This window comes from Cyrtonyx montezumae, unplaced genomic scaffold (genome assembly GCF_038088225.1).
Source record: "Cyrtonyx montezumae isolate F1298 unplaced genomic scaffold, pur_monq_1.0 scaffold_1, whole genome shotgun sequence".
In the NCBI taxonomy this organism is placed as follows: Eukaryota; Metazoa; Chordata; class Aves; order Galliformes; family Odontophoridae; genus Cyrtonyx; species Cyrtonyx montezumae.
In genome coordinates this window covers 16156158-16228246 of record NW_027071825.1, presented here as the reverse complement: position 1 = coordinate 16228246, position 72089 = coordinate 16156158, and the positions used below count along the sequence as shown (strand labels likewise).

Sequence of the window (72089 nt, the reverse complement as noted above, 5' to 3'; positions counted from 1 at the left end):
AACTATAAAAATAAAAACAGAATCCACAGCAGAAACGTGGAGAACTGACATGAGCTCCCTAGTGATTAACCTGCAGTTTAAAGCCATATGTCCAGCTGACATGACTATCATACCATACGATCCTTCACAGGCTGGCAACCTGTTTACTTGAGAAGGGCAATCCTATTGGTATCTAGCATCATGCTCTGAAAAAGAAGCTGTCATTTCATGTCTCTGAAACAACCCCGACTTAATGTACAAGGCTCCAAGAAACAAAGTACAGGAGAAAAAAAAGAAAAAGAAACTGAAAGAAACTGCAGATCTGCAACATTTCCAGACCCAAATTTGATGTTCAGACAACACAAAACCTATCAGGCTCTATCTGCATTAAAATTGGATTTGTGCTTATGAACAAGGCTTACAGAAAAAAATACACGCTAGAAACACAAACCAGGGTAACTGGACCACCCTCTTTCCTTCCTTATAAGAGGGAGGAACTGCTTCATTTCTGAAGTTCTTGCTGCTTATATGGAAGTTGGTTGCTTGGACTTCACTCAGATCACAAAACCACAGCATGCAATTTCTATCTGCTTCCTGTAATAGTTGGACAATCCTTTCATTAAAGTGTAAATTAGAGTAATCCTTTATTATTGCTATTGTTGAAGGCTGCTTTAATTAGACTCTGTTAAGGGTTTGCTAAGGCGTTTTAACAACAGAGTGCACGGTTATTACACAGTTACCAACATGTTTCCAGCCCTGTTGCTAACACAGCTCCTTAAGCCTACTCAGAAGTGAAACAAAATCCAGGCAAATAAACTGCTTTTCCCCCCCCCAAAAAACGTGGAGAGTGCTCTTTCCACTGCAACGTCTGTAAAAGTTTGTGGAAAAAATATCTTAGGAGCAACAGAAACAGAAGACACCTTCAAGGACACCAAATCCTTAAGTGAAACATTTTATCAAAACACTGTAACTACCAGGACTTCACGTTGGTGAAATAGGAAATGGCATTTTGGCTCGGCACCAGATTTCCTTGGTAGAACTCCCCTGAGCTGCGCACAGCCTTGCCTTTTCTGTATCTCCACCTTTCTGGTGTTAACTCATTAACCATCAGCAGTGGGAGATCGGTAGGGCGAAAACAGACATGGCATCACTCAGTGCCATGTTATCTCACAAATGTCAGCAGTGAATCAAAGCCTGCCGTCTCAGTCATGCATCAACATTTTGAGCAGACACATAGCTAGAGGTATTTTAGGGCACTTTACAAGAATTTCATTGTTAAAGCAATAACTTTTCAAGACGATGTTTCACAGGAAATAAGCAGAAAGAAACCAACAGTCTTAGAAGACGAGAAGGGAAATAACCGGACATCGCAACACTTTCCTGAGAATACACTCAAGATGAAAACCTCCCCAGTGCTGCCTTAAGAAAGGGAGACACCTTACTTATCCCCTGTGAACACGCTAACCGCAGATGATCGCTAAGCTAAGGCTGAGTGATCCTCGAGCCTTTCCAACGCACAATCGAGTTTGAACTGAACGTTTTAACCATCGTATTAACGTCTTTGAGAAAAATACTACGCTGGGGGCGGGGGGGAGATTAAAACCCGCACGGCGCGAGATGGCGGGGATCGGGGCCCTCGGAGGCGGCCCGGCCCGGGGCTGCGCGGCGGGGAGCGGCGGCCGAGACCCGGCACGGTCCTCGAGCATCCCCTAGCGGAGCACGGGAAGGTTTTGCACGAGCCCGGCTGCTCGGCGGGCTCCTCGTGCTATCCGGCCTGAGTGGAGACGCGTCCGGAGAGCCCGGCAGGGACGGGCTACCCCTTGCACCTCTACTCATTTTTTCCACTTGAGGCATTCACGAAAGAAATAGCAAGTCGCTCATGTTTAAAAATGTCAAATTCCCTACAGCCTAAGCCCTGGCCAGAGCCTGGTTGCACAGGAATGAGGGATGTGATGTACTTTCTGGTTACAAAAATCAGTTTGACATTATATGAGAGAGTATGAAATAGAAGGAGGATGAAAAGCTCCTCGGGAAGTTTCTTCTAAATGTTGCTTTATTTGAACAGGAAAGGGAGGAATAAACATACAGAAAGCAAACAGTGCCAACAAAGTCAGCCCTAACTCATGACTAGTAATTAGAAAAAATCACATCAAAGGCCCCACAAGGCACAGGGACAGAGCCCTCACAGGCATGAAGGCTGCTGGCATGCTTCTGAAACCAGAAAGGTTTCCCATGGCCTCTCCTACACTCACATAATCCCCAAAATACAGAGGACTGGCCCTGCCTTGCTCAGAAACTCGCTTAGGGTGGGCTTGCTGGCTTGGAGCAGCCTCTTGGTGGGAGGAACCAACACACCACTTGCTATCTGCTCCACCAAGCTACCTCCTCTCTACGGACAGGGCCAGACACAGCTGCTAATAAGGCACATTCCTGGGCCAAGACAGCTCAAGTAGCATGCCTCTACTGCCAGGCCACCATAGCCAGCTGCAAGCTGCTTTACCAGCTGGAAATGTAAGGCAAAGCACACCAGCTCCTGCACAATGCCCACATCTTGGAAAAGACTTGCTTTTGGTCATTGCAGGGGCTCAAAGGACACCTGCAGCTCAACTCTACAGCCATTTTCCTGATTTTCCTAGTTTCTTTCCACACACACAAAAATGCAGCTGGGCATTTTACAGAGTATTGCTGTAAATCCAACATTTCATTACAGCTGCATTACATTTAAGATGCACTCCACCTTAGAAAAATAATTTTTCAAAAAAAAAACCAAAAAAACAACATGGTGAGGGGATGGAACTAGGTAACCTTTAAGGTTCCTTCCAACCCAAGGCATTATATGATTCTTTTTCAAAGCCTTTTCTCCTGCACCAATGTAACACAGAAAAGGATGACAGAGTAAGAACCTGTTCAGTACACAGAATAATCAGCCCAGTCACTAATCCTAGGGGACACACTGTCGTCCCAGGAAAAAGAATCAAGAAAATCACACAAACATCCTATGTTTGATAGTGGAGACAAGCCTGTTTATGCTGTTTGCAGCACTGCCTCATACCATAAATGTCTCAGCAATTTAAGGCATTAGTACACAAACTAAGCAATGTTTAAATATGTTACAGATCTCAGTAGCAAGTGAAAGCCATACCAGGTCACCATCATCTGCTTTAGCACAGACAGGGATAGATGATCTCCCACATGCAAACACAGATTCTTCTCTCTCAGCATTAATTTCTTCCTTTCTTGGGGAGCAGCACTGCTGTCTTTTCAGAGCAGTCTCAAGAAAATTCCTTGACAGCCTCTGATGCAGAAACCACAGCAAAGAGTTGAGAGTGCTGCTGGGCTGTGGGCTGTACCTACTCTCCCCAGCACAGGAACAGCCCTCCCCCACATTGCCCATTTACTTTTCCAGCATTTCTATCCCCATCTCCCCATATTTTCCATTCCCACTCTCCTCTCCATTTCCAGTTCTAAAAGACACCAGCAGCCAAATCCGGATCAGAACAGGTTTTTTCCATGGTCAGAAAAAACCAGGTGAGTCAGGCCTGGCTCTCGTCAGTTTCCTGCTGTGGCTCTGCTGCAGGTTGCCTCCAGCACTTCATGAGGAACATTTTCCATTACATTTTTCATTTCCAACTCTCAACCTTTCTATCATATGATTTCAGGTTAAAACAGCAGGAATTTTGTACAGCTTATCTACTTCAATATGAACTTTCTGTCAGCTGCTAGAAAAAGATTAGTAGACATTAAAGCCAAAAGCCAAAATCCAGCTGTGATTCATCTCCAGCTTCACCCTAGAAACTTAACCTCATTCAAAATACCTGAGTTTTTCTATCTGGAACCAAGGATTTGTACACATGAACCATCACTCATAACCTTAACGCTTACCACAACACACTTTCAATGGACGTAACCAGATTTCCTTGGATGTGCATGCTTTTTCACGATTAACATAGTCCAACAGCTTAAATAGAAAACAGCGTGTAGTTTCAGCTACTGAACATGTCTTTAGTGGCTGCTCACCATGCTGCAGGACCACCAGCACTGCTTTTCCCCCAGGCAGATAAAAGAAGGGAGGCAAAAGGGTCACACAGTCTTAGGCCACCAGCATTTCCAAACAAGGGCTCAAACCATGGCCAAAAGGGACAAGAAGGAAAGAATAAATTCACATACCAAACTGTGTTTGGTGCTCCTGCTAGCACAGCTCTTTCACAGAATCCAGGGCAAACTTCTGCAATAAGCCTAAAAGTAGTATCTCTAATACGATACATGGTTTATGTGCATTATACTGGATTACCAATGAGACAAATGTTATTTCCACCATTTAAAATCTATTTCCAAATTTCAGAGTGCTTATATATCATTTCACAGAATTATATGTACTCATTCATGAGTTATCACTTCTGCATGCTGTATTAATTTCTTTTGCTTTTTCAACACCCTTGTGTTAGAACAGTGGTTCCCAATCTGTATCCCACAGAATCAAAGCAACTGATCTGCAGGAAGGGTCCACAGCTCTGCATTGCCTTCACAACATTCAACAAAGTTTCAAAAAAGGAGGACAATATTCCACCCCTTCAAACTATGCCTTGCCAAATCCTGGGACTCCAAAGTTGCCTAAAGAAAAGCAAAGAAGCTGAGGAGTCACTGCCCTTTTTCTATACTAAAGAATAATGGCCTTATAATGGAATTTTCCAGTAAGTAAATCTGGTCACACAACCAATTAGGATAATTAAGAAATTCACAAAAGTATGTATCTGTCGCAAAGTGTACAGATACCAGAATTTTGCAAACCCCAGACAGTCTTGATCCTCTAATTTACACTGACATCACATTACAATGACCTGCCTACATCTGACATTAAGCGTAATTTAATGCTTGTTAATCAACAATGAGACAAAGTGTAAGCCCTGCTTTCCTTATCTAATACTTTTTTTCTCCTCTGCTGAGAGAGTTAGAGGATTTGTCTGGTTCTGTCTATCATCTTCTTTGGTAAACACCAATCACTGGAGTAAATCTGATAACGAGGCTGACTTCTGACCTCTTCATTCATATTTGTGTCATATATAAATATGTTGCTGGCAATATTTTCTGGTGGTAAACTACTTGGTTTTTTATCCCGTTAAACAGAAACGTATTATGGAACAGAACATAAGGGAATTTCAAAGCATTATAAATATAGGATTAGGAAACTTGCCAGCAATATCTATTGCTGACAGCTGACTTTATTAAAGTTCATCAGCATTAATTGCCTCATTGTTGAATGACTTTTGCATGTAATTATCACCAGTCTAAACACAGATTGCCTCAGGTACAGTATCTAATGCGATCATGTGTTCTGAATCCTATTAAAGTAGCTGAGATGAAGCAGAGATTATTCTCTCCCTATCAGTAGGGAAGTGAAAGAACCAAGAGAAACAGGGATAAATTATTTGGCTTAGTATAAACAGTGTCAAGTTTCTCTGTACCATTCCAAGATTTGCAGCAATGCTTTGGTGCCACAGACAGTGAAGCAAGACTTAGAGATGCCAAATCCATACCAGTGTCATTTATCTCAAGGACAAGTGAAAATTCCTGCACCCCACTAGAAAAGAAAATGCCTGAGGCATGATTGCTAAAATGGGCTTTAAACGTCATGCTGTATTTTAATAGACAGAAAGATGGATACATCAATGTCTAAAATAATAATTGTTAGATTATATTTATCAGAACAAGGCAAGGCTGGAATTATAATTTGGAGTTTCCTAAGCTCCAATATTGTGAGCTAATACCCACAGAGAGGACAAAAAAAACCTTCTTTGAACTTCTATGCTGTTTTAAGATGTTTTCAAGATCTAAAGGCTCAGCATCAAAGACAACATTTCATACATTTTACACCAGCCTAAAACCTTCATGCCATATTGCTATCCCATTCCCAAACTCTACTGTCTCAATAAAAAATAAATAAATCAATTACAGTTACCTTTCCCATTTTGAGACCCACTTTGCAAAATACATGCTTTTTTGAAACCTTATATGCAATAGACACATTATGGTTTTAAAACGTGTATATGTATATATATATAAATTTCTTCACACATATATATCTTCAAAAGGATAATCTCAGAAGCTTCAGTACTGTCTTAGGAACTCTTTGCTTGCTAGTGTCAAATACCCACCGTTCTCATGCATATACATACCTCTACATAACTACCTAGCATCTATCGGGATTCTGCTGTGATTTTTCAGCAGAATTTATATTCACAGCAGTGTTTCAGCTATAGATTTAACAGCAAATGACTTCAAAACTGTTACACAGTATTTAAAAATACAGCATGAAAAACTATTGAACTACTTTAAGTAGTCAATAAAGATTTGACTGTGGAACACAAACAGCTTCAGGAATCCTGTAATATTTTCAAACAGTACTAAGCAGTTCTTGATTTGATTTCACGTGTTTCAAAAGGCTTTGGTTGTCCTCCCGTAAGAAATGTAGCTGCATACAAATGCTTGCAAAAGACAAGACTTGTCGTATATTGCCTTTCTTACCCCTCCTCATGCTGCTTTTTCTCTCAAGTTTATTAGCATTAATAACTAGAAGCACTGATGTAGCCTTTTAGGGTATTAGACCGAACCTGTAAATTAATGCATTGGTTCATCACAATTCATTAATCAAGCCTGTGTTGGATTTAACAGACAGCTGATTATTAAAGACACCAAATTACACAGACGAAAAAACCCAGCTCCCAGAGGGTCAGATGTAATGTGAATGGTTTTGCATAAAACCATAAACCTGCTATTAAATTAAAAACAGGCAAAAATTATGTCCACTGCTTATCTAAAGTAATTTTTTTTAAGGGATGTTACGCTAATTTACTTCTTAACTGGTCCTGGTTACACAGCAAAGGACTAAAGGTTAACTGCAATGGCTCTTCTGATGCTTGGTTAAGCAACTTACACTAACATATCCTGACTGAGGTGAAGAAATTAATGAAATTACTACTGTAATTCATTACTAATGGAAAATTGTCAATGCTTTCAGCCAGCAGTTCACACAAATTTTCTGCAGACATGAAGACCTAGTACAGTGACTCATGCTCTTAGACTTGCTACTCTTATTTCAAGTCCCAGCACCATTCATCAGCTGAACTCTATGCCATGCTATCTAGCAAAGTTTAGCAACCTTTGATCTCAATATCTGAGGTCTTTCTACGCCTGTGACACAGGTTTATGAACAAAGAAAAAATAACATGTAATTTTCAGCATCAATTTAAGGAAGGCTAAAATAAACAGTTCTCAGAGACAGAATCACTGCAACCAGCAATCACGGTATAACAAATATAGGAAAGATTGTAATTTGATAACTAATGATGCCAAATTCAAAGAGTATAAACAAGTATACATTTCATAAATCAATTACCATTTTAAAGGACATTTATAATAAAGTACTGAGGTAGTAAGAGCCCATTGTGCTATCTAGTCTTAGTCTCCCTGATTTCCCTAAAGTACCACCAGAAAATCAAAGATAGCATAGCAAAGTCATTCATTCCCAAAAAGAGATTCATCTATGACTACTGTAATCATCACCTACATACAAGATTGTTATATTCAATCACTTTGACATAAATAAAGTATTAAATATTACTTGGCTACATATAACATGAAACTCCTAATAGAAGCATTCTTTTATGTTAATTTGTAGGACAACGTTGTTTTATGGTTGTGGGTTATTCTGGGAGGAAGCTAATAAAGATAATGTTTATGATCTTCCCATTGATTCGCTTTTTGTTTGTGAGCAAGAAAGATACTGTTTGTGATGCTCATAAATATCCAAGAGAAAAGAATTGTGCAGCATCGCTCCTAGTACAGCAGCAGGGTTTAATTACACAAGCAAAAATGAAATTTTAAATATCTGCACAGATTATCCCAAGGAGAAGAGCAGAATTAAAAGAAATAGAGAAATCCCTGCCCATACAGGAGCTCAGCAAAGCACACCCACAGCTGCCTTGGGTCTCTTCTGTGCATCCCCCAACGTGAAATGGAAGGAAGATCTAGCATAGCAAGAGCAACACCAGAACAGCAAGCACTTTCAATGGAGGAAGGCTGCAGATTTGCTATGACACCCTTCCCTTGCAGTGGGATACTGCTAATGATATTAAGCAAACCAGACTAGAGAGTCCCTATCCATCACCCAAGTGGCAAATGGCATCCTTGGGTGAAACCAGCAAAAGCAAATGGCACAAGGAGGCGAAACAGAGAAGAGCCTCCCTGCAGATGATGCCCATTGCTTATACTCAGTCCAGAAACAACTCACTGACAGCTCTTAGGGGTCAAGACTAAGTTCATAAGTTCATAAGTTCATAAGGTTGGAAAGGACCTATAAGATCATCTAGTCCAACCATCCTCCAAGGCAGGTTGAAAGGCAGGATCCCAGTGGTCTCTGGATGGCACTTCTCAGGGTAAGCTTTTGCCAGGTTCAGAAACAAGAATTTCTCTTAACTCAGTGAAGGGTATTATAAGAACTCTTACTAAACTCCAATTAGACCCAATGTCACAAGAGCCGCAGCACACAGTGAGAGCACAGCAATGAGCAATGTGTCTGTCATCTTCACAGTTGTCTCTTCTGGGGACTCAAGAATTATGTAATGCAACCAAGAAACCAAAGATAAGGCCTTTAGGGACAAAGCATGCTTGAAATGTATTTAATTTAAATGCCTCTGGTTACGTTATTTAACACATGAAAATGACTCACACTTCTAAGTTAATTCTAAAACTATGTGGGTACCACACTTGTGCACACATCTGTATCACCAGGCTGTAACACACTTTTGCTCTGCCCAGCAACCAGTATCCCAGGCCCACTCTCTACTTCAAACACAGGACTTGTAAGAGGGAACGATGCAATTTATTAACTTTTCCTTCAAGCTTTTAGGACACTGTGGCCTGACTCTAGAACTCAGTCTGCTCAGTCCTGCTTCTCTACACACCTGAGGAACTAGCACAGTAACTCACCCTGTAGTCTGTTACCCAAATGTTCTGAATCACCTGGGGGGCAAGGGAAGAAACATAATACACAGATGTAGGACTGTTATAATAGCTGAGCTTTTCTGCATTACAAGCAATTTTTATTTTACAAGATACTGTAAGCTATTTATCATACACACCATACAGACATGCTTATCATAGGATATTACAAGGACTAACTGAACAACAAATTATACCTTCCTAGCACCACAAAACTTTTTAAAAACACAGTTGAATCTGTTCCTTAATTATATCAACTATGCAAAGAATAACATTATTTAAATACATTATGCAAATGCTTTTAATTTATGACAGATTGCTACTTCAAATACAAGTATTAAATCTCTATCAGATTCGTTGAGGTAATGCACTAATATGTATCACTAAGGTCTTAAATTCCTAAGTAGCAGTACTGTTTGTTAGATGCAAATAAGGATTACTTTAATTAAAATGCTATCCTCAGTATCTCAGAAGATATAATCCAAATCAATATATAGGGCACATTCATTATCTATCTTCAGTTAATAAAAATACGACCTACTTTGGTTACATTTTAGACTTTAACGTTGATTACCATTTTGTTAATAGAAATAAGATTCTAAAGACTTTAAAGACAAGCCAAAAGCAATTTTGCCAGCCTAATTAAAATACTACTTAATGGTCTCAGAAGGATCTTTACATTTATTCATAACTGTAGAAGTAGAATTTTAAGAAATGTTTTTAAGATATTGAATTAGACATCAAACTCCTAAAAGCATACCTAAAGATAACAACTGAGATTTATAACCAACGAGCTTAAAACACAGCCTGAAGAGCGCTGGTGAAGAACTCATAAACCCCACAGGGACGCTTTCGAACAAAGAGAGCTGTCCTGAAAAACTCAACAAGACTACTCACTTCTGTAGGAGGCAGCCCATACCATGTGTCTTGGCAGAAGCAAGGCTTAAATTAATCATAACACTCCAAACGGAGCGTCAAGTTTCTGCTAAGTAGTAGTTTCCAAGGAGACATGATGCTTATCAAAATACTCTGATGCACTGCAGCCTGCCAGATCTAAGACACTATCTGAATGGGATAGTCACTTCTTACCAAAATGCATCTTATTCTGGATTAAATCAAGGTCACTGTAAATTCAGTGAGAAGGCAGTGTTTGACTATAGCAGTGGGAGCACACCTCTCACCACAAAGCTTCTCTTGTGACTACTGCTGCAGGATTGCAGGGGGAGTAAAGTACAGCCTGCCTCTACCTATCCTCTACTCCATGCAAAACGTGGGAGAGAAATGTATATCCTATACAGACAGCATGTCAGGATTTGTTTTTCAAGCTCTCACATTTCCATATTCTAAAATGCAGTATTTCCTTTTGAACCTAAGAATGTAAGGTGGTTGCTGAATGAGAAGCCTTGCTCATTCATCACCCAGCAAAAACACGAGTGTAAAGAGTTTCTCTTTTAAGATTGCAAATTGGCCACCTCTAGTTATTTCGTTTATTATACGGTTTCAGGAGACAAAAAATCTTGCTGCTTTCAGGATACACAATGTTTATGGCCTTCTACTAGGATCATCAAATCCTACATTGTGAACCTGAAAGAGTTGTGGCTGGGTCCTATAACACTGAAAGGTACCCATCCCTTTCCATCTCCCAGATGTATTTGCAGAAAAACGGGCACACATTTCTCTCAATTTCTTTTGCCACTCTCAGTCCAAGAGCAGCAGTCACAGACAGTAGCAATATCCCACTCCACACACACCTGATGGCCCATCCTCCTCGATCCTGGGCAGCTGAACACTGTATGCAAGGAGTTAATTTTATTAGACAAGGGATTTTTTAAGCCTAAAAAAACTGATGACATTAGAAAGCTCATTGTAAATTTTACATAAAGAGGTCTTGTCTCTTTATCGTGTACATAAATGTCACCCACTGAAAGACTGTTGTCACAAATGTCTCCCGTGAGTGCTGGATCTGTCGGTAGCACAGCACAGAATATGCTTGTTCTTCTCGTAACCTGCACTTTTCAGCCATTATTCATTCCTTAAACATTTAAAATAGATCTTTCCACTGCTGCTTTCACCTCTCCGGGTCACTGCAGGAATGTGAGCCCGCATGGCTCAGAGTCCCCTTTCAGCGCTCATTTTCAAAGGCACACAAAGCACAGACAAACCAAGAGTGAAAAGCAGGCTCCTGAGGCTAAGATCTGTTTTTCCCCAAAACTCTTCCATATGTTAATATAACTCCCTTTTACTGGGTTTTATGCATGAGACAAGGGACTCTAAAATACCCCTTATCTCACAGAAAGCACAATAGTCAGAATTTTTCCCCTTTCAACTCCCAGCTACTCTTCTCTACATAAGCATAGGCTGGAAAGATGATAAGGGCAGTATTCCAATAGATCCATCCCTCTCTCTTCCTGTATTATTAAGACAGTGAAAAAAAGGTTAAAAAAAATTAAAAAACATTACCTCAGAAATGGAGGCAGGCTTTGGTGAGATAAGCCACTCCTCCACGTCATATATTCCACCAAAAGGATTCATACTGGGTTCAATATCTTCTAATGGTTTCATCAGTTAACATTAAATTGCTTTCAGATAGGAATAGGAGAATTTTCCTTGCTCCACACTAAATAATTTGCCTTTATACAGACCGCATAAACTGCATTTCTGAAGAGAAGCAAACAATTATTTTTCCATTTATATAAGTGACAGCGTATGGCTTCTCACAGATTGGCAGTGTGTGTCCCACTATTCGTGTTTGGCTGTGCAGTCTTCTCTGAGTCTGATTGTTTTCCTACACTTGGCAGAAGGAAAGCTATTTCAGAGTAAGAATTCAGGATTGTGCTGCATAGCACAGATCTTTGGAGTGAGAGCTTCCTGCCCTCAGATGGCCTTTAGCGTCAGTGCTGGAAATGCTCTGATATGGAAACAATTCCTGTAACAACCAGGACATTTGATGGGTTAACATCCATGTAGCGTATGTAACATTTCTGAGGTTTACCAGACTGTGCAGCAATTCTACGTCTCCTGTTTCTGAGGAGCCAGAGGTTTCTGTTTGGCATTGAAAACTTCATCCTTTCCACTTTGTACCCAAAAGTAAATTTCCACATTTTTCAACAACTCGCATCATGTTAGACCTGGAGCAAAAACCTGAGCTTTAGTGCAGATCATTTGTTCACATAGTAGTTGTTGTTCAAAGGTTTAGCATGTTCCAGCATCCCCTCCAGCCTTAGTAGGCAAAAAATAATAATAAAATACCCTTGCCCTTACAGTAGCCTTTCAAATACAGCCTTGCACGACCTAAGAGTTGTCACTTCGATTGCCACAAGCTATGTTTTGCCATGAAAGTAATCTTTTCCCAGGCCTCTGGTTCATCTTCTGCTCACCACCAGCCATCAAAGAGCTAAGTCTGTTTCACAACAAAATCTCCCATTCAGGATAAAGAAACAGAACCCTTCAGAAAGACTTTTTTTATGCTTAAAAAAAAAAAAAAAATTATGAGTGAGATCTACAAATCTGTTAAAAATTGTGTTACGCCTTCAAGATGTGCTTCCAAAAGTACATCCCAAACTTTTTTTCCTTTGCACTACTGGAAAATGATGAGGTGGCAACTAAATGGCATAAATATAATCTCTTGCTGCTGGCTCAGGAATAAAAATCCTCATTTCTATCCAGAAAAAAAAAAAAAATAGACCTCCTTGTTACGATTTCTAAAAAGGCCTTGAAATTTTGTAACATTCACTTCAGCACTTTTAATGATGTGCTGTTAGCAAGAAATATTCTGAGAGCTGTAGCACATTCTTACTTCAGATTCACAAGAAATGTAACAGTTCGTTTCCTCTTAGGACTTCCAATCTCACTTTCCGCCTAAAGGCAGAAAAACTTTTTTGCTACTAAACAATTATCCACAAGTCATTTGCTTCAGCTCAGCAAAGACTTTACAGGAAAAAATATACAAACCACATAAGAGATTAACTTCACCTTTTTACAAAACCATTACCTTCTCTCTCACCTTGCTCTTATTTGATATGCCATGCCTAACTCGTACAGAGCAGGTGGCTCTTACCCCATAACAGGTTTGAAGCAGTTAAACCCTGTAACACACTGTTACCATTTGGGACTGACTTTGCAATCTATGTGGAACTGAAGCACAAAAGCCTTCCAAAACACTGCTCATTTGAGAGAGGACAACACAACACCTCCATTATAGGTTTCTACGATATCTGTGCAGAAAACGTCTTATAAGAATTAAACACTTACCTATGTTCTGATCCCACACGCAAGCAGACATTTGTTTTGCCAACCCTCCTGGTCCTTGCTTCTCAGAACACCTGTGCTCTGCAGGCAACCAGCTCCTGAAAGCTGCTGCTCACCTCTCCAACCTTTCCAGCCACCTGGAACGCCGCTTTCCCCAGCTTGTAAGGCTTTTTCAGGTTATTGCCTTGACAAAGCCTCTATCATCCCTTGGTCATTTGAGGAAATTTTCTAAGAATTGCTCCAATTCCTTTGCACAACCTACAGCTCTTGAGCTAGGTTCGTCATATCTATACCCACGAAAACTTTCATTATTTTTCTCAGCTGTGTAGGTTGTTTCTGCTAAAAAAGAGAAAATGGCCCTGAAGCTATGCATTTATTTCAAGCACTTCCATTTGAAGCTTAGATACAGTAGCAACATCTTTGCTTATATCCCCAAATTCTTTCCAGAGAGTAATCCATCAAAAAAAAAACCGTTTATTTTGGCTTCTTTGAGAGCCACATCACTAGGTTTTGTTGCTGTCTGTTCCTTTCTAACACCTCCGCTTCTACCAAATAAAAAACATCCTCTGGCACAGCTCTATCCATACAGCTCCACTTCTCTTCAGCTTCTTACAAGAGCAGCACGATTAACTCCATTTGCTTTAAAAAAAAACCTGTTCTCTATATTTTCTTTGCTGAAAGGTATTCATATGCTTCCATTAAAATGTTCCGCACTTCTGTAAAATGCTCCAAATTTAGTGCTCAACCAGAGACCAACAAAAATATTTTGCATTTTCTTTTTTCTAAGCACATCCCATGAACATCGAATGTACACTGATTTCAGCACTTTCAGTCTTAAAATCACAGTCTTGATTTAGCACTGCAATGTTCTTCATGAGTAGCAGGAGTGTCGCCTGTACCAGGAATGGCCCCATCCAGGCCTGGAGAGCATCCCACCTCCAGCCAGCACGTACACACACTACAACACCACAGGGAATCGCCTGCTAAGGTCTGCTCAAAAAAGCAATTATCATTGCACTATTTCCCATATAAACTGGTCATTTCTTAGACATTGCTCTTATGCAGAGATCTTTTCTATCAAGTTTCATCCTAAAATGGCTCTCTGCATCCCAGCTATAATAGATGTGTATATACAAGTAACGAATATAGATATATAATGGGAAATACTGATAATACTGATAAATACCGATAAATACTGATAAAATGTTTACCACAGTTCTACAATCAGCCATTTTCTAATGGAGGATACAAAACAATCACATGCATTATTTTGTTTAAGGAATACAAATAAAATCAAAAGTGCAATGATGGTAATTTTATTAGCAGAGAATTAAAGCACCTGAATACCTAATTGAAAATATCCGGCATTCATTTTTAGAGTACTAAGAATTCCTTAAATTAATGTGAAAACGTTTCTTTTAGGCAATTTCTTCTGTCACACTGAAGAGTTCCCTTTGCTGCAGGTTAATACTGTGGGGTTAGAAAACATTAACTAATACTGATGTAAAAGCTTACACATGAAAATAGCTCAGAACAATAACTGTAAAATGCTATTAGTGCATTTATATTTCAAGCTCCATTTTTGTTGATAATTAAGCATATAAACAATCATGATTCTTATATAACCAAAAAAAATAAGTTTAGCTACAAAATATAAAAACCAGAACAGAGTACAGCCAACACTGCACGTGTCACTGACAAGAAACTAGAATAATAATGGTTAATAATACTGTAAGATATATGAAAGCTGATTCCAAAAACTGCATTATTTCATAATATAAGACATTTCAGTTTTAAACTCTGACAGAAATACACTATGTGCAACGTTTCATCATCTTACTTCCAATGAACTATAGCACCATTATGTTTCTATTTTCACAGATAAGCTATACAAATCAAGAGGCACTGGGTTTTAAATCATCCATATATGCATTTTATTAAACTGTTTCTAAAATAAACCATGTAAACAAAACATCTTTCCACTGCAATGTGTTTTGGTTTTGTTTTGTTTTTAATTTGGTGCTTATTACAGCTCTTCTGTGCATAATTTATTCTAATATTGGTGTTTCTGTGGGTCATTCACACAGAAATAAGAGAGAGTCTTGTTATGGGAAAATGAGATAAAACAACAGAAATACAAAAATTAGCTTTATTCACAAAACTACCAAATTTGCTTTCAATTAGTTTTCTAATCAAGGATTTTCATCTTAGAGTTCTAGCAGTGTCTCATCTCTCCTGGAATAACAGCAACAAATGGGGAGCAGGGAAGGATGGAACTATAATCTTAAATTAGACTGAACAGGTGGAGGGGGGAAAAAGGCTGACAAATCCCCAATACTGATGATGTCCCTCAGGAAAAGTACTTCCCTCATTGTGGAACTCTGCATTACTTGAACTGAAGTCATGAAACTCTCCTGAATGGTTGTCTGCTCACACAGATTTCTTTTCAAGATCAATCAATTACAACCCTTAACTACAGTCTATGTATACTACAGGTAATGTTTTCAAAGATGATACAGAAAGTAGGCAGTTTTATTCCAGCTCCTCCCTCTGAACATGCCTTATAGTAACAAACCTGCCTGAGACAGCTAGACAGATACATCTCCTGGAGATAGCAGGCACCCACCCGAGGCTGGGGGTAACACATCCATCTGTGGAGCACAGCACATCTCATCAAGGTTAGAACAGATGCTCTGGATGTAATGTATTCATATAAGAACAACTGTGCAAGTAGGGCTGATGATGGGTTTGAGATTTTACTCCAATGTCAATGTATCTTTCATAAACCATCTTTTGTTTTCTTCACACTTAATAAAACAAGGGATTCATAGAGCTCAATTAATCTAGTTATATCCTAAAAAACTTGATCATTTAAGTCATCAGTCCTACTGCCACAGCTTTCACTGCAGCCTGACTTCCACAATAAGGTATGGTTACATGGCCGTGCTGCCCATAAAGAAGCGTGCATATTTATGCTACATTTTTCTTTAAGTTTTAAACTCAACTTACTCCAAGTTATGAGTTAACAATATGAAGGAAGTTCTAACAGATTTGATGAAAACAGGTAGCAGACAGAGAAGAAAAATACTACCGATCCTTTAATGATTTATTCAGATCATAACCAGTATCAGGCACTGGGAAATCCACCTGGGCAAGTCTTGCCTACATGAAAGGTTGTATGTGTACAATTTAGACAGAAGCACGACCATAAGAAACAAATTCATTAAACAAACTGTTCAAAAAATTCTTTATAATGCAATATCCACAAGAAAATTAACTTCTTGTTTGTTAAAACATTTTTCTTTGAAGTTTTCCTTTTTTTTTTTTCTCAAGTAAAATGTCTTACTCCAACAGCTATATATATTTCACTTACTTTTTAGACACTGAGCCATGCCCTGTTAACAATTCTCGGGAGCTTTGGCTTCGTTTCCTTGCGTTTTGTACTTCTGTGTCTGCTTCACTTCCATTGGAGGGAGGAACATGCACCACAGTATGCATTTCGATGACTTCTGTGCCCCAGGGGCTCACAGGCTTACCCATCTCTTTTACCAGTAAATGCAAACACACCATCTGTTAACAGACAGCTGCAACGTTCTTCCAAAAGAACAACCTTTAAAAATATTGTTTACTTGTCTGAACACAGGCTATCTCTCCTATCCTTCAAAATAAGAGACTGATTGATGGGTAGGCAAAAACATTTGCTTTGACAGAATCAGAGTGACATCAGTCTTCGTGTTCTTCTTTGCTGTCTGAACAGTATCAAGCCGATCAAATTTGTAATTCTTCTGAAGCACATCAAACCAAGCATAAATACTACAGTCCTTTCTGCTCTGGACATGTTAATTTGTCCAATATAAGTTAGTGAGTAACAAACTTAACTGTGATAATGGCACTGTGATTCTGTTTTACATGTTCCCTTTCACAGCTCCTGGAATACAAAAATCTTCCAGCTTCCTTGAAAAGCTCTGACCAAACAGTTAACCAAGAAAGTGTCAGGTAACAGTATCATTCCAGAATATACACAAGTTTATAAGCAAGTGCGACTGGCAGCCACTTACCTCACAAATGGCTTTCCTAATGCAGCTAAATATCATAGCTTTTGGGGAGTGAGGAAGAAGTTGGAGAGTCTGCACCTACACTTGCAAGAAAGATGGGCACAATTGTATGCCTCAATTACTTTTGCAGTCATGCACAACTTGAGGTCACATGAATAGGAAAACTATTCCATCTAATTCCCAAAATTAGCAGAAAGAATATTCAGCTGATTTATATGCAAGCTGGATAAGCCCCCAGCTAGACTTAAATGGCCAAGATGTTGATATGGGCTGGGCCAAAGTACCTTTACTGTTCTACTGCCACAACACCAGAGGATTTTAAAGATCTGGCTGAGGACATAAATCCATCAAAGAAAACACGACAATTGACTTTACCTTAGCTGATATACAGCTTTTTAATCAATTTAAATTCTTCACTTCAGTGGTTTTATACATTTTAGAATAAAAACTAACATTCAGAAAGACATTTCTAGTATTTGTATATCCAAAGTCACATGAGCTCCTTCTTTAAAATCAACATTCATTTATAGATTCAAGTAAATAGAGAAAGAAATGTTTGCAGACAAACACCTAAAGGTTATTAAGTATAGGCTGCTCTCTCATACTAAGATCTGTTTGCTATGTTTTTTAGAAAAATACCTCTATATAAGCTTTCAAGGTAAAATTAGTCACAACATCTAGCAGGACACCATGGAAGACCACTATCACAGGAGAGAAAAAACAAAACACTGAAAGTAGGGACTGTAAAACAGTTTAACTGAAAAAATATTATTTTAATATGATTTTCTCCCAATCTTTCATATTCACCATGCAAATATAATTAGCTTCACATTCCACTGTAAGAGTTACATCATGCATCCAAGTCAAAAAATCAGTTCTTAACATATATTGCTTTCTCCTTATTGCAACTCCTGGTTGGTTTTGTTGTTGTTTTTTTGCAGAAAAGCTTGTTTGTCAAGTTATTCTTTATCTCCCAAAAGCATCTGCAGTCAAATATTACTTTGGCCATAGAGTCCAGTGTTTTATATTTATTTTAAGAGAGGAGGCACAAACTCGGAGAACAGATTTGCAAGTCCTGCAGTTTCAAATTCCTTTTGTAGCTGATCCAGCGTTGAATATTCTTTGACTTCAAACATCTGAAACCTGCATTGTACAAGAGAAGCTCATGAATATGCCTCGGTTTGTCAGAATGTAATTATCGATTCAGTTACTTTTCTATCCACAACAGTATTAAATTATACCTTTTATGCTGTGACTGTACTTTTGTCTCACACAGTACACTAATCATTTTCTCTTTGCATTTCTTTCCGCTTGAGTCCACATCTACCTTAGAAGTTTTCTGAAGAAGCAAGTACTCCTAAGTGACAAAAAGAACAAACTATTAAATGTCAGCCAGCATCTTTGAAGTTTAGTGAAACTCACAAATCTACATGAAACAAAGATCTTTTTTCAGAACACAGTAATCAAATTTTGAAAGTTCATCCCAAAAAGTTCATGCCTGTTTCTATGCATCATCTTGAAGCTGAGAACAATCTTAAGGAATCTAGAAAACACTGAGTTTGAAAAATCAGAACATTCTCCTCCAGTATCACCATAAAGGCCTGCCTAATGCAGCAGGACTGCTTAACCACTAGTTCAAGAGTGCAGTAGGAGCACCACATGGTGACAAGGAAGAAGACAGCTAAGAATGAGCCACTAGTATCTGTTATTACTTCCTGATGACAAATTTCCAGGTTATTTTCCGGGGTGTTTCAGAAACAGACTGAATCTATTAAGAAACATAGCAAATGCAAGAGCAGAATTGCAGTAGGAATCCAACGGAATATGGGCCCCAGGACTCACTGTTTTCTTTCTCACAGAATAACTTCTTTTACTTAAAAACAAAATCAAGTTGTTGGGCCTTCCTTTCTCCTATTGATCAATCTGCTTCCAAAATTGCTAATCTTGGAAAAACACACAGAAAATATTCAGACACAGCTTTCAGTAGTAAATCGATAGAACTAGTCAACATTCATTGTTCCTGCACCTTAATGTTGCTCTTGTCACCCTGAAGAAGAATCAATATTATCTTGCCCATGAACATCAGTCTTCCAGTCAGTTTCAGATCTGAAGCCCATTTTTCCACAGTTCTGACGTATTTTGCCTTCGCTCTCATGTGATCTAAATGCAAAAGGAGCATCCAGACAGCATCCTCTGTACTTGCTCCTTTTGACAAAGTAGTTTTTTCACTGCAAACTGTTGCTGGTTTCTTAATGACATATTTAAGATGCTGCTGTATCCAAAGAACCAGCTCATGTACCATGGGTTCAGAAAGATGCTTCTTTGCTTGTTCAAGTAATTTATCTTTTACGTCCATACACTGAGCCCTTGAAAGCTGGTCTGAACTAACAGAAATTTCTGGTAAAGTTGATGGATAATTGACTGGTAAATGAAATAGCAGCTTTAAAATTATATCTCTATCCAGTAGCTCTCTCACGCTGATTTGAATTCTGAATATGACTCCATCTGTTCCTGGAAAGTACAAAAAATAAGCATTAATAGTCTGCTTGAAGTTGAAAAACATTAAGTTTTGCTATCTTCTTTTATCAATTCAACACAATGTCATTCTGCACTATAAATGTGGTGTGTTTCTCATGGAGGGATGCAGAGGTGCAACCAGTAACTCTAGATTTACTTGCAGGGAATCCTAAAGTGAAACACTTCCATATCATACTAGAAGGAAAATTATTTAACACATTATGAAAAGTATTCACACCTTTTGGCTCTTTTACTAGACAAGCCAGTAATGAAGAACTGTCCTAAAAACTTAAGTCAGTTTCTACAGCTCAATAGCAGCAGCAAGGACAACTGAAAATAGAGTGACAGAGTACTGCCCTAACTATGCTCCTAGAAAAATCTGTTGGGCTTTTACCATCAATACCAGCACAGCTTTGTGTATTTTTGAAGATCTAACCACTCAAAGGCAACTCAACACTGAAAAGAGATGTGGAAAGAAGAAAAGTTACAAATTTTTCATCCCCAACAACTTTCTGTGAAACTACGTTTAGTTCTTTTGTCAACTTCTCCACATTTAACAACAGTCAGACTGAGACAATTAAAATATCTTTACTGTACATTTGGCCCTAAATACTATACACATCTGTACATATATTTATAGCTCATGTATATATACCTGCATAGGTACTGAAAACATGTTCTCAGTCTATTTCAGAACAGGATTATATTCAGTGTGAAAAGTGTGCATACAGGATGAAGCATGAAGGACAAAAGACCACACTCTCCTGATAAATCACATAATCCAAATCAATGAATATGAAAGGACAGTAATTCCTGCAATAAAACCCTTCTTGCTTCACAGAAGACCAACACAAAACTTGATAATGTGAAAGAGGGGACAAAGACCTAACCTCCTCTGCAATCAAAAAAAGAGGGTATCAGATAAAAGATGCTTTTCTTCAGATGTTCTCTGCTTCACCCCTTTGATGCATTCCAAACACTTCACCCCATTTCTCACAAAAATTGCTACAGTATCAGGCTGATTCACTCTAGGAGGGCAGGAGAAGCCAGATTTTAAAGGTAGATGAGAGCAGAGCTGTTTCTGAGGAGCTCTTTTGAAGTGACTTGCCTTCTTCTCTCCCTACCTTATCTTCCTTCACATGACAGTCAGCTGAATTACATTTGATTAGCATTGCTGACACTGCTACCCACCCTCAGCACTCTCTGTGACTTTATATTTAAACCCTATTAAGTGAAAGAAACTAAAAGTAACTTGGACAGACAAACGTACTTGAGAGAGCTTAGCCAGAGGTCTGCTTCCAAACTTCCTGGTTCACGCAAAGAATACCCAAAGGCAGAGCAGTCACAAAATAAAATAAGCAAACCCTCCAACTACAATAACTGAAGTATAGCATTACAATAGCACGGGCTGCCAGGCCTCCAGCCTCTGGCTGAATGTCAGCATCACCTGATACCTGACCAACACTCACTTCATTTTATACCATGTTGCCAATACATTTTGAAAGGCACAGCCTGTCAAATGAACTGAAGTACCAGCCAGGCCAACCTTGCCCCTTCAGCAAGGGTCTCCCACTGCCCTGCATGCATCCATATGCCTGCCACAACCTTACACCTTTTCCCATCATGATTGACTGGTCCCAATGCAGCCTCACATCCCAAAGCAGATTGATCTGAGCCTGAACAAGCTCATTTACATCTGCTTCAGACTTACTTGCAAAAAAGAGAACTTGTTCAAAACATGTGCTGGGCTGTGGCGTGCGTAGTTTATTTAAGCATTGCGGTGCCCATGTTCTGCACCAGCACTGCAGACTGCTGGCAGAACAGAGCAACACTTGTCCTTTGTAATGAGGCTCCAAAGAAATATATCCTTTGTTCGCACATGCTACAAGGTCTGAGCTGCCTTCGCAACAGAGTGGTGATTATTTCTGAAACAAAGGTTTGGGTATGACCTCTGTTGGCATTTAATGTGCTAATATGACTAAACTCAATACATTTTAACCTATTTTCACCCACAGCGGCATCCTTATCAGTATATTTAGCTCTAGCACACTTCAGATTTTTTCTTATGTTCCATGTCAGCCAGACAGATATCCCCCTCCCCTCCTGCCCAAAGGCATTTTGTGCAACACATGCAGACTATTTTTATATTCAGAAAATGGCATCTATTAAAGTACAAGCTTGGAATATATAAATATATTTTTATAGCAAACCGGATGAGTAAACCAGAAGAGAACAGGTTGGCAAGTATATAATGGATTTCTATCTGTAATGCTAATCTTTCTAAATAGGCATGTAAGGTAAAAACGATCTGCCGAAATTCGTTTCCTTAAATTCATCAACCATTGGTTCGGATACAAACATATTTTACATTCTGAAGAGTTCATTGTCAAATTCCAGGAAGCTGAGGTTGTTAGCACACCCACATATCTACAAAAGCATTTTCTTCCATTCCTCAAAGCCATACACCCTCAATGGCCTCCTTTTTGATTCTACATATCTACATCCAAATTACTCTTAACATATGAGAGACAGCAGAATCTAACAGCCTCACTGGAAGTCATCCCTGTGCACCGTTTGTCAATGACGATCCATATGGTTTGAAGAGATAAATGCAAATGTAAGCTAGTAAATACAGCAAAACCTTACTCTAAACTAACTTATGGCTTTCATAACTCCAAAACAAACACAAATTCACAACATAAGAAAACTTCCAACAGTAATTACTGTAAGGAACCTTTTCAGTTCCAACAGAAAATAATGGAAATCAATCAGATATTTGTGGTCCTAACCTATTGCGGGAACAACCTCACAAGGTCACATAACACTAATACACCAGCCTGTCCCCATTGAGCATCCACAGCACTTCATGATGTCCCCAGAAGGCTTCTAAGCCTTTTGCATCCTTGTAATTTACTAACATAAAAACATTTTGCAGTATGCAAAGCACAGAAACAGAAAGACAGCCATGCATACACAATGTTTGGCTGTGCTTACGTTTTAAGTATCTGTTAAGCCTAGATACTGCATTTTCAAGTTGTGCCTGAAATAACACACCTGCACTTTATGTCTTAAAAGAAATCTCAGTTGCGAGATTTCATCAATTATATTTTAAAAATACACCTCTAAATACCAACTGAATAGAGATAACAGCAGAACCACCTGCCTACACCAGGGCAAGAGGTGTGCTGCAGATGCAGACACAACTCCACTTTTGGGCTCCCCCGGCTGATGGTTCCCCATGCAGGTGCTGATGTCCGTGCCCCTCTAAGGCTGTCTATGCGTCTCCCTTTCAAATAACTGCCTGCTGTTCTCTGGGGGATCTGCTCCAATGACTATTTTCAAATAAAAGATCAGGGTTTACTCCACGAATTTCTTAGTAACCATTTACAGCGAGACATTGCAGGGCAGCCCAACGCTGTTCCCACAGACCGAGGCAGGCGGGGGACCCCTGGGGTCAGCTTCCCAAACTCCATCTCGGGCTGCTTACGGCTCCGGGGTGCCGCTGAGCACCACATGAGCACCACGAGCCCACGGCAAGCAGCAGCACCGGCCGCACCCCGCTGAGAGCCCCTCTCGCCCGCTGCCGCAGCCCGGCCCCGCAGCGCCTCCTGTCTCCCCGGGCGCCCAGCAGCGCACCGAGGCGGACGGCAGCGCGCAGCCCCTCGGCGCTCCCGGGGAAGCGGCCGCCGGGGCGGGCGAGTCCGCCGCTGCCCTCAGCGCAGAACCGCAGCCGCCTTCACCTGAGGCCGCCAGCACCTCGCAGGCGCCCGGCTCGCAGTAGATGGCGGCCAGCGCCGAGAGCTCCTCCAGCGCCTGCTCCGACATGGCCGCTCGTGTCCGCCGGGAGCCGGCACCGCCAGCAGAGTTCCGCTGCCCCGCGGCTCGGAAGGGCCGAGAGCCGTGCCGCGCGGCGGCCGGCACCACGGACGGGTGTTACACCCTCAGCTGCAGCGCGGCACCCCCGCCGCCGCCATTTTGCCCGGCCGTCCCCGGGCTGTGCGTGCCGCGGCCCGGCCCAGCGTGCAGAGGCAGCCCTGCCCTCCCCGGGGCACACGCAGGAGGAAGGAGCCGCTCTGCGCTGCCAGAGCTCGGCTTGGAAACGCAGCATACCAGAAACGCCACAAAAGCTGTGCTGCAGCTCCATGCAGCTGACCGAACCGCACGGACAGATGCCGATGCATACAGGTGTGCACATACATAGACACAAGTACATCAGCAGTGTGGGCAGAAAGTTACCAGGGCAGCCCCAGCTGTTGGCATCAGCGCGCAACACAGAGCCTCGCTGGAACTGGTATGTGCTCTCCTCGCTGTCAGCGATGGTGGCTAGTGGTCACCTTGCTGAGAGCTGCTACAGGCAACGATACCACATACAGCTGTCCCAGAGTTACAATTTGTCAGATTCCACGTTTTAAGACTCCCCAGCTGGAAATGCAGCAGGAGGCTGAAAGGTTAGACAGCAGTGGGCATACATCAAGATCGTTCGTTACAAAATCACCTAGAAGCAAGGGATTGGTGGCTTATTTATTCAGCAAAGCATGTTAGGCTATTTTTGATGGCTTAAGTCTGGTTGAATTACCAAGAATTGCTGGGGTGCTGAGCTAGGATCAAGTAAAATAGCACATAAGACTGGAGCTGTAGAAGTGCGGCAAGGCAGCAGTCCATGCACCTATTCAGAAGGCATTGTGGAAATTAGCCTTAGAAGTGCCTCATTCTATTATACTGAGAACTTCCTTGCCCCTGGTCTTTCCCCCTTCTCCTCATCCACTTTGCATATTCCATTTTACATGTTTAAATAAAAAAAAGTCAATGTAAATGTCTTCTAAATTGACACTATCACAAGACACTGAGGTCCCTATGAATAAGTTACTGCACTCTGACATTTGGAAGTCATCAAATGAGACAGTATAATGTCAGCTTGATATTTTTCACACTATGAAAATATCAGCTTCATGTCAAAGATCTAAATTCCATCTTAATGTAATAAATTTTCTTGTATTCACAGACTAGTGAAAATGCTAAATATTTAAATTCCAAATGAACTTCTACAGTTACGATCTGGCCTTCATATTCCATTATTATTAAAGTGGAACTCAAGGTCTATTCCCCCTTCCTTTTTTTTTTCTTCAAACATTGCTGTGTTTGATAGAAAAACATTAGCCATATTCATTTCTCTAAATGGCTGCTTTCCCATCAACGCATGGCAAATAAAGTTCAAAAAACTGACTTTTTGGTGTTACCCTGTATTAAAACTCCCCCAGCACCCTGACATAAATTGATATACCACTGATGATATCAGTATTTTCCACTTTGCCTGACAAAGCAAACAGAATGCAACCTTTCATACATCAGAAAGATTAATCTCCCCAGTGTTATTTGCAGAAGTAGCATCCTATGCTTTCCACTCACTATAATTATGGCTCCCAATCAATCAGGGGTTATGTTGACAACCACTAGTGATTAGATCTAAAAGTGTGTGTTTAGACCTGCTTTCCCCTTAAACTGGGTTGTGAATGACAGAGGAGAAGACAGGTATTTGAAAAAAAAAAAATAGTAAAAAAACCACATTGATCTGGACCATTCATCTACATATTTTTGCCATCATTTTCACACCGGTCAACCTGCTGTCCCAGCTACCACAGTTATAAGCAGTATGGACTCTGGAAGGCATTAAAGGATTTCTAAGAACCTAAAAATCTCTGAAGTTGTCCATTCACAGATCAGAGAGATGAAAAATCCATAACCACAGCACGAGTGTGATAGCTAAGCTAATGCTGGGAAAGAGAGCTGAGGGACAGCATCTCTGCATTAAGAATCCATCTGATCAGGCCCAATTCACCTATTTATCCCTAAGTTTTGTGCCAGTTTTTTACTTGGAATAGATACACACATACATAGGCATCTTCTAAATTAGAAACATGGCTAATCTAAAAGACCACCTCTATTGTGTATCAGCATTCTAGAGCCCTATGAAGTGCAGCTTCAAGAATAAGACTCAAGTGACTTGCATCATCTTTGAATTACACCACAACATTTACATTGGTTACCAGGAAAGAGTGAAATAATTTATGCTGAAAACATGCTATATTTGTGCCTTTGGATAAAAAGAGAAAACAAGGTTCCATAACCCATCCAGATTTCTATGATATCATTTACAGTGTATGCTCAGAAATTATCAGTTTGGAAGATTCTGTTTTACAGCTTCAGAGTAAGCATCGTAGCAACAAGCACTGGAGCAATGTTACCTCAACAAAAAATGTTCCCTAGAGAGCATACTGAAAATACTGATTGGACTTGAACACCGCTTTGACTTAATTACCTATCTCAGAGGCACTGGCTGATGTGCAAGTTTGGGTTAAGGCCCAAAGCAGGTGGCTGTGGTTTCTTTTATTTGGAATAAATTCATTTTAATATTTAACTTCGTAAACAAAACTGATAATTTTTTTTCCTAAGGTAAAATCCAGCATTTTCATAACATTTCACTCTATTTTTTGAAAGTTAATCAATTCTCATTTGTATGTAAGATATAATTTGAACAAAAAAGGAAAACCACATTTTCTATTGCTTTTCCTTTTAAGTATTTTAGAAGCAAGTTTTTCAAGGATTTGTAGTCTAGCAGTGTTTTTTAAAGGCCCTTACATTTATCACCCATTCAAACTGCTCCAAGTCAATTCCCTAAGACACTTAATCTTTTGACAGATGGAAACTCATTTTGAAAGTCCAATGATCAATTAAAGCATTAGCTATCCCTATAGACAGGAGACCTATGGGGCTGTGGTCTCCAGAAAGAAGCAGGCATGGCGACACGTCAGAGAAATGGCTGAGTGCTATGAAGTTACCACATTGGCAAAGCATTAGAAAGCAAAAATCATGACTAAGACCTTGATGCTTTGTTGTTCTTTTTTTCCCTTGATATTTTGAAAACAAATGGATGGTTTCTAGTATGTAAGAGAGGTTATGATCCAAACTGGAACCTCAATACAGGAAACAGTATCTGTTCCTTTAGATTTTTTAAACCTTTTTTTAAACAATACCTAAAAATAATCCCAACGCTTTCAATGTATTTATATTACCCTTTGAAAATTTGGTTCATTCAGTCCATTTATAAACATAAGCACACATGCTGCAAACATGCAGACACATCTCTTGAGTAGCTCCTGCTGGAACCAGCACAACCAGAGTTGTAAATAACTCATCACTGCACATATGCTCAAGGGAACACATCTGAGTTTGGAGTCAGGACTAGTATTTTCTGCACACAAGATGTACAAGTATTAAGACTAAATAGATGCAACTGTCACATTCATAAAATAAGATTCTTGAAGAACTTGATAAGCTCCTGCTTTTTTCTAGATGTACATTAAGTGATTCATCATCTAGTGCAAACAGAAAATTATGTTTTACAAAGTGATGTATCTAATATGACCATAGGTTCTCATGAACATTGCCAGAAGAATCAATACTTACTTGATTCACTGCATGTAGACCTTTGCCTAAGATGACGGCTGTGATCATTTTCAGAGCACTGAAAGACCTCTGGCTGCTCTCAAGCCTTCTGGAGATATACCAATAATCACAGACATATTTTAGCCTTTAAATAGTTGTTTACAGAGCACACTGAAGTCCTGAGAGTGAACTCATTATGTAATTGTTATTACTGTCCCACTTTATGCTAAACTAACGTACCTCTTTCACATAATAACTTAAAACTGGTAATCCAGAACACTTAGCTTTGGCAGTAAAAAAAAAAAAAGCAAAAGAACAAAACAGCAATCAGCAACAGACACAAATAACCTTTTATCAGCAATACAGCCCCTCAGTCCCCCAGTCAGAAACAAAAACAAACAAACAAACAAACAAACCCCTTCGTTTCTGCAGAAGTTAGCTAGACTGAAGATGAAAATATTTGTTGTCATATGTTCTTGTTCTGAAAGATGCAGGTTTGGCTGGTTAACACTTATGCTAGTCCTTACTTTTTGGTTCTCTCTTGACCTAAACATGAGTAGTACATAGTCAAAGATCTACTGTAAAGGCCTAAAGAAGTTACCTCATTTGGCACATGCAAAAGCTCGTATTAATAATTCTTAGAACCAGAAATATGATCACAAATACCAAAGTTAAGAAAAGTATATTTATTTGATTCTCCTTTTTGTTTGAAAGACAAGGCAGCAGAGAAAAGAACAACTCTGAATCTAGGAAAGATGAAACATAACAGAAGATAGTAAACTCATAAGCAGCATGAGACATCTTTTACCAGATTTAGTAGCAATTACAGTTTTCATAACACACTTAATGTCAAGATTCCAAAACCAACAGTGCAGACTAGTCATTTCAAAGCTGCCAAAGCTTTCTCCATTGTGCGTAGATCAAGTTACCAAATGTATACATCAAACTCAGAAAACTCATCTCAAAAAGCAGTTATCTTCAGTCTTCGCTGTTAGAACTGAGAGGAATAGCTCTTTTACTGTCAGATACAATGCTTCATACAAGTTCACACACTTCTTATATCTCACATATATATTGGCCAACTCAGAATGAGGCTTGGTGTTTCTTGCTCTCAGCTGTTTTTATTGTAATATGTACACACACATACAAATCACTGAAAAAAGGGGAAAGTGATAGGGAAGTTGGAAACAGGTGAAAGTAGGGGTAATTTTTTTAGGATTCTGGACTTCTAGATAAGTTTTATTCTCACTCTGCAGGACAGCAGCCTCTGAAGTGGGCATCATTAGTCTCCATTAGTAGCATGAAATATGGAAGCTTCTTTGATGAATTATTTTCTTAAGTCAGAAGAGTTACTTTGCTGAAGTACTAAGGTGTTTTCCCCTCAAGAAAAAAAAAAGCTTTTGTGATCAGTTAAAAATAAGCACTTTCATAAAATTAAGGTACATTTGGTTGCCAGTTAAAGGTTTTAAAGTTACAGGAAGAAACTCTGACTTGAGAAACTACAATGTGATATTTGGTTATTCTTTCTGTCCTCAAATCTTTTGCATGGAGGACTTATCCTTAACAGTAACATAGAGTGAAAGGGAGAAGTAATACAATTTCAGGTGTGTGGTGACTGAAATTTACCAAGCCATGCAAATTTAAAGCTATTACAGTGGAAGACTTTAAAAAGGAAACAAAATAATTGATTTCCCTTAAGCACAAACATCACTCAGATATTTCAGCCACACAGCACTGACACACATCACTCAAAAAATGCCCAACTCAGCCTCACTTGCTTACTTGCAAAGTGTTGACTTGCACTTTTACCCTTTTAGCCAAGTTATATACACATCCGTAATACACCTCCCTGTTACTGCTATGAAAAAACATGTTATGAATACAGTCATACACCTCAATGCAGCTGTTAATATATTTTAAAAAATGAAGAAATACTACACTACAGGTGATGAAATTATGATGCAAAATCCAGACACACTGCCTGACACGTTCTTTAAATAAAGCTCCTGTCCTGAATATATGACAAGACACAATAACAGAGAAACACACAAGTACACCAGAAAGAACACAGCTTTCTTACATCAGAAAACAAACTTATTAAATGATCAAATAAATACCTATAAGAGAAAAAACTTCTCCTTTGAGAAATGTTATTTCAAGAGTAACCTATGCACTCATTTCCTGCCTCTAACCATCAGTTGTTCTTCTGTTCAAAGATAGATTGCAAATTAAGGCATAAGGATACTCTCCATATTTCAACTAGACACACTTTCAGAAATACACTATAATACTCATATTCCTTCAACAGAATAGATTTGAATGAAATTTTCTGAGGAAACATATTTGAATATGTAAAGTGCCCATGTAAAAACAAGCATGTAGTTTTCTATATTTAGTAAACCATGCAGTTTGTAACAGTCCACACCTTTTATGCTTTATCATCTGAGTATGCTAATGCTATAACTAAGAGCAACCATTCATGAAAGTTCCAGTTTTCACTATTATTAACACTCAAAACCACAGTCAGAACCAGAAACCTGTGTATTTAGTACAGCACCAAATGCATGAAATGAAAGGAAATCTTACACATTCTTCTTACACATTCTTTAAAAAAAGATTTCCCAGATCTTAAGAAAATTAAGATACATATTTTTGCTTCTATAACTTTATTATATAATTTAAAGTATCATAAAGCATTGGCATACTTAACACATTTCTTCACCTTCATCACACCCCCCAAAGAACAACTGTGATGAAAACAATCGGTTCCATTAAACTTTTTTTCTCATGTCCTACTGTCCACATACCCTCAGTCTAAGAGGAAAGAGGTTTACTTTGTGATCAAACATAACAGGAAGTAGTTAAGAAGTCCAACGCCACCAAGCTACCTTCATCCTGTCCCACACAGCTGACAGAGAATCAAATGCAGGACGAACATCCAGGATAGTGAACTGGTAGTTCTTATCTACTGCACCACCGTCATAGTAATCGATAACATAGCGCACTTCTTTTCCACATCGGTCAACAATCCAATCATGTCTGTCAAAGGGAAGTTCATATCTGGAAAGAGACAAATTAAACAGGTAGGTATCATGAACCTGGGAGAAGGAGCAGAAGTCATAGTTCAGAAGATTTACTTACTCCGATTCTGGCATAAGATCCCTGCTACTACATGCATCTTCTGGTGATTACAACTTTTAATTCTACTCTTGTAACATCACTAATTGCTTTTACACTATTTTCAGACACATCTTTCCACCCTTTCACTTGACCAGCAGTCCTACTTCCATAGCAACATACCCCATCCACGAACGTATTCTGGCTCTTGGTGAATACTCCTTTGCTTTGCCTCCAAACCGCATCAGGGATGGTCCACACGGACATTCCCTACAAACACAATTAGAACAAAGATAATAGTTTTCACTTTTTGAAACAAAGCCTAATTTCAAGTGTCCACTCCGTGTTCTGCTCACAAAGAAGCAGAATTGCTTCTGACAGGTTCTTGGCGATACCAAGCAAAGTATCTACAGGCAGGCCAACAGGCTCATATAGAAGCAAGAGTTTAACTCACACAAATGCTGAAGGGGCTCTCTGGCTATGCTGCACTCCTCCTCAGGAAGCAGTGCAGCTCCAAGAAGTGGTCTCCTTCCAGTAGATGGCCCTTATGTGAGCCCAGAGTGAATCCACCCCTTCTGGCCCCACAGGCAGCACAGGTGCAAACAATATGCTTGTGCTTTCTGGGCCAATCACATCACTTCACCAGGTGTTCAATCACCAGTTCAAGTCCTGACCTAACAGTTCTCCTACACACTACTAACATAATTTATTTTAGCAGTGGGGAAATAGTAACAATAAAAAGCATAATTACAGTCATCTAAGCCAGTTGTAAGGATTGGTGGGTTTTTTTTTGGTTTTTGGTTTTTTATGGTCTGAAATGTCCCCCAGTTTTGAGAACGATATTGTGGAGTGTGTGCTATAACTCACCAACAGAGAAATTATCCACAAATGTAACGAGTTATAGAAGTGAAAACAATTAAATAACAAAAAATCACAATCCAAACCACTGCAACAAAAGTTGGAATTTCAGAGAACAATTTCTAGATACAGTATGTTTACCCAGTTTCTGTCTTCTAGGAACACGGACTACACTGACCTAGAAAGGGACACCAGTCTCTTCAAAACAAAGTTTAAGTCCCTCACCTTTTTCATAACAAAGACAATAAGAAAATAAACAGTCCTCAAATAGATACAATAAGAAATCTTATTTCTCCAAATCCACATAACACACCAATACGTTTTGTCAGTGTAATTAAACAGTTCTAGTCATGTGAGTAATCTTCCTCACTGATTATCAAAATGGGAGATCACAGAAGAGCATAACTTTTGAAATGTACTGATACCAGAACATTTTTATGTAAACTGAAAAGTCTACTTTGAAGCAATTACAAAAGCAAGAGCTAAACCAAATGATTTACTTTTCATTTCATGAGTACATACATAGCATGAAGAGCCTCCCACTTCAAAATCTCCTTCCAAGCTTGCTCATTATTTTGATTGTGAATCTTAATGATGTTAGTCATGTCTTCACTTGTTATGTCATCATCTTTCCACCTCCACCTAAAAAGTAACACAAGTATTACTGAGTAACTCCTCCACATTCCTTAATTTATCAGATGGACATTGAATCAATAGATCTAAATGTTTATGCAAAGACAAGTAACAAGAGCGGAAACTTCTGTCTCATCTACTTAAGCATCCTGAGAACCACTTCATTTTCTGTGTAAACAGTTAGTTATCTAAGTTATCATCACAGAGATCCACAACTTCTTGTTAGCTAAATTAACAGCTTAACTGGATCAGAAAGTTATCAGGATGTGCAAACAATGGCACATCCACAGTATTTGTAAAAATGCTTGGGAAAAATCCCACTTGTGTTCTTAATGAACAAAAGTCCTTTACTCCATACATTTTGCATACACTTTGAAACATCTTTCATCTCTCTGATCCTGTACTATGACTGTGCTTCCTTTCCAACAGGCATAAAATTGAATACATTTAAGCACATGCAGGATAAAATTTACACATTCAATATAAATCGCTCGTGACATACTGGCTTTAGCATCTGTCACGATTTTACGATTTTTGTTACCAGTGTTCCACATCATAACATCATGAAATGCACTGAGAGTTTAGGAGTTAATACTCCAGTTCTGGACTGCTGATTTTCTAGGTGCCTGGTTCTCAGAAGAACTACATATTCCAGACGACTGTTCACTGTTCTGTTTCTGTTTTCCTTCCAGAAGGAAAGATAAAACTGTTTGCAGGTCACAATATGTCCTCGTTTTTCCCATTCTGCTCATCTCTGTGGCACGTGTGCTCCCCAGCCATCTCGTATTCTGCATTAGTATAAGGCCTTTAGTTTTTAGACCCTCGTTTTATTTGATTTAGTAGCCTCAATTCTAATTGTATTAATATATTGTAATTATATTGTGTTATTTTGCATTCCTATACCTTATTTAGTATATCAGCTTTCCTCCTCAGATCGTTGCTGCTGCTTTGTTTTTAGCCCATCTCCCTACCCTTTCCCCTTTTCTGGGATGTGGGTCCATGGGCACCTCCAGCCCATCAGTCATGGAATGGGCTGAACTGGTCTGTAAACCACTGACAGCATCAAAACGCGACACCATTTTGTCACATTACTATTGTTTTAATAGTTAACTGCATTTGATCTGTTTCAGAATGGCAAACAAATAAATTCAAAATAATGCAGAAACAGCAGCAGAGACACCTTTTTTTAGGCCAAGGGATCGTTTATCATTCAGTCAAATCTTGCCTACACTGAAGTTTTGTACAGACAGAAAACATTTACAAATCAAAAATTTTAATTTTCAGATTTTTAGCAGAATTGGAGTCAAATGAATGCTTTTGGATTCACAGGATCCTATTTACTGTTTATAGGATCAGACTGAAGCCTCCTGCATTTGACAGTAGGCAGTCATACAAGACCACGTAGTGACTTTTAAGAAAATTTTCTGAGTTAGCAGCAGTTGCCTTGACACTGTCAGCCTTCTTCCTGATGATGGGAGAAGACAGCCTCAGCTCACCCTTCATGTTAAAGCTTTTTTCCGAAGAAAAAAAAAGTATTTTTTTTTACAAATGCAAATTAGTTGCTTGCCACTTGAAATTCTTAAATAGCTTCTATGACTAATAACTAATGATATTTCAAAAATCTCAGGATCATGCAGACTTCATCTGATAATTCAGTGTATTTACCCTTTTCTTAGCATAGCATTCCAAAACATCTGCTCTGAAGGATAAACCCATTTCTTATCAGAATGCGCCCTAGGAATGGAAGATTCTTCTCTAACAGTTGACAATGGAAATGGTTGACCTGGGGATGGCAGCTGATTAGGAGGAGGCATCTAGAAAACACAGAAAATCACCTGAACAACAGTAGCAAAAAACAAACTAGAAATTATTAAGTATTTGAGAAAAAAATAAAGCAATAATTAAGCAGCTATCACCAAAATCAAGAAGTTCAGCCTTCAATGAAATTCACCAAAGTCACCTCTCTTTTTTGCAACAGAACTCCTTGAGTAAGTTTGTCATCTGAAGACCAAAGGACATCTTTGGCTAAACTTTAACTTTCAAATCTGCACTACTTTTTGTGATCATAGGAAACGTCAGAAAGACCTGAGTGAGTACTTATCCATACTGCTACTGCACAGAGCCTAGAAACCTCTAATGTAATTTAAGAACTATGCATGGAACTAACAGAAATATATGACATAAAACATTTACAAAATGTAAAGCCACCTTTTATCAAAAATGATTTAACCTTGAAGAAAAGTCTTAAACCCTATATAAAAATAATTGGATTCACAATCAGAAAAAGCAGTTTTAAAATGGAAAAGAGAACATTAATTGCCAGAGTTCCCATTTTTAGACAGCATCAGTATTTACATTTTTGGCATTTCAGAAGAAATGAGATTGAAGAGAACGCTTGAACTAAGTGAAAGTTACCATGTTGCTAGGATCTATGTCATCGTTTGCTTGAGATGCCCCAGACTTCACCGGACACGCTACATATTCATATGCTCTTTCCTGATGTGCAGGAACATTGTCTGTATTCTCAGTCCCACCATCAGAAGCCTTCATGTGCATTGGGCAACCTGAAATACAGGAAAAAGCATTATATATTTTGTTACAAAAAAAGTCTCTAAAACACAACAGAAAATGGGAAACAGTTCATTGAATACTAACGTAAATACAAGACTGCTATTTCACTTTTTGAGTTTTAGAACATGTTCCAACTTCTGTAACTATTTCTTTTTCTTACCTGTTTTAGAACCCAACACCATGAACAAATCTGAGCTTCTTACACAGGTCTTGAACGCTTAAACCCTGCGCCATGCTGGCCACTACACCAAGCTGTTTGTCACAAGATTTCCAAACCAATGTAAATCCAACTCACATTCATTCTGTCAATAAAGAGCTCACATCCTCCTTCCACGGACCTGATTGCACCCTTCTGCCGCCCCTTCTGTGATACACAACATCTGCTCCCAGCGTCACCCCCAAAGGGGCCTGAGCACCAACCTGGCCCCACATGGATGTGCCCCAAAGCCCTGCACAGCCCCTCTGGGACATGGCAAGCAGGAATGGCCTGCAGGTTCTGCAGGAGGCACCTCCTGGGTGGACTGCTGAGGTCCTGTCATTGACTGTTACATGCTAGTAACCTTGGGTGGGGAACAGACTCAAGCTTTTAATGCAGTTGTTTTCATTTCCCGACAAACACCTTTGAGTCTTCAGTGTAACTTCACTAGCTTTCAAGCACAGTTACCTCTCATTTTCTCCTGACGCATGGGGCACTGTGAAGGTGGAGAGGCTGCCTGGTGCTGTCTGGATGGCTCAGCTGCTGACTGAACTGCAGCCGCTGGGGAGGATGCAGACAGACCCATGGCTGCTGCAAACGGGGCCTTTCAGATCAAGTTTCTAAAGAAAAAAAAAATAGCAAACACCTGTAAAGCAAGCCTAAGTTCAAGCCTACGTTCGTTATTTACTACAGCAGAAGGCACATACAGACATACTCCTGCACCACAAATTACTCAAAGACACGTCCATAATAAATAACAAAACCTCACCGTAAGCCATGAACGCACGTCCTAAATAAAAACCCACGGCCGCGGCCTCCGCCACCGCGTACAGCACAGGGCCCCGCGCAGGCCAGGAGGGGCGGAGAGCCGCTCCACTCGGGCTCCTCCCCCGGCTCCTGGGAACAGGGCCCCGGGCCGCGCCTCCGCTGGCTCCCGCACTGGAAGCACCGCACGCGTGACCGCACTCACCCGCAGACAAGGTCAGGTCGGGCCCGCTCCCCTTTGCCAATCCGTGCCGTGCTCGGCACAACGGCCCGCGCCCCTCCGCAGCTCCGCCGCCTCCCGCTGAACCACGCCTCGCTGCCTTGACCTCCGCGCGGCCCGCGACCCCCGGCGACCCCGGAGCTGTAACGGCACACCTCGCGAGAGCGCCGGCCCGCTCCGCGCCTGCGCACTGCTGCTCCCGCCCACCGCCGAGGCGCCGCCGTGCTCCGCTGCTCCCTCAGGCGGCGCGTGGGGCGGGCGTTGCGGAGAGACGCGTGCGGCGGGAGGCGCCTCGGGAGCTTTATGACGATGCAAACCGCAAATTCTTTAGCATACAGCCTTGCAGAGAACAGGCCACACCCTTAAGGAGACAAGCAGTCTGCCCTTAAGGGTCCTCCACTGCGGGCTCAGAGGAAAAAAATGTCAGAAGCGTCATAAAAAAGATGTGAAAAAAGCAGAGCAAAAACAGAGTATTCTCACAACAGTATCCATCCTTTAGAAAATGGAAGATACACACTGTGAAGATGTAAAACGAGAAAACAAAAACTCTAATTTGGACTTACTGAGCTAATACAAGTACCAGAAACAAAAGAAATTTTCAGAAAGAACACAAAGGTCACCAAAAATATATATAAAAGTGGGGAGCTATGAACCAGAAAATGACGTAGGAAGCATTTTGTATACCCACTTCCATATTCCACAGGCAGAGGTTCTCACATTTTTCATAAGATCTGTTGAACTTGTGTGGTTGAGAGCAGCCCACAGAAACGCATCCCTTGTTCCAGCCACCTTTACACCTTCCTTCCTCCATTCAGTGGTAAAAGCCATCCGGTGCTGAACAGCGTCCCACTGAGCCCCATTGTCCTTTGCCAAGCAGTTGGAAATCTGACCTATACAGCATCTGACCCCAACTAAGGCTTCCAGACATTCCCAGCCTGAGTCTTCACAGATAGGTCGACCAGTTAATTACAAGTTTTCTACAGAGAGTGTAAAACGAGTACCCTAAGAATATCGTTTACAAATAGCACAAGATTCCCCTTAAGACATGAGAGGGGAAAGAAGAAAGAAAAAAAAGTAAAAATCACTGTTTTCTTCCAGAAATTTAATCAGCGCATAGCACAAAACCTTAGGGAAATACAAGCAGTCGACAAAGTTCATATACACAATGGCAGCACCTTCCTCTGAGAGCATGCTCAGAGAAACCTCTGGGCTTCTCTGTGTAGTTCGTGGCTCCCAGGCGTACATTCTCCATCCATAGAGAATCTGAGAGCTACGGAACTTAACTGTGTATCTCAGTATTCAGGCAAGGACTGTGTAATGCATCACATTTATAACACACAGATGACGGTACCCACAGCCTGCAGAGAAGTGTTTGGCTTATTTCTGAAATGTGGTATTATAACACATTATGATATAATTAATACTATCCAGTTTAAACATCAGCTTTTCCATAGTACACAACAATTCATAGCGGAAGTCACATTCCTTGCTGCAGTGAGGTCCTACACAGCATTTCACCCTGAGTCCAGTCACTTTGCCTTACACCTCTTCCTCCCCACATATTTCTAAAGCAAAGTACAGCAACTTCAAGGTATTGTACAAGCTGACTGTTTTTCAGCTGAACCCAAATCATTCTGTGATGCATTTATGATTGCAGGTACATGAGCTATTATTGCAATAAGAAAGAACTCACAAAATAAGCAACTCTGTTCCTCTTGTTTATTATGAAGTACCAATACCTTGCATACAACATGCAATTTATTGCTCATTGACATTATTGCATATATCAAAGAAAAAAAAAGTCAGCCAATATAACCTTATGCAAGCTCCTAGACTGTTCAAACCAAATACAGAAATGCTCTACAATGCCACTGAAATGCAAACACAATTCAGAACTTCTATAGCAAAAGAAAAATTTAAAACACATCGTATTTAACCATTCACTTCATTACATCTGATCACTGTTGTAATTGATCTTCAGAATTATTGTATTGCATTTTTAAGTTTTTGCGCAGTGATAAGGATTGCTACATTATTACCTGAATGTAATAATATGATCCTGCTATTCTGTGACAGTATTAGTCTTCACCTTGCAAACCAGATTGTCGTGGTTTTCCAGAAATCAGTCTGGAAGAACTTTCACTTTTCACCCTTGCCCTGCATCCAGGTCAGGTTTAACATATTTATCAAATTTCTCTTGAAGATTAAATGAACATTTTTTAATTACAGACTATCATTTATGTCTAAATCATAATTCACTTGTTCCCAACAGATTGCAATTTGTTTTTGCATCAGTCTAACTGTGCTTACGTGTTAAATTATTCTCCCTATATAGGTATCTGTAGGCATTAAACACTGTTTGATTTATGCATGCTAGAAACAAATCCAGGATATTTGCATGTAAGTGTGCAAATTATACCAGAGCTCAGGATTAGCCCTTTTCCTCCCTCTCCCTATCATATAATGGATTTCTCCTCTCAAACTTGAATAATGTTACAATGAACAAAACCAGCATCTCTTGCATTGCATTCAAAGTGTTATGCTCTGTATTAGAGCTTACTATTCATATTTAAATGTTGCATTTAAACAACCAACGTTTTTTTTTTTATAACAAAACTGTAAAACTTAGAAGACAATTTACATGCAACATGTTCCACTCGGGTGCAGATTCTCATATCCTTAAATATTTATAGGCTCATAAAGGCATGTGCCATCCACGAGACAAGTACAGTTTTTGACATCCCACACACAAATTAAAAATAAAAAGATACACTACAGAATATTTTGCTTTTATATTTTCAACTTCAATGACTAAGAAGTTATAAATAGCACACTGAATCATTATATGGTTGATACCAAGGCATGCTGAACTCCTCATCTTTAAGAGAGTGGTTTCTCTCTTAAAGACATTTCCTTTATATTACAAGTAAATTAAAGTTTTATGTACATTACTATCGGGACACCACACCATGAAACTGATCTCAGAAGGAATTTTGACAAAATATTTATTATACCAAACAGTACAAGTTATTCTTCACAGCTACCTTCCATTCTTTACTAAGCTATAAAGTGCTTGGTTATTATAAATAGAGCAAGAATGCCAAAGGAGGTAGCTAGTAGAAATTTTAAATGGATAAGAAATTGTTATCATCTAAAAGTATTGATTTGATGCTTAATCCCAGAGCACTAAACATCCCGAGCAACACATCTTTCTTTCTCTCCTCCAGAAAAAGACCTTTCAAGTTGCATTCTGAAAACCACATTACCTTCACCTGTCCAGCGAAGAGATTTCACCCAGGGTATGGATGAACGTTAAAGTTAGTAAATGTTAATCATTACTTGCATTTGACTGGTGCCAGGACCTCAGCAACAAAGCACTGTTCTTTCTCCAGCTGTCAAATGCATTCCTTGGATAAAGACACTCTACCAGGAACAAGTCCTGCTTTGCAAAGTTCCTCGCAACTCATTAATGAAGTTCAACAGAAGGCTATTACAAATAGGAAAGAGGGCTGCACATACTTCTCATAGCCTTCTGCGCTTGTATTGCTCATCTGAAAATTCTAGTTCCTGTCTACGTGTCTTTCCTCAATAGATCTTAAATTGAATTAATTTTCAGTCAGCCCTTTATTTTCCTCTGAATGGCTCAGTAGAAGCTTTACAAAACAATTTTACAAACTTTTCTACTAAAAGACCTTTCACAGAAAGCTTGTATGTACATATACTTGAACACACACAAGTCCTCTTCATATAGCAATCAACAACTTAGAAGCCATTTTATACAGCTTGAAAAAAAAATTTTAAAGTTTCAATCTGCACCATTACGGAGACATAGAAATACATCACCTTTCTGCTACTTCTACCACTATCCCAGCCACAGCAGCAAGCGTGCTCCACATCTCCTCCACCTCTCCTCTTTAAACATCCTTGAACATATCTGCTCACTTGTGTAAGCTTTTACTCAGAGGTTAACATTAATTTTACAATATGAATAATACTTTGCTGTAATTTTAATGTAAAGATGGTAGTGATTATCTACCAGACGTAATTAATTATTTTAATAAATTTTAATATAAAAATTGGAATAGTAAAGAATTTCTATATGTTAGCTCTTCTCATTTTTCCTGTTCATAGAATATTTTTCATCTATTTCAGTAGATTCTATTTTTAAGCAGTTAAGTAGTGTTGAGCTCATCCAAAAGAGCATTTACTTATAGAGGTAGAGTAGGTTTCAGAGATAAAACTCCTATCACGGAAGTATGCGTACAGATACCCATTACACATCACTGTAGCAGTAAGGCTCTTGACTTCACTGAAATCCACTGGAACACTCACCAAGAAAATGAGGAATTGAAGTACTTTTTCTCTCTGCAAGTACTGCTTCCACAAATCAACTATAAAAGCAAAACTTGACCTACCATTCTCCTGTAGTAGCTCTGAAAGCGGTAATTATTCATCCTCTGAAGAAAAAGTAAAGCCACAAAAGAAAAAAACTCGCACACCTACATACAGTTCTAGTGGTACACACAGATATTCCCATGATCACCATTCTAATTTTATCTAACATGGTACTGAAGAATATTTTAAAAAAAATACGATTTTTGAGCATTTTTACTAGACTAATTCCATCCATTCGAGACATCCATGGCAAAGTCACCTGACGATATACCAACTGTCTGCTTTACAATTCAACTGTTAAAACAGAAGTTTTAAGCTGCTACTAAAGTAAGATTACATTCTCGAGATAACATTTATGAAAATGCTACTCATCACGCACTTGTTGCATAAAAAAGCAAAGAGACAAGCTTGCAACACAAAATGATGCCAATATTTCAACACCATTTTTAATTTAAGAAAGTGTAACTGATAAAATATGTGCCAAGGCCATCTAATTTGCTGTATTATAAGCTGTTAGTGGCAGGTAAGAGTGCTCTTATCCTAATGTATTCATTACAGCACATTTTGCAGACTACAGTTCTCGCTAAATATACAAGTGTTAATAATGTTTATTCCTTAGAAAGGTGTCTTCAGAAGTACAGTAGATGCATCAGGACTGAACAGTAATACACTGAAATATCACGATAGAAAAATGAAACCAAATGCACTGCAAAATATTGTTTTAATTACATGAACTTCATGCAGGAATCCAAAACATTGCATGTTTTGAATTATCTCAATGCCCTTCTATTCTGGGTTGTTGCCCAATGCATACTGTGCAGACTTGTTTTCTTGTTTGTTTTCCAATCTACTTATAGAACAACCTATTACAGCTTGAGCACCCCCTTGATGCACTGATCTATCTAGAAGTAAAGGAAACTGACTGCTTTTGTGGATGCTCTACACTGAAAACAAAACAAAACGATTCTGAAAGATCAATTTGAAGATGAGATTAATTTTGAAAAGTTTTCCTGGGCTGTCATCTTAAAAGCTGCTTCAACTCATCTTCGTTCTCAGTTTTTCATCCTACTTCCTGAATTAAAAAAAAAAATCTCCAAAAAAAAAAGTTTGGGTTTACTTAATTTGAAGTCTATTGCAGAACGGAGCAAATCATTACAAAATGAGGCCCTGATCTGGTGACTCTAAGAGCACAAGATAGAATTGCATTTGCACCTCTAAAGCATAAAGGTAATGCAGACGTGGAGTCTTTGTACACACCTCAATGTTGCATTAGATAAACTGAAATCACTGTCTTAAAAGATACCAAGTTCTGCAAATGAACGTATAAGGAAGTCCCATTTCCTTCAGCAAAGCAGGTCACCGGATCACACCCACAATGACAGGTACCCAAATACAGCTAAATAAATTAATTGTTAGCTTCTCCAAGGCATAAAGAGTTTTTCTGCCTGAATTGTGAATTATTATTAAGCATCAAATAAATTTTAAAAACATACGGAGAAATATTAGCGATCTTTGACATCCCCCTCAAGGGGGCAGGATTAGAAACAGCACTGGAAAACATCTGCCCAGTGAAACCAAGCGGATAAAAACCAGCATTGTGCAGCTCAAACAATACTCTCTGACATCACTGGAACTGGGAACTCAACACAGCTGCCTCAGCTATAAAGCACTAACACTCCAAGGGGTCCACTCTGGGCTCACTGACACCTCAATCCAGGCAGAGGAACCCTTTTTCTCGCCCAAAAGCATCATAGAGTTAGTGCATTGACACGGTGGTCTGCCGAGGTAAGGGCTGATCCACACAGCTTTGTTAAGGGGAACAGGAGCACAGGAAAATAAAATATCCCACACAGGATATTTTATCCCTTTGTTTAAAAATTCTTAAGCGCAGTTTGCTACAATACATGATATACGTAATGATGTACGGAGTAAAACAGTGTACATTTAGCACACCTTGTTAGGAAGTGTAACTATCAATATGATGTTAAAAAATAATAATTAAAAAAGTCAAGAAACAAACAAGTTAATCGACCTCAATTCAGATATGATTTAAAGTAAGCAAAACAAAAACCAAAACTATACACAAATACTGCTCTCAAAATCATTTAAAAAAAGGAAAAGAACGGAACTTTCCCCAGGGATAATACAGATTGGATCGAGAGCATTCCTCCTAGGCAGCAAGGTTTCTCTGCAATGTCCTCCAAGTTTTAAGTCTGCAGAAGGAGGAACAGGGTGCCTATTGACAAATACATGGCTCTGAAAATTAAATGTGCCTACAGATGTGAACTGTGTCTGTGTGTTACAGCTTGGAAGAAGTTTGGCACCGTTAATTCAAGTAAGTTCTTTAGTCAGCAGCTCAGATGCAATTAACAAGGAAAACGTGACAATAAAAATCAGCAATCATATCCAATGGGTCACTTGTGTGATAAAAACGGCTCGTTGTAAGTTACATGGCACATATACAAAACAGTTTTATCTTTTTCCAAGTAAGCTTCATATCCCAAAAGTCAACGGTTAACTCTGAGCAGAGTTGCAATATGTCTCAAAGGCAGTAGCAGCAAAGGAATAAAGCACTCCAGTAAGAGTTATGCTGTTTCCAAACACCATTTATCGTACTAACTTATGAACTAATTTCCACGGCTGATTTAGTAGATGTACTCTTGCGTGTAATCTAAAAGAGCAGAAATGAGTCCTTCCTATAAAAATCAGAGAATTTTAACCACTCTTAAGATAGCTCATATGGACTTATAATACAGCATATTAGATAAAGTTACTTCATAAATTTCCCCAAATTGCTTGCATTCATACAAGGCAGAACAAATAGCAGTAAAAGACTTCACAGAATCAGAGCTAGGCTTTTAGCTTCTTTTGCAAAAATTAAAAAGTGTTCAAGAATGAAATCTTGATTGTTATTCCCAGAAGAAAATGTAGAAAATTGCCAGGAAAATTGCACCATATCATAGCTTGGGGAGTTTTCTTTATGTTTTTTTTTTTTTTTTTTTATAAAAGAGAGATATCAATATTCACTAGAGTTATAAAACACATTAATCTGAGAAACCTGAGTGAAACACTTCAAACACACTGGTGGACAACAGCCAAGCAACCAGTCTGCTCCTTCCTCATTTCAGTAGTTTGTTAAGTGCTCAGAACACACACGTAGCACTCATCTCGGTGAACATTTGCTTCTATTCCTCACTGGATAAGATCCTTAAAGCGTGGCCCTGGGTGCGCAGGCAGTGTGGCTAGGGAAAGAGTAAGGTCAGTACAGAGGTAATACCTTGTTTCCTAAAGAGGAGCATTCCATGGCAGAAATGTGCACTGGTTCAGTGAACCCAGATTATTTTCATAGCAGAGATTTCTGTTTATGTATATGATCTCTAGTCAGATTTTCCATTTTTATGAGTTTTGGTTTCCTCCTGTCCAACAAGACAAATAACTTTGTAGCAACCTTTCGTAATTTTGACCATCCACATCAAGTTCATAACATCCAAGACAACACTTGAGATAATCCAGGCGCTCTGTGCTGCAAATCCTAATCTCTGGAAACCCTCAGTTCCAAATGAAGAAAAAACACGGCTGTAGTACATAGGCATGACGGCAATCCTCACCACGAAGAACACAACTGTCATCAGCACACCATTGATCATGTTAGCCTTTGAAGATTTGGGATATCCCAGTACTTCAAAAAACCACCTGCAAAAGAAGTATTCACAGGTGGCAGGCACGCTTAACTCCATTTAATTAAAGAAGATTTTATTTATCTTAATTAAGCATGTCTTTTTTTAATTGCTTCTACATTACATTTCTAAGCTACTGCTTGCATTTCTAAGTTATTGCACAGTTTCTTGTCTTAGCTTGCAAATTCTTCTGCTTGATTTCATTTTTCTTCCCAGTTAAACGCTGTGTGATATCAGGAACACTACACGTAGAATAATGTGTAGAAGTAAGTCAATTCAAGACCATTATGTAAGTCAGTGACCATTACACTTTAATTCAAAATTACCTTTAAGATGGTAAATTCAAATTCACTGCTTTTTTTGATGCAATTTTTGATGCAAATTTATTGCATCAACAGACAAAGAAAAAGGTGACTGGGCATCTGCTGAGAGACTTTCCCAGCAAATTCAAAAAATACGAGTACGTAAATCACAGCGATTGCTAACATTTTACCAAACATTGTTTATCACTAATTGCATAAATGCTGACATTAACATAAAGATCGAAATGCTTGGCATGGGGACAACCTTGAATTAAATACCCTTAATAACACCAAAACAAAGAAAAGTTTTCAGTTCTGAGATTAGAATATCATTTTATATTTTAATACAACTTCTTTTTGGTAATATTAAGAATGCAAACAAGAAATATAGTGTAAATCATTATCATTATTCACCACTTGCTGTCATAAGCATCTGGTTCTTTTTAAATGTAATGGGAAAAAAATTGTGCACTAATGAGATGACATCTCTCAGTGCAAAGGACCTTATCATCTCCCATAGAGACTTCTGTTTTTCTCAGAAAACAGTAGATGTGGGGCATTCAAGGACACAGTCTCATCATAGGCACTTTAGGAGTATAATATTCATTGCTTCTAATAAATCTGAAAGGTAAGTATCTATTTCCAGTATGAAGTCCTGTCTTGATAAAAGTCAGTTAGGAGAACAATGACTGGGTCACAAGTATCAGTAGAGAAATCTAGAATATAATACCATCTTCAGAATACGCTACCTCCTGCTTTCTTACTCTTCTATAAAACAAGCTTAAAAAACCTGTTTCTTCACTCCTCAGTAACTCTGCATAAAGAGCCCAGCCTGAATTAGACCCCAACAGCCTAATCGACTTCCCTTGGACAAACAAATAGCTCTGCAGAGCTCCGTTACCTGCCCTCCTCTAAGTTGAATTTGCCAACATTCAGAAGGGTCCTCAATCCTTCCTTCTTATTTTTTATTTGCTTAGAAATCTGAGGAATGCTACAGTCTCAAAAACTCTTCCAGAGTTGACAATCATAATCAATTAACAGATAATACTCAGACATCCTGTGTGAAGGAGGCTTAATAGATCCTTTTTCTTACCACCCTCACCTTTTCTCTACCTGACACCTAGAAAGGAAAATAAACACTACACAAGAAGGATCAGAAAAGTAGAAACAACAGCCCAAAAAGCATGGGAATGGGTATGCAGTGCACTGCGAGGTCTGATCCTACACCACAAACAAAAGAAAAACATGGAGCAGGAGCAAGAGGAGATGACAGCAGCCCCGTGCTATACCAAAGTCCCACTCTGGAAGTCCCAGGGCAGGTCACTGTCCCCAGCTGGGTCACAGCAGCTGTGGAGCTAGGGGAGGGCACCCAGCCCAGAGCTCTGGGAAATTCCAAGGACCGCCTTCCTTGGCATTATCATGCCTTTTCTGATACAGCAAGCAGTTCGAGCGTGATGCTACAAATGGAGGCTACAGCAGTCTTCCACTGTCAGTGAAGTCCGCTAAAAAGCCTCCTGCTACTTTCTTCTCTGATCGCAAGTGTAGTTTATCTATCACAGCTGCATTTAGATGCTTTACTACTCTTCTAATTTGAGAGCTCAGAATCATTTCTAGAACTATTTTTAAAACCAAAGTATGAAAATCTGGCATTTCATGTGAAGGTTGGTCTGCTTTAAAAAGGAGCTCAGGGGTGAGCACACCAACTGTGCAGCAATAGCAGCTAAATGTTTTCATAGCAAAATCGATTTCCAGATAGTAAGCTTTAAATAAATGAAAATTCACTTGTAGCAGCTACTTAATGTCAAGATCCTTCCTGTATAATATAGACCAAAATGTAAAGAATTGTGTAAAAACTCCACAACTACTTACCGCTGATTGACGAAAGGAGTGGAGAATTCTGCAAGCAAACGGAAATTCCCAAAATAAGCCAGCAGACCTTTGCTCTGGTTGGACAAAGACAAAGCAGACACAGAAATCAGCAATCTGGCAGATGAACCATGGTTGAAGTCTTCAAGTGTACACAGAACAATGCAGTGACTCAAATGCCTGATTAAAATCAACAGTATGCAGGTTTGTTAGCTGTGGCAATCTTCCTTAAAATTTCCAAGTGAAGTTTTCTACAGAAGACGCAGTTGTCCTTTAAGTACTATGAATAAGTACATGGGTATTTTTGTTCGTTTGTTTGAATAAATCTTTAAAAGACATAGAAATAAGAGGAAATGGAAAGCTAGCTAGAGGAGACTGGCACAAGAATTGGTAGGAGATTACTATAACGGAACTGCTACTGTCTAAGAGGATAGTAAATACTTTGGATTTCTCATGTTTAAAAAAAAACAAATAAAATCAGTTAGGTGAAGAATGTCCCTGAATTGTTTTAGGAATGCAACTACCCTGCAAGAAGAGGAATTATTGGATCTTCTTTGGCAGCAGATAGGGCACACAAAGCCCTTGAAATTCTCTCCTGCCTTCTGCATGGAAAACCCTTTCCATCAGTTGTGTTGCAGTCCCTGTCATATCCCCTAGGCTGGAAGGCTTTGTCTTCCCTACGTTGGTATCCAGATAACAGCCTGGAACCTTTCCACCAAAACATATTGTAACTGAACACGTCCCTCTAAGTGACAAAGTACAGAGGCTTCTCTGTCTTATCTTTTGGTTGTGTTATGAGCTGGAAATAGTATCCCACTGCACAAGGACTGGGCAAGCAGCAGTTTGCAGGTGTAGAGATAAAGAAAATTCAGCCACACTCCTCAGCAAACCATGGCATAGACATAGACATCCAAGGGGAGAGTTGAATCCAATTAATAAATTCAACTTAAAGTTCACACTACATTATTTACTCTAGAAAAAAAATCTGATTTTTCTGCCTCAGGGATTAGCCTTTGTAGTGATACTTTCATTTCTCTAATATCCAGTTCTAATTCAGTTTCATCCATGACAATATTAGTAGATCTAATTATCTTCAACCAGAAACAGAGTATTTACTTGTCAATGTACTCAAATGGTTACATGGGAAATCTGGCAGTAATCTGACATCTCAACACTTCTAATATTTTAAGCCTGGGATTCATGAAGTAGCTAGTGAAAGAGATGTGGTAAGTGATGTAAATTGTATTTTATAGGATTTATTTATTTACTGAATGAGCTTTTCAGAAGAGATTTAGCAACATTACTCTGGAGGTCAGCAGGATTTCTACCAAATCACAAAGGCTCGTTAGCAATTCCAGCAGCAAATCAGCAGCAGAGAGTAATTGAGTTAGTCTTCACCCTAGAATAGCATCCTTTTCTTCCCCTTTTATCTTCAATGCATATATGTATGCCACAGATGTTTGTGGATATACACAGTTAATCATCAACTGCTTCTCCACCAAGGCAACCTTAACAGTCTCAGAGAGTCAGCATCAATCTTCATAAGAACAAACAAACAACACACACTTAATGAGAAATCTCAGTTATAATATAGCTCATAGTCCAAGCTAAACAGCAGGTATCGTTATTTATTTTATGCAACTGGGAACTTCAAATGATTGTGCATTTTTCAGATTAGATTACATATTAGCATGTACTGTATGTCAACAGTTTAATAATGAAAGTGAAATATATTTCATAATTCTATTTACCATAATAATAAAGTGCTCACGTCTGGGTGATATAAGCGTGTAAAATAACAAAATTCTTAGGGTTGTTTTTTTTTGTTACTGCTTTTAAATAAAAAGAAAAAACTACAGAAGAACCACATCCAGCTGCCCAGAGTTAGACACTACTGACCATAGGTCTTAAAAATACAGTAACAAGCAAAACATTTGAAACCATCTGCTGGTTTTCCAACTAAGCATTCACAGTTGTGATTTTGCTTTGGAGATCTCTCTATTGAAGATATAAACATGCCTGTCACAAAGATAACACACCCAACTGGTGAATAACTTCTTTAAACATTTAGGAAATGAGATTCATTAAAGCATTTTCTCCATTCCCACCCATTTGTTATATTACTGTACAATACAACACTTACCAGTACGAAATAATAAGCATACAGAGCTGCCAAGTGATGTATTACAAAAAACTTGTCGCCAATTGCCTTCCAGTACCAAATAATAAGCAACAAATCTATGAGAGAAAATAAACAAACAATGTTAAAGAACAAATCAGTATACTACCATCTACCTGAGAATAGCATTTATCTTAGTTTTTAGAGGTATGAATGCTAACACATGCTACCAGTAGAAACACTCTTTATCCTGAAGATTTTCCTTTATGTAGTAAAAGTTCTGACAAAACATTAAGTAAGCATTATTCCAACAGCTGCCATAAATGATCTTTCACAGCAACAGAAGTACAGGGGCAATACCTTTAGCTGACATATTCTTGAAGGGAACGGTGGATGCAGATCAGATATGAAGACCTCACACTTACAAATCCACTAATTTGGAACAAGTGACCAAAAAACGGGGAGTGCAGAAGGTAGGGACATACCTAGCCAGTGTTCAACGTACAAGAATTTCCTATAGAGAACACGTGAATCAGAACGTTATACTTGCAAACAGGGAACCATTAACCCTGAGCAAGAAACACAATGAGAAGCATATTCACTTAATTAAATAATTACTTATAATATTTACATAATTGAATAATCCAGTTACTGGGAAAGCAATATAGTGGGCTTGACTTGAGGTAATGTTGTAAAGAAAGCTTTGACAGAAAAGTTTTGCTTGTCCCATGATTGTCTGAGATTTCAGAACATTTTCTGTTCTGTACTGGAATAAGCAATTTCTCCCTCTACTTTCTCCAAATAAATGAATACTTGGTTCTTTGAACGGAATACTAGTGATCAAGGTTCAGAATCAAAGACCTTACCATTATGCTTTCCCTATCTCCAGTGAGTGCCTCAAGCCCTTCCATATAAGCTGTCCTCAGGCAGGGCTCCATATTATCTGATATTGCTACTCCACTACATATTAATAATTAAACATTAACTACATAAGAAAGGGAAGCGAATGAGTGGCCAGGTTCAAGTCTCTGTTCAAAGGCATTCATTAATTCATAATGAAAGCCTAATGCATAACTATTTAGAAATGGACACCAATGAATTTAAACATGGAAGATAAAGTTCCTCTTACAGACAAGCCAGAGCCTTAAACTGGGTGTGCTGACCACCAATTCAATTAGTGAGAAATCAAGCACACGGGTTAATTGAGTATACAGCCTAGTCTCTGATGAAAGACTCCATCCAAACAGGAGGAGAAGTTTTCCCAGGTAAAGGTCCAAGCTACAGAGTTTTCATTTTGTCAAGTCAGCATTCCCCACACAAATTGTTGCAAAATTCCTGTGCCAATTTTAGTTAACAATGAATAATTTAGAACATCAATATATTTAAGTGTTATTGTTGTATTAAGAAAATAATTCTAAATTTTCAAGTTTTATATGTGACTTAGTTTTACTTTGAAGTGAGACTAGAAGGTGAGAAGTAAGATCCAATTTGCCTCAACTTGTATTGAGGGTTATATATATAGAGTTCCTGGCGCTCAGAAGTGAGCGAAGGGCACCCACTTCCACACCTTCTGAATTGGCTAAAGTACAAACCGAACTGGAGTTGGTGTTTGTGTGTCAAACCATCACAGAGCCATGCCATGGCATTTCCTTACTGCCTGAGGAGACACCATTCCTATCTTTCACATCCCACAGTTTCACCACAACCCACAGTTCCATTACAGTACAGCTTCTGCTGTGGCTTTTGAAATTCCTACACAATCACATCTCCAGAACAGCATCTCAAGATAAATATGAATACATATATATAGGATAGTGACTCAGTATAAATAAACAGGTTGAGACTATCATAAAGGTATTGCATAATTACCAGAAATGAGGTAGCCTGTGGTAATAGCAATATTCAGTTTCACAATTGAAGGGTCACCCCTGTAAACATACCAAAAATGCACAGTTAAACCTTTATAACAAGGTAATTTGCAGAGGACATACACATATCAAACAATATCATGTCCATGAGATCACCTAATGTTTGTCCCAACAGTAGGACATCATGAGATTTGGCTATAGATCAGAGTTACAAAAGTGGATTCCTTTCCAGCCAGATGTAAGACATCTGCTAAGTGTCCCTGGCCTGCCCCTGGCTACAGACCAGCAGTGAAACCCAGCAAGTGCTCTGCGCTGGCTTCTCTGGCAACAGCAAATAGAAGCAAAAAGCCCCGGCAGCACCACAGCACTCTGACTGGCAGTCTTCATCTCCATATTTTTTCTTCTGCCAGCATTAAATCTTTGTGACAGATGACAGAAATATCTCTCTCAGCTGGTGCTTTTCATATTCGTGAGAGGATGAATGCTTATATGAATAAACAGAATAGACGGAGATGTGAAAGGAATTATTTGCCTGTTCTTGCAACCAAGAACCTTCCAGCAAAAATGTTTTTCAGAGTAGTTTCACACCTTCTGTGCCTTCCCTTTTGATGCCAAGGATTCAGTAAAGCTCTTAGTAGGAAATGAAAAACTGAAGTCCCTCTGATATGTTCAAAAACACAAGACTTGTGAACATTGATCAAGAAGGAGAAGCATTCACACTACAGCAAGTTAACTTCTATTTATTTTTTCTTCCATCGTCCACTGTGCAGTGCTATCCTGAGGAGCAATTCTCCTTCCTCTGCCCAAATAACTTTTTTTTTCTTATTAAAAATAACACCAAATTTCATTGTGCACCTAATCTAGATATATTTTGTGTAAAAATACACTGAGCTTCAAGCGATGTGTCAGATTCATAAGATGTGGGCTGCCCAAAACCACCCAAACTTTCTAGACCAACATTTGGACAGCATGCATGGCTGTGCATTTGTCATCTGTCAATATCTTCAAGAAAATCAATCCCAAATTAATCTCAATTAACAGAAAACATAGAATTCAGTCTAAATGTTCTGGATTTCCTGATCTATCAGTTTGAATGGGAAATGTTATCAAGTTTATGAGCCCTGATGTTTGCAGCCTAGCTTTGAGGCAGGCAAGTGCCAGGAATGACAAACAGGGAGTGACCTGAACAAGCAGAAGAGGTCTCCTTTTTATGATTGCTCAGGACGTATGCATGGCAAATGAATTACAGGAACACACACAGGCAGATAAAACAGAAGGACGCTCAACCAGCTTTTTTCAAGATTTTTAGCAGCCACTTCTCAAATATAGTTACTTGATTAAAAGAAAATGGCACTTAAACTTCAAAAAAGTTAATGACTGCAAAGTGGACAATAGTATAAAAAAGCCTGCTCTCTTGTAAATAAGTGAATTAAGCTGTATCTTCACACCCTCTCCCTCTCCTTATCTAATCTCTGCCACCTACACGTTTTCTACCATGTTATTCTCATCATGTCAAAAACAATTTCTACACTCCTCAAGCTAGTTAGCTATTCTCTTTACATATGGAAAATAGGGCAAGTGTTAGGGGAAGCAATAGACCATCAAAAAAGGTGTAAAAACACCAGACTGCTGGGCCTCTGTGGCCTACACGTATGCTTCAGTCTTTTGCTAGGATCCATTGTATGCAGTTTCAGGCATTACCTGACAGCAACACCACATCCTCCCTCCACTGCACCCAATCAAGGGATCCCTTTCAAGACCTACATGTATCATCATCATTTAAGCTTTGCATGAGCCCAGAAGTTAGGCTGATATATGTTGACGATTGGAATCTATGGCTTTCCATTACAGATATGAAAGATACAAATCCTGAAGAGAATGAACAGACATGATCAAATAGTCAACAGCTATACAAAGATTGTGGCAATAAACAGAGGACAAGAGTGAGTGGTCTAAAATTGGAACACCAGTGTAATGCTTTCAGGCTACATGAGTAAAAATCGCATCAAGGATTTCTGGGCACACACAAACTATTAAAACTAGACTCAAAAGCTTCTTGCACTGCTTATAAGACACTGCTAATGAAAGCCTCATGCACCCCTTCATATCTGCAGAAGATATGAGTTCTACAGCTTATGACTACATTTCAAAAGGGCATTTGGTTTCCATGACAGAACAGCCTTACAACAGTCCCTTAGATTTTGCTTTTTCCTTTTCAGCCTTATTCAGTTAAAAATCAAAACTATGTGAATTCAACAATGAATCCATGCAAAAATGACAGATTAAAATTTAGCGTACATCTAGGTTATAAAGTGGAATGAAAACTGATTAAAGCTCTGTTCGGTCAGCAAAGGCTTCTGTCACCAGAGGAAACCAGCACAACATATGGAGAGCAGAGACAAATGCTAGCTATCTCCTTTTTAAGAGTCACATGAAAGTCATCCGTAGAAGAAAATATACACCTGCAATTTCTGAGGAAACTGACCTGTGATTCTGGCTTCACTGGTAGTTTCTGACAGAAGAAGCACAACACAAAGTTTTAATTCATTATAAGTGTCAATATAAGTGTATCCAAACAGAAGAAACTATTTAGAACGAATAGTAGAAATACAGAATAATTCCCACACCCCCACACACCAAAGAAAAATAAAAAATAAAAATTTTGTGCTACAATATTTTATAATATTTTACTTAATATAGGATGCTAAGGCTCCATAAACAAGGTTAAGCTTTCAATGAATTGGACAAAAATATCTCACAGCCCTTCATAAACTTACTAAGAATTAAAGATAATTTTTGAAATCTTAGTTTTCTATTTAAATTGATTTTTTTTATATATCAGGATAATTGATAAGCGCGCAGACCATTTATCACTAGCAAGTGATATTTATTTCTATCACTCTTTTCTTCTTCTGTACTGCTTAGAACTAGATTTACACAAGCAAATCAAAAATAAACTTGTATATGATAAAGCTTACCATGATCCATAGAGAGAGCAATTTATAACAACCTACTGCTTTTAACAATTCTAAGCAACAAATTAATCGTGTATTGCTACAAAAGTAAGAGGCCAGCACTCTGCACATTTGCATTATGAATTAGTGTTACATTTATGAAAGCCATATAAGAAATCAGTGACAGAGCCAAAATCAGAAGTCATAGCTTCAAGCACCCAATCTTATCTAGTCCATACCATACTGCCATTAGCCTACAATACCAAAAGAGTAAAATAAGCATCAGGTGTTAAAGTTACATGAGTTTAAACTGAATCAATGATGAAGTTAAACAGCAGCCTATGGCAGAAATGTGAAATGAAACTTGTAGAAGCTAATCACTCTTCAGGAATAACATGGCCTCTTTCTTCCAGAGAGTTGCAGAAGGTGAGTGAAATGCTAAAATATCAATTGAATAAAGCAAGAGACATACCCTGCCCCCCAAAAATAAGCATGAAACAAACCAATATAACTAGACGTAAAAAAAGGAAGCTTAAGAAGGAATATTTGATAACTAAAGTGTTTAAAAGCTATTTATTAAAAGTTTCCATTCCCTATAAAGGTAGCATTCCTTCCTACTCACTGGTAGAAGCCCTTTGGGAGGTCACAGTATAAACACCCTAACTTCTCACCTTTTGCATATGTATTTTATATAGATGGTAGGCTCTACTCCCCAACCCCCACCCCCAATGACTTGGAAGAGCATTTGAACTTCATTTTAAAATAACTGTACTAAGTAGCACAGTTTTTGTCTCGTCAGCTTCATTAGACTCTCAGTTCTATGGATAGTAATGTAACGTGATGACAAACCAATCATCAGCATTGTACCTATCCCACTTCACAGAGACAATACACTAAGGCATTAGCACAGGCATAATAATCTGGAATGGTATTTTTGTCTGTACTACTTCACATCAAACTGCATATTTTAAAGGGAATTAAAATATTTACTTTAGTAGTTAATACACTGCAAGGTAGTTTTTCCATGCTCAATTACATTATTTCACTGTGTAAACACAACATGTAAGTAACATGTCTTACCAGAGATGGTCAGCATTAACAGCTTCATCGTACAATAAAATATACAGACAAAATCCACCCACCACCAAGGCATGGAATGTGGACACTGTCCTGAAAAACAGATCACAGTCACAAGGAGATACAGCCAGTACAGCTCTCTGTATTGCACTGCAGGTAGGATACATTCACTTTATTCACTCACCATAAACATTAAACCAAGTAGGACAACCCTGTTATCAGAACTCCAATGATAATTAGTGGTTTAATTAAAACATCAACTCTCACAACACAGAATTACATAAGGCCAGGAACTTCGTATCATTTTAAAAACAAAGCACAACATTCAAGATCAGTGATTGAGAAATACCTGGGATTTTGGAACTTTAAGAGAGTATAGCACTGAAATAAATAAAATTTGTTCTAGTGTGTAGTTCATTCGTTTGCAGTTGCAGTTTGTCTTAGGAGTGACTGTTTATTCAAACCTTAGTTTGGATAAGCTTACAAGCTATATACAAACACAGCACTTGAAGAGGAAAAAAAAATAAAAAGGAAGAAAAAAAATAAAAGTAGATTTCTTCCTTAACTCTGGACTTTGAAGTTTCTCCACAGAAGAGGAGACAGAAGAAGGGAAACATTCCATTTTAATATGGAAACTAGGTCAAGCTATCAAGCTCAGTACATTTCTTTGAAATTACTGTCAAAGCCTGCATCCTTTAACTCCTCATTAAACTGCAGAGAAAGAACAAAAAACAGTTGCACTGGTAAATCGTATACTTCTTTTCCTACCAAATCTACGTATTTTCACAACTGCACAATAGCAGTACAAATATATATTGTGGAAGAGGTGACAGGATCTCATACATGACAAGTCAGAAAGTTACAGTACATCTGTGCTGAAGTGCAACTTTTAACTCAATTCAAGAACGTGCACACTTAGAGATCCCAGAATCAGTTTCTTTATCGGTTCTTAACTCTTGGAAGGTCAGAATAAACAAACTGACAGTATGGAAAACATGATCCAGAGCTGCAGCTCAAACACTCCATTCACAAAACTCTCAAAACTAACAACATATTTTCAGTGCTACAGCTCATTTCAGGCAGATGCTGTCTTCCAGACCCAGCTGAGCTGATAAAAATGCATAGCCATCCTCTGTGCCAGTTTCCTTCAGGACTGCCAACACAACCATTTGTCTGAGCCCTCCCCACACCAGCTGAATGTAAGACAGAAGAGCAAACATCTACTTGTAAAGCATTTAAGCTAATCAAACTCTTTTTAACAGGAGATGGTAACTCCTTCCACATGCACAGCCATATGCACAGTACGTGCATGTCTATCTCTATTCTATGAACACATAAGATACTCCTTGGGGCATCTCTTCACTATAGTGAGACACTGAAGTTAGGAAGCAGCGTGAAGCACTGCTCACAGCCAACCTCTTACAGAAACACCAGCACCATCAGCCCTTCTTTCACTGTGTCCTCCCCTCAGATACAAAACCAACAAACTGCTGATGAGCTGTGCTTCGTGTTCCATGCCTCCTAATTCCAGAACTGAGACACAACTTATCTGTGTGCTAACATCAACATCCTGCTCCAAGAAAAACTGTGGAAAGAAGTTAAAAAGAAGGGCACAGCTTGAGGTGCTCTTTAAACTTGAGTAATTAAACACCTTACTGCAAAGTAGCCCAGAGATTAACGAGCAGCTTGTTTCCAGCACACTTGTGATCTGTGAAACAACTTGTGTTTTGTTATGCAAAGCTCTGCAACTTACCATAATGCTACCAGGCATGAGGTAAGTCATCAGAAAGCTTATTATGCAATTCAGGGGTCACTTGATGTGGCTTTGAGACAAAGGTTCAGCTCCAATATGATAAAAGTTTGGTTTCCCTATTGGACTTTATTGCCAATTTCTAACACAGAGATAAAATTCAGTTTGCACTGATATCATGAGCTGGCAATAGAGAAAGATGTCTTGGCAGATACAAAATTACTCAGAAATCGAACTGAAATTAAGATGGTGCCTCTAAAAGCACTGGAAGCAGACATTTGCCAAATGGAGTACAAAACTATTTGAGTTACTAATGTTGCACGGATCAGGAAATAACTTTAAAAGCATCCACTTGCTAATGCCTTTAAACAGGACAGGGAGGGAGAGTGATAATTATAATGCTTTTTGAGTGCAGTGACAGTCATACAGTGCATACTTCTCAACTCAGAATTTGAGAAAAAAACTTCTAAAATATTTTTCAGGTAATAGGCCACTCAAGCGTAACATTATACTGTATTGATTCATTCTGCATGGAGAAACTCTTGTAGTAGATACAATCTTTCAGAGTAGTATTCTGCAATAAAACCTCAGTGATTATCTTGTTTGCAGTTACTACTCTATACCTCCTCTATGGCTTAAAATAGAGTACAGCACGCACTCAGGGAAAGGTTCACAGGGCTGCACAAGCCCATGTGCTGCCCAAGGGGCAGTTGTAGCACAGGTATATACACAGCAGTGGCAGGACTGCAGAGACCCAAAAGGAGCAAGGCATGTTTTTAGACCAATTTTCCACAACTCCTTTCTGAACACTTACCCTGCATCTCACAGCACCCTCCTCCTCTTCCTCATCAAAACACAGGTGTAGTTGTCCTGCAGCTGTAGTATAACTTTGCCTCACCACAATACTACAATGACAACTCAGCATATATCTTGGAAAACCTACCTAAAGCAGGATGCAGTATAGTAGTAGGAAGAGAAGAGAGTAACTTGCTTTGCACACAAAAGCATGACTCAGAGATACGCTGTCATTAAGATTATAGAATAAATAGAAATACATATGATTTTCAAGTATGCCTGGGGGAAAGGAACTTGGTACCGATCCTCTAACTGGAAGCATCACAGAAAAGTCATTTAAAATGAATCCACATTAACTTGGTACCTCTATTTTCTTTTTTTTTTTTAATTTCCTTTTCACTTGAGCATGATGATCTAAATTGTTTAATGCACAGGTATTTTTAACTCCATGTCCAAGAAGGAGATTCAGCACTTGACATGCAGAATTTGTTAAGCACATAGAACTGTCCTGCTAATCTTTGTGCACGTTTAACCAATAACCTTAGGTGTAGTTTTTGATACGCACACAGTGTTCATTATCTACTGCTTGTTCTGAACACTTTACCTTGAATTCCATTCAATCTTCCTTTTTTGGCTGAGATTGCTAAAACCAGGTGTTATCCACGTCGATACCCAAGAGCTTAAAACATGGAACAGGAGCTGGAATATGGTAAAACTGGTAAGAGCAATGCCAATAGTCAGGTTGCTGAAGGAAGCCATTGTTCTTCAGCCTGCAAAGAGAAGCAATTGTTAATTTCAGTCCATTGACCATTCAACCTCAAGGAGCAGTATGTCTTTGACAGCTAACTTCCCAATGGAAACACTATTCACTAGAAGTGTCCCCATACTTTTTTTTTTTTAAATGTAGAAGTTGTAGTGTTTTTGTTTTCTAATGTAGTATTTTTGTTTTTTAACTTGTTAGTACATTTTTTGGCTCCAAATGTTACCACAGTTTTCCCATCCTCTCTGACAGAATCCTCCACACCCCAAGCACTGCAAGAACCAGCTCAGAACTTTCTGCTCCTGTCCTAAGAAGCCCCAGAGGTAAAACTCTTCCAATTCTTAACAGACTGCTACTGACAGCACTTCAAACAGTGACAGTGAAATCACACATGTGTAGCAGAGATTTTCAGGCCAGCTGAGAAGGCTTCAGTAAGCAGCAACCTCACTGCAGCTATACATTTCTGCACTTTACAGAGACAGGATTTCTTGATTTACACTTCTGTTGCTAACTGTGGGCTTCTCCTTGCAATACCTTGCAGGCAATGACATTCTGACTTTCTTCTTCACCCAAAAGCCTAATCTTTGCACAAACCAAGAAGCTTCCCATCATCAGAACCAGTAATTTCAGATACTGAACCATTTAGATACTTCATGAGGCCTAAATCAATAGGTAAACAATTCCAAACACAAATGCCAGTCACTAAATGCTTCAGACATTTCTCATACACCTCCAGTACATTGCAAGGCAAAGCAGTATTTCCCAGATGTCTCTGACTGAATGTGTGTGAAGTGCTTTATATTCAAAGACTCACAAAGGCCACAAACTCTTAAAAAAGTCAATTTGTGTTAAGTTGAACACAAATTGGAAAAAAAAATCACAAGCAAATGTGTTTGTTTTTTACCAACTGCCAGCCTACATGCTCCAGGTCTGCAAAGCAACCCAACTTAAACTACAGCAAGCAAGCACAATGAGAAAGTTCTGTTCACAAAGAGCACTTAGACTCCAAATTTGAAAGCACACACATTGCACTGCACCCCTCCAGAGCCAGATTCCTTCCAGCTGGTTGACCAGGCTCAGCAGTAGATTACTCCAGAACATTTTTTAAGGGCATTCTACCAGAACATTTGGTTTCAAACACTCGCCTGTACATCCCATGTTCTATCAAGTACTTTCATACCATTCTCCATACATTTCTCCACTGACAAAGAGTACACAAAACACAAACCAAATTTCATGCAGTTCTTAATACTGGGAACCCTGAGGGTTAAGTCTGATTTTTCTAAGACTTCTTACTTGGAAGGAATAAATCAATCATTTCAATTTTATATCCTCCAATTTAAACCCACCAAGGAGCTCTATGAGGTGCCCATTCCAGACTGTGCTCCTGGGGCTGGAACTTTGTTATCACATCATTTAATGCATAGGAAGTCCTCTCTTGGATCACATAAGGAAAAATAAGGTTGGTCTAATTCCTAAAGCATGTGAAAGAAGCCTAAGCATATATTGCAGACAGATCTCTTCTGAAGAATAGCAAACCACTGAACATCAATCGCATCTCCTTCACTCTTTAGACAAGAAGGTGACATTTCTCATGCTACCAACTGTATTCACCTGCAATGGTCACACTGGTACCCCTGATTTTCAAAGGCTCCAACAATCTCTTGGACAAAAGAAAACTGTCCTTCCTTGCAGCACCAGCACTCTATGGCACCAGAAGAGTTTGTTAGATAAGTGATTTTTCAGTGCATGGCAGGTGCTCATTTTAGTACAGGATAGTATGGAATTAAACAAAAGACTTCCAACCATTCACTGCAAGAAGTGACTTAAAAAGAGTTAACCCTTCTAATCTTTCTTCTACAGACACCAAATGGAGAATTTCAGACAAAACAGTTACGAGGAAAGTGCATGATCTGACTGAATGTACAGTGTACGTACACCTTATGGCATCGGTACAGAACTGGGATGCTGGCAAGGGAGGAAGGTACCATGGCAGCAAAGGAGAAACCGGTCACCCAGCCCCTGGTTGCTCCGACAGATACTCAGAAGAGTTTTGCAATACTGATTTCAGAAGGTGATTTCATACGCGCTTTATCAAAACACTGTTCAAGTGCTAAAGTCCAGGAATCATTTCATATTTTGCTTTGGCAAACTAAAGAGTGCTGTGTTTTAGTTCACTTCAAGGACCAACTGAAAAAACAGTGTTTTAAATGAGATAGAAGAACAGTTCAGCTATAGAATTTTCTCACGTCTAAGTTGTTTTCAGCTGAGTCCCTTTTACCATGAAAATTAACTGTTGCTTATCATATTTTCTTTTAAATAAGAAAAATCATTCACCTTGCTGAACCAAACATAATTTAAAAGAAACACAATACACTTCCGATTACATATAGTTTCTTTGCCCCGAGGAAAAGAGCCAAAGTTAGGAAATCAAAAGCAGCTTTCAAGCGTGCTGTGGCTCTCTGCCCCAGTATTTTCTCCTGGCATTACAGCGAAGTCCAACCTGAACTCAGAACGGCATGGATTATATATGAGCAGACACTTTATCCCCCAAACTGCACAGTCATTAATTACCATTCAGCCAGTTGATAGCGGGAACAGTTGGTGCAACTACTTTGCAATTTAGGAAAAGAGGAATGTAACAGAGTTGGATCCTCACCATCAGTTGCTGGGTAGCAGTCTTCTCCTGGCTTACCTATATTACTACCATAACCATTCAGCTAGACAACAATTACAACTGCACTATTGCATCTTTCAAAGTACTCTTAGTTAAATAAATATCATCAAACACTAGAAACCAACAGCAGTCAGCAAGATGTTAGTTACACACCATGTCTAGCACAGTACTGAACTACTCTACCAATCCCACTAACCTTGAAAGGCCTAATAACATCGCTTCTCAGTTGTACTCAGAAAGAGCTGAAAAGACAATCCTTTCATCCGGTACTAACATAGTTTTCCTCGGATTCTGTTTCTTCTTGAAAGTCAGAGGAAAAAAAAATTAAACATATATATATAACTCAAAATTAATTCACGCCCAAGATGAAATCATCAGCAACTTCTGAGACCAAAAAGCCAGCACTTACTGAGAGCAAAAAGGAGCAAGAATGTTACCCAGCACTTGCACCATCAATAGCACTCGGCATTTATGTCCTGCTCCGCTCAGTGCTCCGCTGCTCACATCCACCTTTCCCATCAGAATGAGAAGACACACTGCACTGCCACAGACACAGCGTGAGGCACAAGGCCCACAGCCCTGACCTTCTGCCAGGTGGGACTGCAAGACAAACGGGATCACTTTCCAAACAAGATAACATGGTAAAGTTGAGAACAATACCAGGGCACCCTGCTCAGCACGGAGCTCTCCTGGTCTGGTTAAAACTTACAGCTCAATCCTACCCTCGTAAACCTTGCTATGCTAATTTGCAAAGAACGCTGCGGTACTGCTGACTGTTGGCACACTTTATTACAAACCTAATAATAAACCAGCTGCAATGCTCGAGTGTTGTTGGGTCTGAACTGCAGCTTCTATAGCCCTGATTAGCTCGGCACTGTGCTCAGTCAGAAACACGGGAAGCTCAGTCGGAAACACGGGAAATATCCCTACCACATCACACCAGTATCACGGAGACGTGAAGAAAAGCAATAACAATCACAGCTTAAGACGTTCCCTGTTCTACATAAGGACATTTTCACGCTAAGCTCCGCTTCGGCTCTATTCCGGAGCGCCGAGGCAGCGACCCAACGCGACGCAGTTTGGTACCGAAGCGAGCTACGTGTTGCTATGTCATTTACCCGAAACATCCATCTCCTCACACACTGCAAGAAGTTCTCAGCGGGAAAGCAAGGGGGAAAACACAGAAGGAAGGAAAGAGAACTTGTTCGAGACTCGGTTAGCTCAGCCCCAGCGGCCCCGAGGCGCGGCACCGGAGCCCCGCAGGAACCCGCGAGCAGCGGCCCGGGGCCGCGTTACCTCGGTGTGCGCTCAGCCGGGAGCGGCGGGACCCCGCGGGCAGCGGTAAGAGCGGGGACAGGGCCGAGCGGAGCGCAGCCCCGCCGCCGGCCGCGGGAGGAGAACGTCCGCCGCACTCCGCGCTGCCACGGCGCTCAGCGCCGCCGGCTGCGGCCCGCGGGCTGGGGGCGGCCCCGTGCGGGGCGGGCGCCGAGAGGGAGGAGAGCAGCAGCCGCCGCCGCGCAGCCCGGCGGGGGTGGGGACGAAAGGGTTGTGCCGCACCGCCCCTGCGCCTTTACCCCCGCTTCGCAACCTCCGTCCCTTGGTCCTTACCGGCTAACAGAGCCGGGGGGGGGAGGAGAAGAGAGAAGGGGTGCTATCGCCCACCCTTCCCGGCCCACCGCACCTGGAAGCTGGGCTACCGGGGCCAAGCTGCCGCCTCCGCCATGCCTCTCGGCGGCGGCGAAACCGGCCCTTCCCGCACAGGATGCTCGGGTTACGGCAGGCGCAGCCTTAAAGCGGCCGAGCCGCCACCTGCCGCCGGGCTCCGCCGGGGGAGGGCGGCCCCCCCGGCCCCGGCCCCGACCCCCCCCCCCCCGGGCCGCGCCCCGCGGGAGGCGGCGCCGACGGGCACGGCGGATCGGGGCGCGGCTGCGGTGGCGGCAGGGTGCGGGCTCACCGCAGCGCCCGGAGCGGGGCCAGCTGCACCGCCCCTCCGCGGTGGCATTGCCGCGCTGAGCCAAAATGCGGCACGAGCCGGAACGGCCGCGCCGCCGCCTCTCCCCATGGGCGGCTTTTCCCCGGCGCTGCGCCTGATCCGCACAGCGCACTCACCGCGGGCTGCCGGCAAGCTGGACTCTGGACCCCCAATTCTGCTAAGGGCTGAGAAAGGCTTACGTGTCGGGGTCGGAAGAACGGCTGCTATGCAGAGCGTTTCACCCTCCAACGGTATTCCAGTCACCGCGCCTTTCCGTAGACACACCGCCGAAAATATTTCATGGGAGAAATGCTCTTCGACAGCACTGTATGCATGATGGGTGCAGCACCCGCGATCCTGGGTTGTGCAGGGTGCAGATACTGCTGATACTTGCAGGTTTTGAAATCAAAAACTCTGGTTTTGTTTAAATTATTTTTCATTTTACATTTTTGAGCCATTGCACTGTATTTAAAAAATCAAAGCAAAATTGTATTAACAAAATAAAACACTACAAAGATTAACGGACTGCTTAATTTCTCCCAGGAAATGGCAAATCTTATCAAGCAGGAAACATAACACTCAGAAGTGTTTCATTTCATACATCTCTACTATCAAATGCATCCTAAAACACTTCAGCTTCCATTTTCCTTTAAGGATCTTTAAGATCAAAAATGTCTAAGTTCTCCCCACCGACATATCATTAAAGGTATTCAGATGTACACTGCAACAGGAAAAGCTGTGGTTGCCCAAGAAACCATCCATCCCAGCTGTGTGCACTAATTTCTCTTGTAAGAGGTCTCTCACAGCAGGAATGCAAAGGCTCAGAGCCTGAACCGAAACCGCCTTACCGTAACAGGCTGGAATGCAGGCAGTGACTGGTGAGCCATTGAGCCATCCCTGCTGAAGAACTGGAAACCTGTAGGAGGTGGGCAGGGCACATCCCCAACACCTGCAATTGTTCAAAGCCCCTTCAGCTTAATCCATTGCTTGAACAAATAAATAACTGCCAGGTAAGAATTTGTGTGAAGATCCGGACTGCTGAAGCTTGACTTCAGCTGGACTTGTGTCCTACAGCTGACGATTCCAGCAGAATTTTGGTAACAGAATGTGGTTAGCATTGGTAATTTTGGTAACTTTTGAAATTTGGTAGCAGAATGTGGTTAATTCCACATGCCATCATCAGCTGAGTGAAGCAGGAGATCTTAATCCTGCTTCCAACCTTCTTCCATTCCAGCAACAAACAGTAGACAAACAAAGACAGCAATAGCACATAAATATGATTTCTTAATTGAATTGGGAATAAAAAAAAAAACCCTCATATTTTACTTGGTTGTATCAATTTATTTCTCATATAATGGAGTGTTTCAACCTACCCTCTGTTACATACATCTACAGTTTCTGATGAAACAGAACAGCCAATAAAACCTAAGAACAGTATGGTGGGATCATAAACCACTTTCTAAATGACAAACTAGAAAAGTCTGAAGAGTATTTTCTTTGGAAATGCACTTTTCCAATGAGCAGGCCTCACTTTCTGCTTAGTACTGTATCACCAAATTTAAAATTTCTTTGTACATACTCTGTATGTACTTTTTTGTACATACCTTGCCCTCCCTAGCCAAAATGACTGTAATAACCATCTTTCATTCAAATAAGCAGTAGAACTCTGAGGTGACAGAGGGTCTGTGGCACCGGCAAAGGCAGCAATGGCTGTTCTCAATCCCATGGGGACATGAGGAGAAGCAGGCTCTGGCAAGGACTCTACTCTCAGCTCACAACCAGAGGCTCTGACCAACAAGCTCTGGTACATTTCTCAGCCTTGTCTTGAGGTGTTCTCCCAGCTGCCTGAGGTCACGATTGTTCTAGCAGAGTACAACAATTAAAGTAGGTAATTGTTTAATATGCCAGCCTGTGGCCTGGAGGCTCTGCCATAAAAGTGCGGTAGTACCTAGCAGCAGGGTAAAGCAGACAGATGAGCATGGTAGTGTCTTAATCTGAATAGATAACTCTGCCAGAGACCACTTATCAGAGTTCTAAACCTCAGAATAACTCATCACCATTCTGCAGTTTCAGAGTTAGGAAGCAACTAGAAGACAAACCAGGTACTCCTCAGACCTCCACACCAGGCCTGCGTAGCACACATTTTACCAAACAACTCCTTTGGCCCAGAACAGCGTGTGGGTGAAACTAGTCTGACCTGCCTCCCTGCTTTCACCTTGGCCCACAGTAAGCATGCTGTCAAACACCAGAAGCAATGCTGTCTTTCAACAGCCCAGCGTGCTGCGTTGAGCAAAGCTGAATGGAAAGCTGACAGATGATGATGCACTGAGAATTCCTTGCTGGCAACTGCTCTCCCTGTGGGATCTCTCTCATCCTTTTGACAAAAAGGATTTGCAGATAAAAGAGAACTGGCTAAGGAGGTACAAAGGCATTGCAGCAGAAGGAAAAGCTGTAGATGTTTAAATATGGCTACCGTATGCTCAGGCTAACTTAGTTTGGTTGTCAGTCCTCTTTTTCAGCTAGAAATGTTCTGCAGGAAGATTTTAAGCACTGTCTATACATCCAGAATTGGATGTTACTGCATATTTTCAGCAGCTTCAACTTGGATGTCCTATGTCCAGCAAACCCCAAGAAGTATTCAGTGCAAACACACTGTGCCAGTATTGCATGGGCAAGGAAACTCCAACAAAATCAAGAGAGTAATCTTTCACTTTCATTGTGCTGCATGACTCATCAGAGTTCAATTCCTGTCTCCACACAGGACCCAAACCCTATGTGTGAGAATGTTGGCCAAAAGTTTCCTGAACTCATGCAGGTTTGGAGCCATGACCACTGTGCTGGGCAACCTGTTCCCTGCCAACCACCTTCTGGTGCAAAACCTCTCCCGTAACTCCCACCCGCTTCCCCCCAACACAGCTCCACACCATTCCCTTGGGACTGTCACGGAGAGCAGAGCTGAGTGCTGTTCCTCTGCTCCCTGTGAGGAGCTGCAGTTGCCATGAGGGCTCCCTTCAGCCACTGCTCTGGGCTGTGCAAACCCAGGGACCTCAGCTGCTCCTCATACCTTGACCTCCAGACCCTTCACCATATTTGTAGCCCTTCTCTGCATGCTCTCTAATAGCTTTCTGTCTGCATACTGTGGTACCCAAACCTGCACACGGTGCTTGAGGTGAGGCTGCACAGTGCAGAGTAGAATGAGACATCCCCTCTCCTTGCCCAGTGTCAGTGTTGGCCCTGGTGCACACCAGAGTACAACTGGCCTTGTTGGCTGCCAGCACACATTGCTGACTGATATTCAACTTGTCATCAGCCAGAAACCCCAGATCCTTTCTACGGGGCTGCTCTTCAGCCTCTCATCCTTCAGTCTGCACACAAACCCCAAGTTTCCCTGTCCCAGGTGCAGAATGTTGCACTTGCTAAACTTCATGCAGTAGGTGATTGTCCAGCCCCCTAATTTCCCAGGATCTCTCTGCAAGGCCCCTCTATTCTTGAGGGGTTCAACAGCTCCTCCCAGTCTAGTGTTGTCCACAAATTTACTTAGTACACCTTCCAGTCCAGCATCCAGGTCACTGATAACTGCACAACTACTCGGAGCATTTCCACTGAGCCCTACTACGAGGGCTACTGTGCACCTGTTTTTGCATTGGAAATACAGTAGCCAAAGCATGGGATAAACAATAACTACAGCAGTAACGTGGCCAACCGGCTGCTATACACCTTATGAGCATTTTTATCACTCCCTCTGATGTTGCCACCAATAATGTAACTGTCAAGAGGTTCTCCAGTAACAAATGTAACTTCTGGAGCCAAACTTCAGCCCGGAAAGTAAGTAAGGGCAACAGGGTTGCTAAGGTGAGGTGAAGCGCAGGGACACAGGAAAGGGGCAAGAAAAAGAAATTGCGATCTGCCTTCATAAAAGAGCAGATAAACTGAAAGAGCATTGGGAAGGCAGGGAGGACATGGGAGGTACCACAGCAGCATTTGTAGGAAAACAGCACTCTGTTGATTTCAGTTGAATCCTCTTATTTACTCTACCTAAGAAAAAAATTGGACACTTCCTTTCACCCATGCTTTAACTGCAACGAAACCTCTTGGTTATATGATTTTAAGCTTCATGTCAGCCAGTTCAGAAATTCAACAGATGAGGAACAAACCTGGCTGAAATGGAATGGATCTGCTAAGATGGGGTGGCAAAGAAAAGTAGCAGCCCATCTTCATCCAAGTGGTACACACCTGTTCCATATCTCTCTCCTTCTGTAACTGACTAACAGGGTGGCACTTCAGGAATGGCAGAAATTTGTTGTCAGATGACAGTTCGTAATTCCTACTAAAACCTGAGAGGTGACAATGAATAGAAAACTCCATGGCGCCCTTTCTAAGTATGCCTGTTATCTCAGAACTGTGCTTTCTCAGAGCTGAGCTTGCCTCTGCGGAGTATGAAACTTTTATCACAGCTGCCATACTGAAAAGTGAGGCATACGTGAGAAAGCACGATACTTCCAGAGCAACTGAAAATTATTTCAGTTCTGGCTTTGAACATAGGACATAACTAACCTTTCCATCTGAATTAAGAATAGGATCTTAATGTTAAAAGCATAACCCGATCATTTTATGAAAGAAATTATATAACATGGTGCTGTAGCAGCAACGGATTGAACTCAGTGACCTAAAAAGGGTTTAAATTTATTTTCATCTTAGGAAATCTACCTGTCAGCAGCAGGAGATATTCCCAGAGAATCAATTATACATGTAAGCAAAAACATCATAGAGATGAAGGAATGTATGAAAGAGCAATCACAATTCTCCTTTCACAATGCTGTGAATCAAGAGCAACTCCACTGAAGCCAACAGTTATACTGGTGTGAGTGAGAAAAGAGCCAGCTCCATTGTCCAAAAATTGCTCAGGCCACCCTTGGAGTCTAATTGCAGTAACTGTAGGCAACTAATCTTACAGCATTTAGTACAGACAACCCATGGCTGAAAAGGCACTGAAAAGAAAGGATCTAAACCTGGTGTTAGCTAAAATAGCGAAAAACAGCAGGGAGATGGGGATTGGAAATCAGAAAAAAAAAGGTTCCACTAAAAAAATAACAACACAACTCCTTCTCCTACTCACAGCCTCCCCCACACCCCAAAAACAAAAAAATGCATAGAAAAACATACTGTTTCTGTATGCTTCCCCCTCATATGCACTGCATGTTCTCAGTTAATAGTTACTGAGCTGCATGCTTGCCTGAAAAGAAAAGTACAATATCTTCTCTTTCCAAACAGCAGACATGTTTTGTACATCGACACATACTGTGTTAAACACACTCAGACTGTGTTATAGAATGTAAATCTTACCTTTCCAGCACAGGTCACTACATATCTTGTCACATATTTGAGTAATAATTTATTAAGCAATAGCTTAGTTTTCCCCTGTGCTAGTTTACTTACTCTAAACACACTCTCCCTTTTCTATCTCAGATCAGTTAATTCAGCTCTCCTAGCTCCTGTCACCTCCCCATGTGAACAGCATTTCTGACAGCAGTCCTTACTCTCAGTACTCAAACAAAGGCTTGTTCTGGAAAGCTGCCTGGTCACTAACCTTTTCCTGTATCTCAGCCTCCCTTCTTCAGTTTTATTCCAGTTTTTCTGTCTTTTCCATTTACCTCTCATCACACACTGCCTCCTTCATCTAATTACACCTCTCCTGCAGCATTACCATCTCTCTTGGTGTTACTGTCCTGATTATAACCATCCAGAAGCTATTGAGGACCTGCAGAACAGTGTACGGTGAGTTCAGCATCCTGCAGTACAACGAACTGCCACACTGACACACCATGTCAGCATTATGAAAAAACATCACACTGCATATTGCAAACTGCAATAGGTGCTGAACACAATTAGCAGAACTCTCAAGAACACCAACTCTTTTTGTCTTTCCTGCTTTATCCTCTATTTTCTCACCCTTTTTCCTTTTCTGTCATGGTATTTTCTTTCCCTCCCCCCAGCTTCCTTCACTATTGGCCTCATACTCCTCTATGTTTTTTCTTTCCTCTGATGTGCCCAAAAGACACATTTGAGGAATGAAGTAATAAAGGCAGCACTGCAGCTTTGTCAGTTATGTTCTTTGCCCTTTAACAAACAATGCTGCACCTGGATGTATTAGGATCAGCAAATTAAAGGCCCAGAAAGCATTCAATTCCCAAAGGCTTAAATTAGAGAGCTCTGAAATTAATGTAACTTCTTGGTTCCCTAATCCATGAGATGGAGCACACTGAAAGCAGCAGGAGGAAGCTTGAGATAATTCAAGACTATTTTCTTTGCATGCACATATTTCCTTCTGCATTGTGAAAGCTGAGGCTCTTAGCAACAAGAACACTGTGGAGTGGGGTAGTGACTGGAATCTGGTGATGTCAGAACAGCAGAAAATAGGCGACGTACTTTGTAATGGCATGCGATTGAAAAGCATGAAATTGGAGCCAAGCAGCACTACAACCAAGCAAATTATTTCCCAGCTATTCAACATGCAAAGGGTCAGAAAGCAATGCCTCTTTAATATGCAGACTGTTAATTAAAATTAGCATAATTTAAGTAGAGAATAAAACCACGTGTTCACCCTAAGTATTCTGCTGTACGTGACAGCATCAGATGTTCAGAAGCAGCACATCAGGTAACAAGGCAGAATGCACACTTGGGAGGGCATCTCTCATCTGCATGCTAAAGACAGCTTCTAAGCCTCACACAGCCCAGCCTTAGCTTTGGCACATGCCATAGCAGCTGCCCCGCATCCAACTAGGCCTCTTTGCACCATGGTGCAAACAGACTGGTTTATAATGCATCTGACATTAAAATATCTTTAGTCTGAAAATGTTAAGTAGTTTCTTCAGACAATACAGTTACTCCTAAGTATTTTGGTCAATTTTTAAGATTTTACAAAAATGCATCTACCACTTTCCCTGAGTTTTCCACCCTTTGTTGACCCGTGGGTCTTGAGGAAATGAAGGAAAATTACCCAGCAGCATAAAGAAATAACAAAACCTCCTGCATACACATTACTTATGCCTAAATGTAATTGAAACCCATTTTAAAAATTCTGTATAAATAATAATAAAAAAAACATTTTATCCATGCTGCTAATACAATATTGAATAATATTTGCAATAACTATAAACTCTTCAGAAAACAGCATTATATTTAAATTGATCTCTTACATATTAAACCTCTTGAATTTCATTTTTTTGGGGTGGTAAATATTATCCCTCTTAATACACTGCTTTTCAAGGAAGTACACTTTATGCCCTAATGTACCTGTTTCAAAGCCCTGGAATGCACTAGTCTTTATTTTTGCTAATAATATCTTGTTTTGCAAAAATGCTGCTTGTAGAATTATTAATGCTGTTATTTATTTAAAGCAATTTCTATTGGCACTCTTATTAATTATTAGCTTCTTACCTAGAGTTTAATTCTTAGTTTCCATTGCTACCAGCAGTCTAGAGATTTTCCTTCTGTCTAAAGCCTTGATCTGCACATTATTTCAAACAAGTCTCTGTGCAGTTCTGGTCATGTGAAGGAGCTCGTGCTCTGTCCTGTAACTTGCAAATCTGTTTTCTAAACAGCAGTCCTGGTAAGAAAGAGAAAAGAAGAGAAGACACACTGGATTTACACCATTTCATGCTGAAACACAGAACTAAAGCCTTCCTTTCAGACCCAATGGGGAAATTGTTTTAGGCTTCCATTTCCACTGACACTATTCAAACACCATAAACATTTTTACAGATATGCAACACTCAGTCTGATTGACTTACTCAAATATCTACAAATATTAGGAAAGAAATTGAATATAAAACACAAAGATAATGAACAGTAAGTACAAGAAAAATAATCTAATTGTCTATGTAATATGTATAAGTAAAGGTAAGATGGAAGTTTCAACATAAAAACATAGCATGCATTGTAAACAAGTTTGAAAAGTCTCTTGGTGGACTGCAACAAATATACTGTGTAATCACATACAACACAATTTTTCTGGAATTTAACATTCACCAATTACAGCATCACTGTTTCTGCCCAGTGTTGCACTTTTTTTCTTGTTTTATTGCACACACACACACTTTGCTATAATAATACTAGTGGTTCTTCACAAAGAAGCTACATTTCAGCATTTGTTCACTTGATTTGTGGGGTTACGGATGCTGCGCATATGGAACTCCTGAAAATGACAATGTCTTCTTTTTCTATGCGGAAACCATGCCCAGAAGAAACAAAAGCTTCCCACTGTCAGTAAGAACCTCCACACCCAAAGTACCTCGGGCAGCAGTGCACATGGATGAGGGCCTGGATGTTCCAAGCCCAAGGTCCACACATGCATTGTGTCACAGGTCAGGGACGTTGTGGCCACGCTGCACTCTGCATGCACACAGCGAGCACACAGACTCACCGTGTGGCATGTGCATCATGTTCAGAACTCAGCACATTTGATCATCACAAATACAGGCAATCTGGGCACTAAACACTTATTTGTCAGGTTATCCTAAGGAAAATACATGAAACCAGGCAATACACAACACCTTGCATAATTAGTCTTTCTTAAAAATTAAAAGTTATATCTCCTTAGAACAGGGACATCTTACTGTTACAACATCTGTCTCAACTATTCCTTCATACTGCAACAATAAAAAATAATCTGGAAGAGAACACTTTCCCCATCAATGCTGTGGAAGTTGCCAGAATCACAGCTTCTCCTGGTGCTGATCTTGACTACCAAAAGGAGCACACACGGAGGGGAAGTCCAGGGCCAGAAACTTCTCAGTGTCATTTTGAACAAACTGTTCCTCTTCCCATGGACATTTGAAAGGAGATTGCAGTTTACCTTATGGTTTCTCAATTACATGCGAAACAAAAATATCCTAACGCATGGACACAATTTTGGCATGGCTAATTCCTGTGTAAAAACTGCTTGGATCACCAATCATACCAGTACTCAGACACAAAGGTCCAGAAAGAAAAAAAAAAAGAAAATATAACTTGTCTTCAAAGTGTTTTTGAAAGAAAATGAAATCACATGCGAGATCTCTAATTTGAAATGCTACTTTTTTACGTCTTTAATCCAGCATTAGTAAATCAGAAGCTACCGTTACATCTCCCGAGTGTTTCCACATGTATAAGTTTTTATTCTTTTCAGTCATGCATTAATAATCAGTCAGCAAAATACTTAATATAATGTCTTAGCTCAAAGCTAAGTTGTCTCGTTGTCATTGTTTAATTCACAACATCAGGAATCGTCTGACTTTCACAGTACATGCATTAAACTCACAACAGTTGATGCAACTTGTGTAAAAATTAATTTATTTGCAGAGAGAACAGCATTACATGTCATCTGAGGTTGATAAAAAAAAAGAAGAATGAGGATTATCTGTTTTTAAACGGTATATTGATCACATAATTGAGGACTTAAAATGTAATGCAGAAGGCAAGTTATTTTGTTCTATCTAGATCGTTAACTGTGAGAGCTTTTCACTAATAGTTTACTGGACTCCACATCTTACACGTTTGTAACAAAACACAAAAAAGCAATAGAAGGAATGGCAGATTCCAAATTTTTAATATATTGTCTTACAACATCAATACACAGACTTGTACAAACTAAAATACTGAGGTAACTTGACCAGTCTTTGTAAATCTACAAAGAAATCCATTTCCTTGGAGAGCTCGTGGAGCCACAACGCTCAACTGCTTTTAACAGGATTTGGACCAATCCCCAGACCTCCAGCCGTACCTGGCAGCGTCCCCAAAGCAACAGTCAATACATGACATTTTCAAACATAACCATAAAGACACAAGGAAAAGGGGAGGGAGAGAAAAGAGAACCAAATACAGCACAGAACAAAACCAGAGCACATAATCTCTTCCCTTTTCATATGACCATTTTTTTTCCAGCTCCAGCATTTCACTAATTCAATGCCAGATCTTCAGAAATCTAAACAGCTCAGAAACCTTTCCTCTTTCAACTCAGGAACCCATCTTTACTGCGGAGGGCATCACATTTTGTATCTTCCTAAGCAGGGGATGGAGAGAGCCTAAAAGGGTGAGAGGCATTCTTCTAAAGCCTGAACATACTGAGGGCAGAGTACTGGAATCTATAAGCAGACCTGAGATGACAGCAGCATCACTCAAGTACGGATTTCCAGTCTGAGAGAAGGAATGAGCTGCTGGATGAGGTCATGGGTGAGGCTGTCTCCCTCCACCAGAAGCATTAGCAATGGCCAGTTTTCTTCTGGCAGCAAAGCAAGTGCA

General features: G+C 40.0%; 3 protein-coding genes across 5 annotated transcripts; all 3 read right to left on the bottom strand.

Annotated features, from left to right (window-relative positions):
• Positions 1 to 17857: 17857 nt before the first annotated feature.
• Positions 17858 to 23641, bottom strand: RWDD3 (RWD domain containing 3). Its single transcript, XM_065741999.1, has 4 exons — positions 23537 to 23641; positions 19306 to 19790; positions 18521 to 18636; positions 17858 to 18422 (listed from the first exon to the last, which is right to left on the bottom strand). The coding sequence occupies exons 1-4, from the start codon at positions 23619 to 23621 to the stop codon at positions 18308 to 18310; spliced, it is 801 nt and encodes a 266-aa protein (XP_065598071.1). The 5' UTR covers positions 23622 to 23641; the 3' UTR covers positions 17858 to 18307.
• Positions 23642 to 29888: 6247 nt separating this feature from the next.
• LOC136052164 (holocytochrome c-type synthase) lies at positions 29889 to 35688 on the bottom strand. Its single transcript, XM_065742068.1, has 7 exons — positions 35585 to 35688; positions 35083 to 35234; positions 34263 to 34411; positions 33513 to 33661; positions 31737 to 31856; positions 30540 to 30626; positions 29889 to 30299 (listed from the first exon to the last, which is right to left on the bottom strand). The coding sequence occupies exons 2-7, from the start codon at positions 35198 to 35200 to the stop codon at positions 30101 to 30103; spliced, it is 822 nt and encodes a 273-aa protein (XP_065598140.1). The 5' UTR covers positions 35201 to 35234; positions 35585 to 35688; the 3' UTR covers positions 29889 to 30100.
• A 7278-nt stretch (positions 35689 to 42966) lies between these two features.
• On the bottom strand, positions 42967 to 69414 carry TLCD4 (TLC domain containing 4). Of its 3 annotated transcripts, none has more exons than XM_065741957.1 (7): positions 69249 to 69414; positions 57007 to 57172; positions 53861 to 53950; positions 49828 to 49886; positions 47983 to 48077; positions 45843 to 45916; positions 42967 to 43687 (listed from the first exon to the last, which is right to left on the bottom strand). In XM_065741957.1, the coding sequence occupies exons 2-7, from the start codon at positions 57159 to 57161 to the stop codon at positions 43372 to 43374; spliced, it is 789 nt and encodes a 262-aa protein (XP_065598029.1). In that variant the 5' UTR covers positions 57162 to 57172; positions 69249 to 69414; the 3' UTR covers positions 42967 to 43371. The 3 variants fall into 3 exon arrangements, with proteins under 3 accessions (XP_065598029.1, XP_065598036.1, XP_065598046.1); XM_065741964.1 differs by lacking the exon at positions 69249 to 69414 and adding an exon at positions 61521 to 61639; XM_065741974.1 differs by lacking the exon at positions 69249 to 69414 and adding an exon at positions 61136 to 61198.
• Positions 69415 to 72089: the final 2675 nt, after the last annotated feature.

Bases quoted from the DNA above. Each gene is read 5' to 3' on its own strand.
- TLCD4 (XM_065741957.1), bottom strand. From the start codon at position 57,161: ATGGCTTCCTTCAGCAACCTGACTATTGGCATTGCTCTTACCAGTTTT. The intron at 48,078-49,827 runs GTAATTATGCAA...TTTCTCTCATAG, and splicing joins CACAGGCTACCTCATTTCTG to ATTTGTTGCTTATTATTTGG. The intron at 43,688-45,842 runs GTAAGTAGTTGT...CTTCTTTTGCAG, and splicing joins ACTCCTTTCGTCAATCAGCG to GTGGTTTTTTGAAGTACTGG.
- LOC136052164 (XM_065742068.1), bottom strand. From the start codon at position 35,200: ATGGGTCTGTCTGCATCCTCCCCAGCGGCTGCAGTTCAGTCAGCAGCT. The intron at 34,412-35,082 runs GTAACTGTGCTT...CCTGTATTTCAG, and splicing joins GCGTCAGGAGAAAATGAGAG to GTTGCCCAATGCACATGAAG. The intron at 30,627-31,736 runs GTATGTACTCAT...TTGTGTTTGTAG, and splicing joins TGGGAGGCTCTTCATGCTAT to GGAATGTCCGTGTGGACCAT.
- RWDD3 (XM_065741999.1), bottom strand. From the start codon at position 23,621: ATGTCGGAGCAGGCGCTGGAGGAGCTCTCGGCGCTGGCCGCCATCTAC. The intron at 19,791-23,536 runs GTGAAGGCGGCT...TGTACTTTCCAG, and splicing joins CGAGGTGCTGGCGGCCTCAG to GAACAGATGGAGTCATATTC. The intron at 18,423-18,520 runs GTATAATTTAAT...TGTACAATGCAG, and splicing joins GTACAGTCACAGCATAAAAG to GTTTCAGATGTTTGAAGTCA.